We start from the raw sequence: 71,487 nt of genomic DNA on the forward strand, positions 1-71,487 counted from the left end.
GGCAAAAAAAAACTTAAAATTCTCTATTTTTGTTGTGTAGTGATATGTTACACCTACATTTCATTAGGCGGTTATCATACATTTTTGCGTTAAGGCACCGGTAGTGACTTTCCACAGCCACTTTCCCGTCAATTTTATTTATTTTTTTCTTTTTTAATTGATTGTTGACTAATTTTATTAGTTTTCAGTTGTATTTTCATATATTTATAATAATATTTTTTATCTATAAAGGGTATGATTTGACTATAAAAAGGCAACACAATCCCACCTTGCCCGGACCCAGAAATAATACATAGTCACAATTATGGGTGTTCAAATAACTGAACTAATTCGGTTAACCAACCAACCGAATTAATTCGATTCGGTTATCGAATTAGTTCGGTCGGTTAACGGTTAAAAAAAATTTTAAAATTTGATTAACGGTTAATTTGGTTCGAAATCGATTAATTAACCGAAATTAAAATTTTAAATTTTAAATATATTATATATAACATATAGACTCAGCCCAAACCATTTAAAACTCACTTAATAATTTAAGATCCAATAAATTTTAAACCTAAATCAATATTAATTAAATAAAAAAATTATCTGAAATTTTTATTTTATAATTTTATATTATTTAAATTAATTATAAACTTTTTTTGAATTAAAAACATTTAATTTTTATATAAATTAGAAAATTTTAAAAAAAAATCGGTTAATTCGAAAATTAACCGAAATTTATTCGGTTCGGTTTTAACCGAATGAACATGCCTACTCACAATGTAGTCTTGAAATGATCCAAATAACTTCAAAACTCAATTGAACTAAACAGCACAGTTTAAAGGTATAGATTTATGTATAAGGGCGTTCATGGTAGGGGAAACAGAAGCAGGCTTAATCATTCGCATGGCCCTTGCAAGGAAACTACATCTAAAATAGGATTCTTTTCCTCAATATGCTTCCAACACTCGAGTGAATAAGTACATAGTCAGGGTTCAGAAAGGCTATATTTCCAAAATCAATGTGCACGACAGAATACTCGTTTGTGTGTGACACAATATGCCCAATCGTTTTTAACTTGTATTTTCATGTCCAAAAGGAAAATTCTGAATAGCAAGGCAATAAAATCGTATAAAGGCATCACTGGCTAAATAATTTGCAATCTACTCAACTTTATTCCATAAATCATACAATCAACCCCGGCCATTCCAATGCAATTATAAGTTATAACGTAAAACAAGCAACCAGAACGAGAAAACAACTGAGAAAGGAAAAATATTTACAAAACATAACAGGACAACTTTGTGCAAATTCTGAACATCTCAAATTTAGGTACTGATGTTTATATAAAGATCAGAAAACCAACCAAATGTAACAAAAAACACTGATGATTCTTCAACAAAATAGATAAACTGATTCATTAATAGAAGTAACAGTCTTTTATAAAGCTTTAACGGTGCTTTTAAAATAAAGACATTTGAACACATCAAAAAGATACCCAGAATAGGTCATAGGAAACAGATTTAGTCACCCTTTTTCCTAAAAGAGCACCCTTCGGTAAGTCTAGCTTTACCACCAGTAGGTTGGCATAAAACTGTCTGGCAATTACCACACACCACAACAGTTTGAGAGTGGCTAAATACAGTTGTGCTGCAAAAAAAGAAGAGAAAGTGTGAACCCATAACTTAAGATATGAAATACAGCTTAAAACGTTAAATCTAAAATCCAAAAATCATATGTAAACGTACATATTGAAGCAGCCTTGACATTTAACATCCTTTTGGAAGAGAGCAACAAAAAAGAAACTAGGAGAAGTACTTCACCACATAGAATAAATCATTGATATGAAAATTAAGAGAAAAATATTAGAAATATTACCATGAAGAAGGAATTGGGAGACTGAACGAGACGCTTGAGCTTGTGCTTCTTCTTCTCAAGCTCGGCTGGGGGATTCAACAAATCAACATCGTTTTGGAGAACCTAAAATCATAACAATATACAAACAACATCAACAACCCAAATCCAGATGTATTGGTTTAAACATGAGAAAAATACAACAAAAAAACTAGAGATGAATACAAGAAGATGTCTAAAATTAAGTAAAAAATGAAATAAAGAAAGAATGAGGGGAGATTTACCATGTTTGCGACTGGTGAGGGATGCGGCGCTGGGACTTCGAAGTTGAAGCTGTGGAGTGAGAAGCTTTCAAGAGACGATGCGCTTTGAAAGGAATTTAGGGTTTGGGTAGTTAGAGGCTCGGAGTGCTTTTACGTTTAAGTTAACTTCTCGAGGCAACCCCATACTATGTCTTACATTTTAAAATAATCCCTATATTTTAAATTAGTCGCTAAATTTAAAATATTCTAATTAAATCTTTAAACTATTAATATAATTTCAATCAAGTTTTCTTTATCAGTTTAGCCATCGACTTGTGCATTAAATGTCAATTTAGATATATTGCGAAACATATTTAAAATGTGTATATCAAATTTAAAATAATATGCATCAAGATCAGGGATGGAGCCAAGATTATATATTGACAGGGTTGAAATATTAAACTTTTTAAGAAAAATAAAATGACTTATTAAGCATTTAAACTTAAAATTCAAAAGACAATGTCCAATTTGTCTAATATTTAAACTTATAATAACCTAAATTGTTACTAGACCAAAAAATTGAGAACATTAGATTATCATTCTTTATTTCGGCCCATAATTGATTAAATATTTAATAAATTCTTATATTTTTTTAATTTAAAAACTTATTTTTACATAAACTAAAATACTATTAGAGCTCCACCCCTATCTAGATATTTAAAAAATAACCTTAAATATTAATAATATAGTCGATTTTTACATTATAGATCCAAATTATCCATATAGTATGCGTATCTGTGTTTAAAATTTGATTCATTAATTTTAAATATGTTTCACATCAAACACAGGCTGACATTTAATGCTTAAATAATTTATTTAATTATCAGAAAATGTGTCCAAAACGATACTAATAATTTGGGGAGTCTTTTGAAATATTTCAAAGTTTCGAGATTCATTTATAATTTAGAGATAAACTAACTCTTTTATTTTCTATTTTTATAAAAGGGTAAACTACCTAAATGGTTACTCAACTCTTAGGAGACTAACATTTTGGTCACCAAAAAATCCTTTTAATTTAGTCTCGCAACTTTTAGGTGGTATGCAAATGCTTTTATTATATTATAATAATTATATTCTTGACATAGTGGTCTGAAAATGCATATGTTCACGTGAGATTAAATAATGTTCAGAAGTTTTTTATTAGATTCTTTTGCACAAGTTCGATTCTATTTACTTAATGGTGCGTGATAGTTGCAGTAATATAAGATTTTCATTTCAGGGTAATATCTCAAGATGAAATAGACGAGCTACAATACAATCTTCAATGAATTTTCCTTGTTGGATGATATTTCAAGACGAAATAGATGAGTTCGGAAGCCGATAGTCGAACGAGCATTGCGATTCGACTTGTAATTCATAGCCTGTAATCTAAACCAGATCCATATTTCCAAGCCTCAAGGTGTCTATTCCATTTATACTTCATCTTTGATGGCATACCGTTTAACCATGGCCTTGCAGAAAGGCAAAGAACAACAGATTTTGCATAAATGAAAAGCACGTAAGTGATTAATTAAGACCGGAATCTTACCTTATAACAGGATCCATGTAGGTTGAGAGAAATGTATAGTATCCGATAAAGAAAAAATGTCGAGACCAGTCGATAAGTACGGGAATGTCAGCCTGTACATGAACACACATATGCGATCACGAGACTGCAGATTGATTCACTAATGCACTTAAGCTTCTCAATGATTTGTTAGCTTAGTTTCTGGCAATCCATGGAAATCCATAAACTAACAGAACAAGACCCTCTTTTGTTATTAATTTACCTGCTTGAATATAGATGGAAGAATTTGAGGTTTAGATAGCATTACTAGGCCTAATGTCTTGGCAAGAGGTCCTGAACATGAAGCATGGTAGGTAAGTGTTGGCTTTAAGCATTGAAAACAGTCTTCTTGCCTGCATACTCTTGAAGTTTATGTCAAGAAGCTCGTTAATAAAATCCAGTGGAACGTTAGATTGTTTCTTCACAGACATCGCCCTTTGAAATAGCCACGGAGAACTCAAGTTAGGCTGCAGCAAATGGATTTAATTAGATTCCAAAAGCCATAAGGGAAAGCCGCTTAAACCTTATAGCACCAAAAAGGAAGTTACTGACCATGTAAGATTCAGCAGGGACAAACTGTACGAGTCGAGAAAACCTCCATCGATTGCTTCATAAATCCCTGCTCTTGAAAAGGTTACACACATTTTTAAGCTGTCTTATATCTACAAATCCAAATATGTTTCATTGTGTAGAAGAGACTAAAGCAGCTTATTCTGCCCAGGTTTTGATTACCATGTACATCTTCCTTTCTGAAATTGTTAAAAATACATGTTTTCCGATTCCCCCACCAACAACTCTATACTGGTGCAGTCTTAAGGACAATGGACAAAAAAGGAAGAAAAAAAGAAACGGATCGAGGTCAACCGTCTGTAAGGAGTTGTAAACTATGCATGAATAGGAGTTTATGCATTGTGATTTCATTTACGGTTACACTTATCATAAAAGTTTATCTCTTCCTGAAATGGTTTTGTTCAATCCATGAGAAAGCGCAAGCATTGGCTATCAAATTTACCAAATAACAAGAAAGTACCATTTGATAATCTTCCGAGGTGCCTAGTCAAGCTCCCAAAACCACCAAAAGAAACAGGGGATTGTATGCCACTAGCATCACCAAACTGCAAAAAATAAATTCATGAAAAATGCATTCTATTTCTGACGAATAATCTATTGGAAGATTTCAAAGCTTATAGGAAAAAAACCTGTAAAACGCGATTAAATGCCGCTGGCAATGGACTGTCAAGTTGATCACATAATGCCTAGTCAAGCTCCCAAAACCACCAAAAGAAACAGGGGATTGTATGCCACTAGCATCACCAAACTGCAAAAAATAAATTCATGAAAAATGCATTCTATTTCTGACGAATAATCTATTGGAAGATTTCAAAGCTTATAGGAAAAATAACCTGTAAAACGCGATTAAATGCCGCTGGCAATGGACTGTCAAGTTGATCACATAAAACACTCAGAATATTCCACTCAGCACATTCAACCAAATTAATGAAATCGTTACCTATCACGATCTGTTGGGAAAATGCCTTATATAGCTCTCAGTATCTCCAGATTAACCAAAGAAACTACCTACACAAATATAAGTCCTAAATTAAGGATAAAGTATATGTATAAAGAGCCAGCTTCTATAGCAACCAGACTAAAGCATGGAGTTCTCCCTTTTTTTATTCCCCCCCTATTGTTGTTATATACTAGTGTCACTTAGAGTAGGATGTAAATGTCGGACTCGGACATGTCTATTAATAAAACGGGTATGTTCATCTTTTTTCGAGATTTCCATGAATATTAAGGGTCATTAGAAGATCATAACCACATACCCGTGTTTGGATATGAGCTGGATATGGATGTTAGACACGAGTACTTCAAGAAAAATGATGATTTAGATCAAGAACTTCACCAATTTTTATAATATGTTGCTAGGTAGGAGATCAAGAACTTCACCGCAAGAAAAAGTGAATGATCCAACATGATCAAAATGCAGCAGAATAATGCAATAGAATTGACTGCAGATCAGCAAATGAACCTGATATTTTGGCATCAAATCCCAATAGTCTTCTAATAGTTCTTCCAGTTTTGGGGAACTCGGTTGAGGATCAACATAAGTAAACATGTAAGTAGTGCGATCTAAGGGACCGGACCCAGATGGAAATGCCTATAAAATATGAAAATGTACATTCGTAAAAGGCTTAACATTTCCACTCAATGCTAATTCTGCTGCAAAGAGCCAATTTACCTCCCAAAAGTATTGTACTTCTGCATTGCCAACTTTCTTCACCGATGAACTACTACATATGACATCACTAGTAGAGTTCTTAAATCCGCGAGCACAGGAGCCAACGACAAGACAAACACCATCTGGTTTCCTCCCACTTCTAATCTGTAATTAAAAAACAAAACATCAATATACAGCATTTGAACATATTTTTGTAGAACAATCCAAAAGTTTTGTAGAACAGTCATATGAACATATTTTTTGAATCTCAAAATTACAACTATTAAATAAAAGCAGGCACATCCACTAGATTAATAAATGGATGTATCATGCCAAATTTAGTAATGTTGTGTTCAATTAATCCTCCAGTTCCACATAGTAGGAGCATATTCAAGAACTGTATGAGATATAAATGAACTATATATAAGAAAGGGAACCTAACCTGTTTCACCACTGGAGAAAAGTTTCCCATGGCATCAATGACAAGACGAGATGAAATAATGTTTCCTTCAGCAAATTGCAAGACCTGTAAACCATAGGTGACAACAAGTAATCGTCTTAGTTGCTTATTAATGAAAAATCTAATCCAAGTTTGCAATTTATCAAATTCCTTTCAAGGTTTTAGTAGTATTGTAGTGTTGATATAGAAGTCTCATATAAAATAAGAACAATGTTTTATCAGGTATGCTTGAAGAGCCCCCTGCTAAGGGGGAACATGGGCAAATGGCTTGTTGTATCTGCATGATACTCTGTTTTCTAACTGGAGAGTTTTGACCTTTACAATCATGAATTTTAGGGATGTCATCCATCAAATTCAAGAAAGAAAACAGAATTAGTCTATCGGTTGGACGTAGTTGATCAATGAGAGTATCCGTATTCTGCAATATTAACTATACAACTTCGGAAATATCAGCGAACTCACAGCTGCATCGTCATAAATGCTTATGTTGGATACACTGCAACCCTCAAAGATAACTCCAACAAGGGAAACAAAACGTTTCCTTCACAATCTCTATAAGCTTTGCAGGCCTGGAATAATGGACAGAATATCAATTAGAGATTGTCGTAATTAAGTTTTAAAATACAATGAGCAAAATATTTGTTAATAACTACAGTGACCTCGGGTAAAAAAAACAGTGTTACAACAATTATCATCCAATAATGAAGCATACAGTTAGAACAAAGGAAGCCTCCTAATACTGAAATATGGATGAAATTTCGTGTAATGAAGGAAAGAAATCATAAATAACATGGCCAGTGCATTTGAAGCATCTCTTTGTTTACTTGCTAGTGGCACAGCACTCAATACGCAGCCATTTCGTTTCATATAGAAAACCAACTTTGTTGTTGAGAGAAGCTTTTAGCAGAATTTGTGTTTGTAACCTTTCATTAATTGATGTCACAGTTTTACATCATGGTGCAAATATTAAACATATAAATAAGTGAAGTCCAGAAGAACAGATCTAGTTTCTATAATGCAGATTCAAAAGAGGAGAATTACTCACGAGACACCGAGGTTAAGAATGTCTTCTACCCAGATCTCACCCTTATTCTCGGATCTACATTTATTCTGAGCAGTTAATGAAATGAAAGACAGCTTCTACAAATAAGCCTACCCCGAGAAACACTAATCAATTCATCAAGTTCAGGAACTTACAGGATTGAATGACACAGCAGTAGCTTCTTCAATGTCATTTTCATTCAAAATGCTAGATTCTACAAGTTCCATCAACTCTTTCCTAGAGATATTCCATTCTTGTTCCCTCTAAAATCAACATGTTATTAGCATCTCCTTCAAGAAAAGCATTTTGAAGCAGATTATTCTTGCTATAAAGATCTCTACAATGAACTCTATCAAAAAAAAAAAAAACTTACCCCTTCTAATATATTTCGTTCCAAGATACTGACTTTAAGACCTTTGGCAATCAAAGAAGTAGCAATGAAGATTCCCAGTGTACCCCCACAAACTACCACATCACAGTTATCTACTTGTTTTCCAGCAAGAACAGACTGGCTAAACACACCGGGAAAGCTCGAAACTACCTGCTGTGGTTCTTGCTGAACTGCAATTACCAATTTTAAAGCATAAATTAACACTTTAAACCTTGCCGAACACAATGTGACGTACTGGCCTGAGTAGAGCAAATGCTTGACCAAATTTTGTCCAACCTCTTCAAGGCACTATAGGAGTATGCACTGTAGGAGTATGCACCCCCAGCACTCCCAGCCTCACCACCAACTGAAATGCTTTCCATTATTCTCTGCAATAACGACCAATTTTCTTGTTTCAAACTCATTATTTAAACACGAATTGTTCACCCACATAAGATTTTTTTTCCTTCTATACAAACAAAACAACTAAATCATCATAAGGCGTGGATTCAAGAAACCAACCATTTGCTATACTAAACATAATCATAGCTTCTACAAAATATACTTTTCAACTAGAAATCCCTTTATCTAGGGAGTGTCATTTTCTTGGAGAACATCTAGAAACTCAAGTAGAAAAGTATAATGACCTGGGTTCTGGAGGGAACTGCTTGTGTTTCAGTACTCATGTAGATAGTAGTCCTTGGAGCCGTTTGCCTGTTTCTGTAAACCAATGGATATGGAGAGACCTTATTGAAGGGTCTCAGCGAGACCATCATCATGGTTCCAGAAAACATGTTGAAAACTTCCAAAATCTCTGCTTTTTTATTTACTTATTATCAAACCATTCAAAATGGGAAGCTTATGTGCAAGAGGAGAGGACACGTTCATGGTTGTCTTTTTCTGGTCTCCAAGGGTCCAAAAATAAAAAAGAAAGAAATGACCGAGAGAACAGGTTAGTGAGAGCGGCGGTGACAGTTAAAAGGTCACCTCCAGGTGAGTTTAGAGTTAAGTTACGTTTTAGTGGATAATCAGAGAAATCCCTCAACTGAAGCCTAAAAGGGGTGGTTTTAGAAGCAGCTTCACTCTGATGTTCAGTCTTCGCCTTTGTCTTCGGCTATAAAAGTTATACTTCATAAATACTTCAACAGGTAAACAAATCTACCTTCTTCTCCTCTCTCCTTTTAGGTTATCTTGTGTTTTTTTTTGTTCTATGTTCTGCTATTCTTGTGTTTGGCATCTAAGAAAATATGGGAAAGCGGGGAGGCAAAAGACCTCTCAATAACCATAATTAAATTTTAAGGAAACTGGACCTTAAGAACCTGGGATTTGCACGTATTTTCATGCAGTGTTGGCTCAAGTGATATTATTAAAATCAATTCAAGCAAAGAGAGAAATATTTTAAAACAAATTCCCTCAGGCTCTTAGTCCAATATCTGGGTTTTGTGAGCATGTTCAACAGCGATTTGGGATTAATTCTTAATATTTACTATTGACTATGCTTTAAATTTGCATCCAGGAAATTAAAGAAGATGGCAAGCATGATATCTACCGCAAGTCTTGGCTACCTCTCTTTCGAGAGAACCAACAGATCCAACAACGGTGTTGCTGTTGGTATTGGCAATGGGGCAACTTCAGCTTGTGTAGTAAAAGAAATGAGAGTGGAGAAACCATTAGAGGAACTTTACAGCGTGAGGGTCGAAAGGGAAGTGTTGAAAGAGCGATTAACGGAGCTCGGGGTTTCGAGATGGTCGGTATGGAAGACAGGCAAGTGTAAATTGCCATGGGACTGGCAAGTTGATCAGCTGGTTTACATTGAGGAAGGGGAAGTAAGGGTTGTCCCTGAAGGTAGCGATCGGTTTATGCAATTCGTTGCCGGGGACCTTGTTCGTTATCCCAAGTGGTTCGAAGCCGATCTTTACTTCAATGGTCCATACCAAGAGCGGTATAGTTTCCTAGCTTATGGAGATGATTAGTAATAGCTTTCAACACATGCTTGATGATTGTTCTGCATTTATTCACTTAGACGTAACAATTCAACAATTCGTGTTTGTGTGATGTTAGTGTATTGTGTTTAAACAGTTATTAGAAAACCCGTAGTCTCTCTCGTATTGAATTCAGGCCATCTTCGTAATAGTTTTTCACTTCATTCTTCGTATTGGAAATATCATTCGAAAACCAAGCTCCAAAAAACATATTGTTCGACCAATCAACACAAATAAATATGGATATAATAGTAAATCCAAAGAAATGTGTTCGTAAACTAAAACCCGTCATAATACACGAACTTGAAACTTAATCATGGAAGAGGAAGGGGGTAAAAGGAAGATAAAAATATGAGTAAACCCAGCCAGAAAGAAGAGGCAACCTTGATATTCAGAGAACCCCACCAATTGCCATTCAGGAGAGGTCAGAGACTTGTTAAAAACAAAAGCGACATCAACTAATTCCCATGGTGCTGTACCCTTTCGGTTGCACCCTGGACTGGAGGATCATTTCACTATTATGATGGATTGAATGACTTCTTACAAATTGCATTTGTTGCATCTCTCATCGACCTGTCGTTGCCTTTGGAGTTGGGCTTGTGTCAATGACAGTGGAAGAGATGGATCTTGAAATCAGTACAGCCTCGTTGCTAACAGCTTTAGATGAAGCCACATCTTCCAACCGCTTCCAGATTAGTTCTCGCTTCTCCTGCATATCTTTTCCCTTCGCTTCATCTTCTTGGAATCTGGCCAAACATTCATCAAAGAGGGCTTGATCAGCATCCAAGAATATCTTCCGCACATTCAATGTGAGGCTCTGAACCGCCGGATTCCAATGGTGATGCATGTTTCTCTCCAATGCCGGGAAGATTATAGGGAGTATTACTATGCGGTTCTGAGTGATGAGATTTCTTATGTGATCATTGTTCCACAAGAACAATGCACGTTCAGCTACCTGCCAAGATAACATGTTATAACAAATTATAATACTCAAACCAGCATGATAGACCAAAATTCACCAGCATATAACATTCCTTTTAAGCAAGAATGAGCATTCATGGCAGTCAATTCAGAAGATATTTGACAGTGTTCAATTCATTTAAGGCTATTAGAATAGGATCAACCTTCTAGAACAAAAAATATACAACTCATTAGCAAAATACCCATCAGCCTCTCAACTCAAATATGAATTGCTTGAAAACTTATGGTCAAATTGTACGGAAGGTTTTAGTGGATCTGTTCTCATTACTATAATTTGATCATTTCTAATCTCTACATTTTTTTGAAATGTGTTTTCATTTTGAGGGTAACTTCTACCCGTTCAGTCTGTCAATAATTTATTGTGACTTATTTTTTAATTAAAAAAACATGTGATAATGTAACATATACACCTTGCCATTTTTTGTTACAGTTGGAAAAAATATTTTACCTTTTTTTCTTTTTTTAATTGCAAAAGAATTGTCTAGCTATATAAAAATACCAAGGAGTATATGTCAAATTATTGTATGTTAAAAAATCCACATCACATTATTTGATGCGGTTACCCAAAAAAATTAGACGACTAGGAATGATCAAATTACAATAGAGGGACCAAGTCTGCCAAAAACACAGTGCATGGTCCTTCAATAGAATTTGACCTAAAGATATCTGACACTATTCATCAAGTATAGACAGCAAGGTTGAAGCTCAGACGATAAGCATTCTTCATGAATGCCATTCATGGTCTAGATGACAGTGATATCTTCAGGAAGGATAAAATACACATCTTCCCCCTGAAAGTAAACCCCTTCTGTCATCTGCTGTAAACACTAAGATCCATTGCTTTCTTAGACAAGTTAAAGTGATATATTTCTCAGTATGTCCACATCTCATCAGGACAAAAAATGTGGGTGAATCATATTATACCAATAAACTATAAAGCACCAAGTGTAATAACACTTGTTGGAGGGGAGCATATTTTCCATTCAGATGTGCAAAAAACTCCGACAGCAACATTTGGGGAGGAAAATACAATATAAGACCTCAAGCAAAGGAAAACAATATTGCTATAGATATCAAGTACAGTGTAATTTAGTCATAGAAGAAAGCAAAACGCTATAACAAAGTGACAAGGAAAAACATAAGTACCTGGAAATGCAAGCTGTTGAGGCACTGACCGATCTGACGGAAAAGGGGAACCATACATCGTTGGAATTCTGCTGCCTGAGTTGCTTCAAGAACTTCTTCCAACTCTCCAAGGAACATTACCTCCTTTGAGCTATTAGTTACAGGCCAATACTTTTGAAGGCCTCGGATGACGGTATCAGCCAGCTTGAAGTCTTTCTCAACAAACTGAGTAATGCAATAAGAAAGTTGCTGATGATACATTGAAACACACTTGGGCTTGTGAAGAGGAATCAGGGCACGGACCAAGAAGAGCTTGTGCTCTTCCTTCAAAGGCAAAGCAAAGCCATTGATTATACTTCCCAAGATTTCAAGTAATTCAGCAATACCGTTGTGTTTCTCTGTCTCAAAAATAAACCTGTAGAAGATATTGTTGATGGCTTTTCTAATGAATGGCCGATGGACCATGAACTTCCCATAAATCCGATGTAGAATTGTCTTTAGGTACTCCCTCTCTCTTTGATCATCCGAATCAAATAAATCCAACAATTTCAACACGAATGGATGATCGATATATCTCTTAGCAAGCTTAGCATCAGTTTCTGGTGAGACAACAAATCTAAGTAAAAGTTCATAGACAATCTGAAGATGAGGCCAAGCAGGATCCATGGCTGGCTCTTCATCTTCAGCATCATACATTTCTAGAATCTTGCTATCATGATTCGGAGATGGAAAAGTTCGAAATAGATTAGCAGCCACCATTCTTGTAATCTCTTGCATTGCAACCTCATTGAACTTGGTTGAAACAGACGAGACATAATCAACAAGCTCCAACAACGTCTGCCGCTTTATGTCTTTTTCTTTGAGGTTCTTAGATGGATCACTAAAATCGAAAACCACATTGCACATACCCAACTTCCTGAGGAAAAGATTCTGCTTTTCTGAATTTGGGACATCCCGGAAACTAGGCAAAGCCTCATAAACACCTGAAGCTAATACAGTACCAGCTTGGATTGCAAGAGAGGCTGTTTTCTTCCCATGATTTGATTTATTCGAACCGGATGAATGTGAATTAAGAGGGCCATTGTTCGATCGTGATGAACTGGAGGATTTTGAAGAAGCCGATCCGGCCTTCGAGTTGTTCAAAGAATTGGGACCTGGAGAGGAATTACCATGGACTCCTCCATCACCATTTGAATCATTATGGGATGATTTCGATGGTTTCCGAGGTAGCTTTCCAAATATCTGCTTGATCATATCTAAAAAAAGCCCTAACCCTAAATCCACAATTATCTAAGGTTTCAACATGAAAGGCTTCAGATTACAAACATTTCTTTTATACATCATTTACAGATTCAAGCAACGGACAGTAAATAATAGTAATTAAAGAAAACAGTGCAATAATATGTACAAAAAAGATCTATCCACAATGTAATGCCTCTAATATTACAACTCTCTAGATTAAAACTAAGGTTACAGAAACGACGGAACAGGCTTTTTTCCAACTTACAATTGATTGAAAAATTGAATAGATCCAAAAGAGCGCAAGAAACGAGCTAAAAGAGGAAGAAAAAAGGGAATAAGAGAAAACAAAGCCCCTAAAATGATCTATATAGTCATATAAACCCTAGAAACAAATTCGATTCAAGAGACGAAGAAAAGTAATTACTACAGGGCAACAACTAAAAGAGAGGGGGAAAAAAGAATTAGAGAATCCCTAGCAAACCAAAAAATGCTATAAAAACGGTAACGAAATTAAGATATTTCACTCTGCTCTGTCTAAATGGGATTTTAGTTTTCTGTTTGGATGGAAGGAAAACAGGAACAGAAAAAAAATCACGGGGAATTGAGGTTTTCGGAAAGGCATAGGAGGCCAGAAAGAAACTTTCAAGACAAAAAGGTAATGTTACAATAATGACCTTGGTTTGATTTAAGCTAGACCAGTGATGTTGATTCAAATGCACCTATTCTATAGGCGATAATGGATCCGATTAGATTTTTTCGTCTTTTGAAGATTTGAAAATCATTTTTAAAGAAATTACTATTTATTCAGATTTTAAAATTAATATTTTAATTTCCATTTGAGTACATGAAAAATGGACAAGTATTTACTACCTTTTACTTTTATTTGTTTTTTATTTTAGAATTTGATATTTAGATCTAAAGTTTAAAATTTAAAGTTAAGATTAAACTGAATAGTTTTTGTAAAATAAATTTTGAAATTTATAATTAAATTAAATAAAATATTTTATTTTCAGTTTAATAGTAATTTGAGCGGTGAAACTAAAACCACCAGTGGAGTTTGTTGGTAAAACATTGTTTGTATTTTGCAATGAAATTCAAACGATGCTTCAATGTTTTATGTAAAGTTAATACCAAAACAAATCATTGACAAATTCATATCATAATTTAATCATTTTTCATTATATTTATGCCCCCAAACCAAGTCTACCACAACTCACCACGCAACTCGCCTCCTCCACTTTAAAAAATTATCATGTGGCTCTAAATTTTAGATTTTAATAAAATAAATTATATTATATATATATCATTAAAACTAGTCAATAGGTTTTTTATAACCATCCGATTTCATTATTGATCAACTAATCCGGATAAGTATAACAAAAGCGAGAACAACCTACCCAACTCAGTTTACTCCATTCGCGATCGTCAATATACAAAAACTAGTCAATAGATTGAAACCAGACAATACCGGAACGAAACCAACAACCCTAATTTCTGTTTATTTAATTCGGTTAGTTGAGTTTTTTTCTGTTTAACCAAAGAAGTAGAAACTTTGATTAAGCAAAGAAGAGATAAGATTTCCCCAATTCTTAAGTCCATGCAGAAGCCATTGTTAAGGTTTAGGAATTATATTAAGATTAACATTTAGCACAGACTGCACTTGCAAGTCCAACCACACATACAAACATGAGAGAACGTGGCAAATTATGAAAGATATGCCTTTTTTTAGGGGAGGGGGTGAGGGGTGCAAGCACTGTAACTTCTCTGCACTGTACAATTCCACCAAGCTAATAAGAACAATGTCCGAGCTAATGTGCAAGAAAATCGGTACCGCCTCGTTTTCACATTGGTTATCTCCTCCTACGCTTTGGTTCCACCTAGCCAAAAGAACAAAACACAAGATCAGACGTCTGGCCGTGTTTACATTGCTAAGACGGAAAGGGGAAGGAGAGAATAGTTTGTCGACAAGAAAAGCAGTAGACGGCAGTGTTAGAATCAAACTTACAACCAAAATGTCAAGGATGCCAAAGTATCAAGGTAGTTCATCTATTGTAACAATTAAATCAGAATAAAACAATTGCTAACTAGTTGGATTTCCTTGGGAAGAAACCAGATCTCGGGAAAATACGCCAGATATACCATGACAGAGCAAATGGTGATTAAAACCTTCCCTAGCATACATGTAACTATGAGTCGCTAGAAAAACTCGAGTGCGCTTATTTTTGCAACCAAAATGTCGGTTTGTATCTATGAAACCAGGGATCACAGTACCATCCATGATACCAAAAGTCCAAATTTCAAATATGTGAAAGTACTTTGACACTCTTTATGTACTTCATCACTATTGCTACTTCAAAATTGATTGGCATAGTTTTATTGTTTCGTAGTAGAGGCTAATATATACATATATAAATTACACTCTTTATGTTATCATTTGGCATATCCACATCGTACGGTGTCCTACTTTTCGAAAATGAATGTATCTCTATCATTTCAGAGGAGGCCTTATGAATCTATCCTCACAAATTAATAGGTATATCCTCAACTGCAAACTGCAAACTGCAAGCAAGGAATGATTGATTACAGTTTTGTATTGCAGGAGAAAAACTTGGAGCTAACGGCTCGCATTGCAAGAGCATCATCAAAATATAACAATGTTGTTCTAAGACAATGTATAGCGGAATCTGCCGATAACTAAACAGAGTAAAATAAGAAAACAAGACATATTTATGTATGCACACTGAACATAATGCTCAAACCGTTACCTCAAGAGATGGTGATACTGGGAATGTATTCAAAGATCTTTTGGCATCAACCTCTGAAGTACAATCGGAACATAAAAATTGATCCAATCTTTTTGCTTCTTCAATGGTCATATCCATGCAGGAAGGATGAAACCTAAAAACATACTTATCTTTAATCAGGAAAATATAATAATCCAATTTCATGTACAATCAGGTATATATATGCGCACACACAAACACAAAGTCACACACAGTACAATGGAATCACTGGCAAGGAACTGGAAGAAAAATACTAAACATTATAGCAGAACTAGAAAACATGTCTTGAGACCAAAACTGTTTTTCATTTCTAGCAAAAATAATTGGCAAATAACTCATGCAAAGTCCCTTGAAGTCAACATTGAATCGTTGATAATTAGCCGGTTTAAACCAAAATCAAATTATCAACACGCCAGTAGTACTTTCAATCCATATGGGACCATCAGTAACTAGAAGTACAACTCAGTGCTGAGTTATATTGGCAGGCCAAAACTAATGTAAAAAAATAAAGGTAGGCAATATACGTTTAAAAGGTTGAATACATAACACCCCTAGAGGCACACCAAACAGCATGTTACATTTGGTAACATTACAAAATTTTAACTCATTAAGTTCTTATGTAATATGTTTACTTTCTTTGTCTACGACAAAGAAGAAGACAACTCCATTGAATTTGTCGTTGTAGTTTTAGCTTTTGCAATATTGGATAACCTAAAAAGTTAATCTGCAAATAATATAGAGCTAAACAGTCAAAACTAACATTATTTTGCAGTGCATCCTAAAACTCCTGTAATTTGTTCACTTAAGATATTTCAGTAATGTAGTGTAAACCAAAGTTTTAAGGAGAACAAGACAACAACACTACAGTGTTTCATATGAAAATCTCTACACTCAACCACTGGTTGCATTACCAGAAGCTAAATCCTCAATCGCAGCCACTATTTTTCCATAAAATATCAATCAACTAAAACCTTATTTGATTCATTAGATATGAACTTTCATCAAACTATAAATCATATGCTACCATTTACATGGTGAATTAGGTAAGGTGAAGACCAAAAGAAGATATTACATGTTAACGTCGAATGTTAACATGGAAATGAACCACGTATGAAGAAAACAGAGCAGTGAAGTAACATCAGATGGCAAAAGCAGATCAGCTTAAAGATTCCGAATGAGGAAATAAAAGTTTTATATTTTCAAATAAGAACTTAAGTTGATCTAGCTCATACTTATCTGTGTCTTAATGAATCTACCATTACAGCTCACTAGAATGCCTTAAACTAACTGCTTTCAGTCAAAACAAAACTACAGAAATATAGGAAGTAGATTTTTGTCGATACTATAACAAATAAAATTTGGACCCATAAAACATCATTATAGTAAAGTAACTTCCGAATGTTATGAGATTATCTCGACAAACATTATCAAGTAAATGTACACCATCACAGTTTTCAATAATGGAAAATCATTCAACATCGTATGTTCCATGAATAATGCAATTAGAAATCAAAAGTATTTACCATGAAAGAACACAAAATACATGCAAACATCCTTTTGCTTCTAGAGCTATCAGTTATTCAAAAATAGTGCCAAAGAAAGCCATACTTGTTAACGAAAACAAGCTAGTACAACTACGGGTGGCAACGGGGTGGGGCGGGGGACGGTTTTGCATTATCCAATCCGTCTCCAACCCTTGCGGGTATAGTTTTGGGGAATTCCCATTATATGTTTCGGGGATTTTTTTTGTTCCCATACCCATCCCTTACGAATCCATGCGGGTTTCGGTTAATCCCAATCCCAAAAAATAAACATACATTTTTGAAATCAATGCAACAGCTAAAACTTGTAAGAAATATTATATTGTCTCAAATTGGTCTCTATCTATAATATGAAAGTTTCAAACGTCAATATTCATCTAACACTCAATGTATATGTACAATTTTAATCATTTTCAATCTCAACAAATCAATATATATTAAATGAGAAAATATCTAAACTTCAATTTTAGTTTCTTTGAGATGTAACAGTTGCAACACGTAATCTCACAATCTTATCATATATAATTTTTATTAAAATATATATTAAGGGTGTGTTTGATTCACGGAATATAAGATTATCAGTGGAAATAAAAGATTACCAGAGAATAGGATTACTAGGAATATTGTATTTTGTGTTTGGTTGGTTTAGCATGAATGTAAGATTATTGTGTTTGGTTAAAGGAATAAAAGATTATTGGAATGAATATTTGACCAAATTGTCATTATTATATATTTGTTTTTTTAACAAGTTAGGAAAATATTTATATATTTTCTTTAAAAAATTTAAATTCATAAAATTTATATAATATTTTTTTACAAAATTGAAAATATAAAAAGGTTTAATGAAAGGGTAAAAATTTATTTTAACCTCTGAACTTCATATAAAATTTTAATTATAGAATTTTTTTGTAAATCTAAAAAATTTATAATTTAACCATCGTAAAAATTTTATTATTCAATGACAGAAGGATATTTTTGAAAAAAAAATTAAAGGCATTTTAGTCCAAAACGCCAACAATAACTAAAAAAAATAGGAGTAATGATATTCTCGGTAATATACCCAAAAAATCCATTATTGGTAATAAAACATTACAGGGAATGAGATTCCATTCTAATGGGAATCCCACATTCCCCGAACCAAACAGCCCCTAAGGGTATATAGGTAAATGATTATAAATATATTTTTTAAATTTTGTAAAATATCAGAGATTCCTACGAATATTTTTCGGGATCCACATGGACCATGGTTATTCACACAGTTCAGTTATCCCCACAGTTCGGATATAGCAATCTCCATCCCCATTTGAGCTTCGGGGATAAAACTTCCCCCATCCCCATCCCTTTGTGTGAAGATTTCGGTTATTCCCCATCCCGTCGATTTGGATCCCCACGGTTTTCAGTTTTTCCCCACCCGATTGGCACCCTTAAGTACGACCAAACTCAATAATGGCCAATGGCAAAAGCATTAATCAATGAATGTTCCATGCATAACTGAACAATTAACTAAAAATATTTTCCATGTATCAAACTATCAAATATTAAAAAAAAGAAGGGTACTAAAAAACCAAGCTTGTTAATGATAACAGCCTCATAGGATTAACTTAGAAAGACTGTATGCATCCAAGTTAAATAACTTAGAGAGACTTCAAATTAAAACTTGAGCAAAACTAAATACAATATTAACTTGAAACTTTATTCAGCTGATAAATCATTACAAAAACCACTAAAAAATGGATTCAATCTACAGTTTCTGCACACACAAACATGAGTAAGGAGTTTACCAATCCTTGCATCCCTCGCATTGAACCATGAGGTCATCCGGGTTATATGGCATCTCACACTTGCAATACCTTCAAAACATAAACCAAGGGGAATTGATAAACGAACTCTAAAAAGATACAAGAAACTGGGGGGGAAAACACCCTAAACTCAACCCAAAAACACAAGAAAAATCAAAACTCACACTGCCACCCGGTCGGGAGTGAAGCCGCCAGTGGCAGCCTTATATTCGAACCTACAAAAGTAATCTTCGGCACCAACATTCTCAAGCTTTGTATAGTTTTTGAAAGTGTGGACCACACACTTTCCTTCAATGGTGTGTGCACTTTGCACGTCATAATGGTCTGATAAAAAGAGCTCCTTGGCTCCATGGAACTGTCTTCTCCCTCCAATAGACTCCTCCGGCCTATAGTACCATCGAACTCGAACCTTCACATTGTTCCGATGATCAGCCTCAATCTTCTCCACACGAGCCACATACGGTGGCTTATCGGAGTCCAATGGTCTCATCAGCACAAAATCACCAGCTGCAAAACAAACCAAATATCAAAAGCCAAAAACATTTGTGGGTTTGAAAAGACCTTTCAAGGATAAGAAATTTGGGTTCTCTTTGAAACGTAGAAGGAAAGCAAAAAAGATGGGTTTAGCGAGAAACATACGACGAACAACTTTGTTGGTGCCTTTAATAGTGTAGGAATCAAGGTCCTTCTTGCCAGGTTTGGTCTTGGCCATGAAAAGGGTTCCTCTTTTTGTGTGTGTGTGTGTGTGTGAACAAGGAATGTGAATGGAAATGCGAGGAAGATTAGATTTTTGGAGGCTAATTTTGTTTCAAAACGGTGTAATGAAGTGAGAATTGAAGGGATGAAACTGAAGGAATCAAACGAGAGGGGAAGGGAGACGGAAACAAACCCTAACAACTGGGAGATAGAAAGGACTGTTGAAAGAGAAGATCCGGGCGAGGTCGGGGAAAATAGACAAATTAGTAATTAATTCACTTTTTGTTGTGACAATGGGAAATGAACAGAACGACACGTCAGCGCCACCATGCTCACGCTGAAGCATGTTTACCGTTTAATAAATAATCTTTTTATTATAAAGCATATAATTATAATTTCTTTAAAACAGAAATAAAAAACATGTAATAATATACACCGTTTCATTAAAAGCATAGATTTAACCCCAAGTGTAAAGAATCATTTCGCAAGTGAAAATATGGTTCTTCAAATGAGATTAAAAAAGTAACCCACAAATCTTTACCATTAGGCACAACAATCAACCTCTCACATTAAATGGTTGAACAATTATGTCAAAAAAAAAAACAGTTGAACAATTGAAGAAAAGTGCAAGTATATTTCTTCATAAAAGTGGCGTACATTCAGGGACGGAGCTCTCCTATGTTAAAATTTATATATTTGATATAATTTAAGTTTAATAGTATTTTGATTTATGTAAAAATAAATATTTAAATTTAAAAAATATAAAAGTTTTATTAAATATTTAATCAAGTGGTGGTCGAACTAAATAATGATAAGTACGTGTTTTCAAAATTTTAGTCTACTTATAATCTAGGTCATTGTAGGTATAAATATTAGACAAATTAGAAGTTTTCTTGGGAATTTTGAGTTTTTTATTATAAATTTAAGGTGAATACAAGATAATATATATATATAAAGACTTTAAATTATTTGACAATGAACGTTTGTACAAAGACTTGGGACCTCAAGGATAACAATAATCCTCTTAATCACTAAGATCGCTTGTTCATACTGAATTTCGAGTTTAAATACCTAATAAATCTTTACATTTTTCTTAAATATTCTAATATTTCGACTCCTATCAATATTTAATTGTGGCTTCAACATTTTACATTAATTTTGAGTGTGTAATCACCATTTTTTACTTGTATTATTTTATTATTAAAAAATAAAAAAAAGATTATAAATATTGTAGTTGTTGGGGTCATGGTTTTCAGAATCGGACTGGTTAGCGAACCGACTATACTACCGGTTCACTGGTTCAATCGGTCGAACCGGTTCCGACCGGTCGGAATAACCGGACGATGTCATAATTATTTAAAAAATTAAATAAAAATATCAAAAATATTTAATAAAAAATAATTTTTTATATCACAAGTCATATTCAAAGCAAATCATAACATATATAAGTTAAAAACCATAAAATCAAGTGAAACAAAATTATTCAAATTAACTACAACATAATATTTAAGGTAAAACATATTAAATAATAAATATAATTATATAACTATAATTAAAAAATAAATTTAGGGCTAAAAAAATCATAACAAAATGATATTGTTTGGCTTAATTTTTAAAAAAAAACAATCTCATATGGTAAGAAACATAGAAGAGCATCCCAAAAGTTTAAAGAATAAAAATATGAGAATAAAACAATCTCACATGGCTAAGAAACATAGAAGAACATCACAACTAACTTCTATAAATAATAGAGGTAATTTGACATTCAAAATCATGGAGCCTTTTGGTGAGCATTAAATGAACTATTCTTTCACTTCAATCAAGCTCGAATTTTAGGCTTCAATCGAACTTCTAATTTTTTTCTTGAGTTCAAGGTTTTTTGAGTTCAAGTTTCAATATTATATTTCGAGTTTGAGTTGAGCTTGATAATTTTTAGCTCGTGAGTTTGAGTCGAGTTGAGCTTACTTTTAAAGTTTTCAAGCTCGAGTCGAGCTCAGCAATACCCGAGTTCGACTTGACTCGTTTAACAAACGACGTCGTTTGGTTTAATTTTTTTAAAAAAAAAACCAAAATTGGCAGTTTTTGTTTTCTTATCTAGCTTTCTCTTTTGGTTTTGTTTTGGTTTTTCGTGGGGGTTCACGGGCAGAGGGAGTGGCCACCGTTGAGCAGTGGACGGCGTGCAAGTGAGACCCTCTCACGACTAGGAAACTCGGTTGTTGGTGATCGGCGAAGGATAGGGAGTTTCGACCGAGAGGTCTATGGTAGGAGGGTGGTTTTTGGGGTTTTGATTGTGTGAGTGATGAGCGAGGGGTGATGGTCGTTTATGTCGTCTAGATCTTCACCGGCCGGTTGAAGATGATCGTGAGGGAGTGAGGGGGTCACAATGTCTTGGTGGCCGGCGTTGGGGGTCGGTTTTACATCCCTGGGCGTTGTGAAGAGAAAGAATGGGAGAGGAGGATAACGAGAAAGGTTCTCGCCCGTTTAAGCCGTCTTCTGGGCTTTATTTGGTCGTGCTTTGTGTTTAAGGGTCAAACTGCAGTCCAGATCCTCCAATTTCAACATGTTTTACGTTTTGGTCTCTATCAGGGTAAAATCATCTTTAAGCTCCTCATATTTTAATTTCTTTTGCACTCTGGTCATTAACATTGTTATTTATTTATAATATGCATATTAATTTTATTAATTTTCGAATTTAGTCATTGTTTTTTATGTTTATTCATTTTAGTCACTGTTTGGATTTTGTTTTTATTTTATTGTGATTTGAATGTGATATTTGTAATTTATTTATTGTACTCACTTTTTTATTCTGATTTGGCTACTATTTTTTTTGTTTTATTATATTTTGTTCACATATTATTCATCAATTTAATTTCACTCCTGTAATTATTGCACAATAGGGTTTGCAATTTAATTTTAGTTTGTTTTAATACTCATGTTATGTGATATTTGTATATTAGCTATGACTTTTTATATGTTTATTATTAGACCTCTAAAATTTGATGTTCTTGCTATTTGGTCCTTATTTAATATTTATGATTGTATTTTATTTGTATTCTAATTCATCATGTTTGTAAATTATCACTCATGTCCCTAATATGTATTCATGAGTATATATGCATGTTTCATTTTTTATCACATTGAATGCTTTTATTTTGTTGTCTTGCATTTTGGTCCTTTTGTTATGATATGATTTTATTTATTTACAGCACTTATATTTGTGTGATAATTATTTTTGGGCCTCTGATTTTTATTGTGTTTATACTTTGACCATTTTAGTTTAAACTATCATTATCTAGCATGATTAATACAATTTGGGTTAATTGCCTTAATTTCTTATTTTGGTCAAATCAAATTGTTTAATCTAGAATTCTTGGGAGAAGTTATAATATTCTTTTTATTTCAGTTGTAAAAGATAAATATTCGTCCTAAATTATTTTAGGAATTATTTTCTCTTCGATTGTAAATATTAGAATATTTTTCATTTCTCTTTAGAATTTTTCATTAAATAAAAATTGTATGATTGAATATGGAATAATAGGATAGTAACTTAAATTTATATTTGAATTTTTAGATTTCCACTATTAGAGAAAATTTATAATCGATGGAGTACTAATTTTGGGCGTTGTGTGGTGTTTATCCTTCTACACATGTAATCGATCCCTAAACCTTTTTTATTATTTTTTGAAAAAAAATGAATTTTTGGTTACACGTAGACTAATTTATCTTTTAAAATTGTGTTTTATTAAAAACTCTTTTAAAAGAAATTTTTTAGATATTCAACCTTCCTAACCCAAAAGGTCGATGACGACTCTAAAACATTTAAAAATCTTTTCAAAAGAAAACCCCCAAGTCGTACTAAGTTTTCCTCCGTCCAAGCGGAAAACGGCGTGGACAAAGTGCATCTAGAGCTCTCTAGAATGTAACTTAATTTAAGTGGTAAGAGAAATAGGAAATAAGATGGATTGAATTCATATCAAGTTATTTTTTAGAACTAAAGTAAAGAGGTTAAATTTACTATTATGTTAACTTCATTAACTTTGATGTTCTGTTTCGTTAAATTTAACTTAACAGGTTAACTTGTTTGATGATAAACTGTCATATTATTCACCAATTTAGAGTGTATGTTTTTTTGGTAACTGCAAACATATTGAGGAGTGCTAGTCTTTATGTTCAGGGGAACGAGACGAAGTTCTTTTTCTCACATTTTGTTTGATAAAACCTCAAGTTTTCATTGGGTTTTTGTCTGATGGAAGCTAAATCCATTTCTTTGTTCGAGGCTGCATCTGTAAGATGGCCTTGACATTCTCATATTTATTGTCAAGCAGAGTTGGACAGCCTATACTATTAACAAATTTTAGCTCACATTCTTGTGAGACAGTTTCATCATGCCGGAACTTTCATACAGCATATTAATCTTGCTAGATTCAGATTTAAGAACCTAAATTTAAGGATAAATCACACATTTAGTACTTAAACTATTACTTTTTATCCATTTTAGTATCCAAACATTTAATTTTTTTTCAAAACTTCATACCGAAAATTTATTTATTTAATTTTAGTAACCATTAAAAAATTAATTTTATGTTTTAAAAAAGATTAAAAAATTAGGTCTTAGTGAAATAGACATAAATTAAGCAATAAATACATAATTTATACAAAATTTTATTCCAAAACAAGTATATCTTAAATTTCAATTATAAAAGCAAAGAAAGGAAATATCAAACAGATTATATGAAGCCTCGGACAGCCACTAAAATTGACATCAAAATATATGAAAATTCAGTCGGTAATTCCAACTATAAAAACAAATCTTCATTGGCTTCAACAAATCCATTTGCCAATATGATAAAAAGAATGTAATCGCCGAAAACGGCTCCGTAGATCACAGTGAATCAGATCCACAGGTTCCTATCAGCAAGCGAAACATGGAATTTATCTCGGTCCAATCATAGCATCGCCGGTCAAAGCTCTTGGCTACCGGCGACGTGGCATCGGACCAAACACTCTAAAGAGAAGGAAAAAAAAAACATGATTAATAAAAAAACCAAGAATAAACCCTCAGAGACCCGTTTCAAATCACTCACACAGGATAACAAGCCTCGAGGAAGCCCCGATTTCCCGGCCAAAAACAAAGCACCTAAGAACAAGAATCAGAGGGGCTGAGGATTGGCGGATGGGAAGACGGAGGCATTCCTTAGCGTGTTGTCACTGCTGATTAAAATGTCATACGGCACTTCCTATCTATGGGAATTCTTCCTCATTGGGATTCGAAGTCAGATGAGCATTTAAAACCAAAAACAGGGAAAAGAAAGGGAAACAAAGGAGCACCGCCGTCCGCAGTTACATGTTTCGTATGAGAGAGTAATTTGGGTAGGAATTTATAGAGAGCAGTGGAGTTGAAACCCTAGATCTCTAAATTGGATTTTATAGAGACATGGAGCCTGGAATTCAGGGGTTAAGTTTGTTAACTTGGGCTTAGGTTGCTGATTGGAAACAAAGCCGAAGGGAGCTTCACGTTTGCTATTAATAGGCCCAAAATGCTTGTTGTAGGTGATACAACCTCTACGACAACGTTTTCCTATGTTTAAAAAAAAATATTCTTAAATTGATTTAATCAGTATTTTATTCTTTACTCATGCTGGGTTAATGTCATTAAAATGTATCGGATTGGATTGAATTTTCAATCAATTTGATATAATGTAAGAAATATATTTTATTTATTTGAATCTAATTTTGTCTGAGTTCAAAAATATTTTATTTTATTTAAAATTTACTTTAAATTTTAAATTAAAAATTCGTAATTATTTAATCTGGTCTGATATAAATATTAAAAAAGTTTATTTATTAAAATAAGAACCTAATAGAAAAAATGTGAATATTATAATAATTATTTTTAAATATATACAAAATTATACTATTATCTCAAGTGTAGAAGATTTTTCATTTCAAGTTTGAATTTGATCTGATGCAGCTCTAACTTTTATAAAACCTAACTTGAATTTAATATTTTTTTAAAATATCAATTATATTATATTAGATTGGATCGAAATTCATTAAATTTGAATCAAACTACATCCCTGAACACAAAAAATCAAATCCTTCAAGATCTAACATTTTAAGGTATCATGTTTGACTATTCGAGTCATTGGGTATGCAGAAAATCCCGTTGAGAAACTCATCCACTAAAAACAGGTGTTTGACTTGAGTCGATCCAAATTAATTAATACGAAACCTTGAAAATCGGAGGAAAACAAAACAATAATAATAATATTTTTTAAAGAAATAATTATATTCTTTAATTTTAAAGGGGTTAATTCAGATTCAAATAAGGTAAAAGTTGAAAAACAGTGAAGTATAGGCAGAGACCGGCCAGGCAAATCTGGGGACTACCCGTCGGTTCAAATTACAACTTTCGGTTCTCGTTATAGTATTTTGGAAGTACTTTCAGATCTTGCGAGACACAATAAAAGGCAGCGTTTGGGCGTGAAATGTCGACCGATACGACATGGGTCGGGAAGAAGCCATATAGGCGCATCGGAGGAATGTCCGATGCTCTATCCATTGCTGCCGATCTTGGTTTCTCTGTTCTCCCTCCTCCTTCTCAGGTTCTCCTATTTTCTTTCATTCATTTTCATTTGCTTCGCGTCAATAATCTTCTTTTTTTAGGTTGATTTTTGTTAACGGATATTATAAGTCCAAACACTCAAATTCTGCAAATCTGAAACTCTCAAACGACACTAGTTTCTTGTGAATGTTCGTGTTCTGTTATCCCGATCCTTTATGCTAAGCAATTGAATGATATATCATCGTTCCTTGCTGCAGTTTGCGAAATGAATTTGGGTTTTTGATGCTTATGCTGAAATGGTTTAGCATTATTCCTTCTCCCCCTTTTAATGTCCAATTAAGAAGAATTTAATCTTCAAAACCATATGATCTCTTTGCTGGAATCGTAAATTTAGGGTTCCCGAGCCCCAGCTGAAGCCTCAGATTTTCATTTAACCATTTAAGACGTAGAGGTTTTGGTAGTCAACTAACATGACAGATCAATTGAAGCTCAGATATATTGCGTCTAACCTATATCTCGAGTATTTTGTTCTTTAGTTGTGTTGAATAAATGGTTTGTACATTGTTATCTATGGAACCATTAGTGTTCAAATTTGTTTGAATATATAGATATGTTGGATAGGTTTCCCAAAATCATTTGTTCCTTTTTCTTATAATTGTAAATCTTTCTATTGGCATTTTCTTCACTCTAGTGTATGATGATCAGCTATACATGTTGAATCTACAAGTTTATGGTAAAGCTAGAAAATTGATGGATGGATATGTTGAAATCGCATCACAGATAATGTTGTTTTTCTTCTATAGGAAGACGTGCAAAACTTATCTTCTGTTACTGGAGAAAAGGGTGATGACTTGATAAAGGTATTAAGAGAGCTAACTACTGTACAGAGAAAAATAGCAGATTTGCAAGTTGAACTCCAAGGCCGAAAGGTAAGCTTCCCGGTTTATTTACCACACCGCTTCCGTACTTCTTGTAAGGTTTACTGTTTGGGACTTTCGAATAGTATTGCGGATTTACAGTTGACCAGGAGAAATTAAACTCAGTATTTAAGAGGGTTGGATTTATTATTAAAAATGAAACAAAAGAGAAGTTCAGTTACTGTCTTGTTTGTGTAAAACAGAAACAAATAAATAGAAAACACACTAACACCTCAGTAGCATAATATGTTTATTTAAATTTTACTCCATTTTTAGTATATATTTAAAATACTTTATTGCCGATTAAAGCATTTTGTTAAAACAATGTATGTTTGTTAATTTAATGTCGCCGACGAGTACAGTGCAAGTTTTTTACCCGCATGTCTGCTATTTGTTTTAACTGTCCCTTTGATGGTATTTATAGGATGATAAAAATGTTGCACACCTTACACACGTGAGTGAAATGGAAAAGAAGTGTGAAACACTGGCGAGGATTACTACTATATTGAAAGATGTTATTCAAAATAAGGTAATTTCAGGTTTTCTTATTGTCTACTTTAGCACGCTACTGTTTGGATTGCCCCATGATAGTCTTTCTGATGAGTTTTATAGGTATACACTCATATAGGCAGAGCATGACTTTGATTTTACGCGTGGTTTGAATTTTCTCTGCTCCACTACTTTCAGAAGCAATTCCTTTTAATCATTTTACTTTGTCATGTGTGAGATTTTATTTCCATTCTTATTAAGTTTTATGTGTGGTTTAATAACTCCCATGACCCTGACCAAATTTAACTGTCAAACTTCTTATCTAAATGTTGATAGTTGCTATAAACAATAATAGAACTATAGAAAGGCACTTACGTCATTTACTGGTGATCCTGGAAGGCTTTGTTATTTATATTTTGGGGAATTCAGACCACACGACCTGTTAGTATTGATACCCTTTTGAGGACCATGTCATTTGCTTATCTATTTTGTCCCAATAAATTTGTTTTGGAAACAGAAATCTGAAATTTGTCCATAGTTTATGATGGTCTGATATGGAAAGGAAACGGAACGGGTGTTTATTCTGTAAACTCATGTATGAAGACTTGTTCCTTGGCTCAAAAGGAGGATTCTTTTTGGAAGAATATTGTGTGGAAAGGTTTGGTGCCACCAAGAGTTGAGTTATTTATGTGGCAGGTAGTTCTTCAAAAACTGCCAGTGAGGTCTGAACTGGTTAAGAGAGGGGTTACGGGAATTGTAGAACTTTCTTGTCCTTTATGTAATTTGGTGGATGAATCTTCTTCTCATTTATTTTTCTCTTGTTCTGTCGTGTGGTCACTTTGGAACAAATTTGTGCAGTATTGGAGTCTTAATGTGGTTCTTCAAGAGAATGCGCAGAAGTTCCTCCAAGCTTGGGAAGATCTAAATCCTAGGTCTGCTATTTGGAAGTTTATTCCTGCCGTTGTCATTTGGACTGTTTGGAAAGCTAGAAATGATATTGTATTCGATAGAGGGAAGATTGACCAACCTAACCTGTTTTTCTTAGCAAGAGTACGGCTTGCATCTTGGTTTTTAGCTAAGTTTGCAGATTCTGTTATTTCTATGGATTCTCTAATCGGTGACCCTTCCCTAGGGGATTCATGCTTCCCACTCAACAAATCGATTGTTTCTACAATTCCTTGGTCCCCCCCTCCTAAGGGCTTTGTAAAATTGAATGTGGATGCAGCTATAAGTTGTGATTGGAAGAGCAGTAGAGTTGCGGGTATTCTAAGAGATGAGGAAGGTCTTCTTGTAGGATCTTTTAAGGAGGCTACTGGTTCGGGTCCACCTATTTTGAGTTAAAGGCTATTCAGAAGGGCTTACTTTTCTTTAAGTCAGTGAGAGGAGATGTTAATGGTCGGTTGATATTAGAATCAGACTGTAAATTGGCAGTTGATTGGATTAGGAATGGAACTTTGTGTCCTCATTTTTTTGTCTTCATTGTCAGGGATATAGCAGTTAAGCTTAAAGATGTTGAGGGTGTTATTAGATGGGTCGCTAGGACAGCCAATATAGAGGCTGATGGGTTGGCTAAATCTGCCATTGGATAATTTCAGTATGTTTTAGTGGTATTTTATTTTGGGTTTTTAGGAGTTTTTGTAAGGGACTTATCTTCATGTTGTAATCTTATGTATTTCATTAATGAAGTATAAGGCACTCTTTTCCTCCTTCCTCTGATGAAGGAACTCATTCTGAGTTCCTTAATCAAGAAGGGGTTTTTTAATGAGGCCTTCAATTCCTATCAAAAAAAAAAGATGACTCTATTTATTTTTCTGACTATGTTTCCCCTCTTCATTATTTTGGCAGGATCGAATTATTGCTCGTCTGCAACAACCATATTCCCTGGATTGCATTCCAGTGGAAGCAGAATATCAGGTTTTCTCTTCATCTGTGGTCTAATTTAACATAAGCAACCACACACAAATAAAGAAAGAAAGAAGAGATTTTTTATTCTTGTTTTCCCTTGACCTTGGGATGATTGCATACACATAGAACCTCTTTGTTCTCATGTTTTTAGATTCTGAGCTATTGAATTTGGATCCGATTGCTACTTTCATCATGCATTTTAGGTTTGTTTTCGTGAATCAGAATATTCATATCTGATAAAACTTTTAATTTCTTGAACTTCCAAACATGACTGTGGACCAAGTACTTGAAGGTTATAGAATGTATTTACATGCAATAGTTGAATGATCGGTCAATCTTTCAAACTATCTTTTGCTCCCTCATCCTGACCGCTATTTGTATTTACATGGTTTGTTACATTGTACTAGTAAACCAACATATTCCACATTGAGTTCCAAATTTTCAGATTTTATGCAATTTTACATGGAAACTGAATCATTCAAAATTGGACATGTTGATCCTTAGGATTTCATGACATCACAATTACATCTGATAAATATGGTCTCTTGTGTGATTTTTGTGTCTATGAAAGATCAGAAGAGTGTTAGACTAACTGTTATAGTTATTTTGGATATGCACCAAGTAATTGGGTAAGAATCCTAATAGAATGAGAATGGAAAATAACAAAGCTTTAGATTATTAGTTTGCTGAAAGATAGAAGATAGAAGAGGACAAGATATAAAAAAGATCATACTCAATGCAGTTTTTTGGAGTATGAAATTGAAAATTGCAAACCTAAATATTAAAGGTTAAAAATAAAGCCATTTCAGAACAATTGATGCACGTTGTAGTACTTGCATATTCTTCCATAAAAAAATAAACCGAAAACAAAAACTATAGATTTATGCTTTCAACCTTGATTGGTTGCTGGTTGTTTTTGTTCCATATGTGGTAATATAAAAAAAGATTTAATTTCATTGCTAATAGCCATTTTACTTGGATATCTTCAGAAACAATTTTCTGAACTACTAATGAAAGCTGCAAGTGATTATGGTGCATTGACAGCGGCTGTTACTGATTTCCAATGGAGCCAGAACTTTAAGGAGCCTCTTTCAGTTTGGGGGGTAGGCTTACCTATACATTTTGATTGATATACATATGCACGTATGACATCTTGCATGTCTTATCTGATACTCTTCTTTTCCTCACTCAGGAGATGCTCCGTCCAATTCCCGTTGCTTTAGCCTCCTGCACCCGATTCTTCGAGGCCATGTCAGCAACAAGAGAGTCGTTTGCAGCACTTCAAAATTTGAGAGTGGGGAACTCTGCAACCCCATTGTCAACAACACCGGCCAAGGACACCTCGACTCCATCCGCTTGGAAGAACGAAACAAGTTTTGATGACTTGGCTATCAAAAGCTAAGAAGCCAAGAAACTGAACGCCAAGAAGCGGACGACGAAAATAGCGAGGTGGGGGACTTTGATCCGGCAGATGGTACCAGCCACAGGAGATTGTCTTGGCCTCCATCAGTTAAAAAGAACGGTCTTTAATCTCTATCCTATCTTGTAAGAATTTGTTTGACCTCGTTAACTTCCTCTGTAGTCGGTAATGTCTTCAATTCATAGTAGTGAAAATTAGTTAAACACCTTCTCAAGAAAATTACACTTGTTTGGATAAAACCATTTTAAAAAATTATTCAACAATAATTATAGATGGAGTGAAAAATATTTTTGAAATCAGTAATCCGTATTCTAGTAAATAAATATGTTTATAAAATCTCAAAAAATAAATTCACATCAAATCAACAAATAATTACTTACAAAATAGCTATAGATGCTGCTAAACAGCCATCAAAGCAAAGGTGAAACTTAAAACTGTTCCAAATTCCATTTCATTAAGTAAACAGCAGCCATATAAGCTAGATATTTCAGAACCAGACCAAGTCCATAACACTGTCTATATATATATATATAGCATCTACATATTCAGACAAAAACTCTACCCTTTAAGTGATAAGAACAGTAAGCTAAAACTTGCCTTCACACAAATGAGAGCATTGTGAAAGCGGTTGTTCCACCGGTTTGGTGCAGCATAGCATCGATCTCATCACCATCCTCCATTTCCAACTGAAGCAAAAGAGGAAAAGAAAACGGAATTTTAATTATGCGTTTGAACATATTCCACTCTTCAATGTGAACATTAGTGCAAGTGGTAGTTCCTCTAACTGAGAGGAAACGGAATGATACCTCATCAGGAGTTTGCTCGCCTCGAAGGCGGCGCCCATCGAACAAGAAGGCAATTGAGTTGAAATCCACATACTGTCGGTCACAATATGCATTCATGAGCTTCTTCAGTTGTGTGCTTCTTTTGATCCTGAAGAAAACTTCATTCCCATCCTATGCTTGTCATACCCAAAAAAAAAGAAAAGGAAATTGTAATTTAGTCCAAACTAGAAGAGGAAGCATTAATCTGAGAAGTCATTATAAATCTCAAATTCACTTCAACAGTATGAAAACCTCAACCCCGGACAGCTCTGAAGCTCATCTGACTTTTAATAGATGTGAGCCAAATATATATACATATATATAATTCAATAGTAAATTAACAAAGTTCTGTTTAGTTGACTCACATAGATTCGTCAAACAAAGGTGTGTTCACAGCCACAACGAAAAATCCAGATCGAATATAACAATTCGAACCTTGAAATTTACCAAGCACATTAACTTGATAAATAATTAACATCATTATATCACTGATTCACTTTTATGTGTTTCCAAACTAGACTGCTGTAAAAAGCAAGAAGCCTAGAAATAAGTTGAAGATCGACTCAGTGAAAACAGATATCATTCATTTCCAACGTATGCCCACAAATGGCAGGGACGGATGTAAACTAGTCGGCCAACTTACAAGGACTTGAAGAAAGTAAATCCATACAGGCAAAGTCGGAGTGAAAAAATGGTGTTTCCTTTTGCAAAGGCAAGGGTGTCATCATTATGTAAACAAAGAATCAATGAGAAAAGACCAGCAAAAGTAAATAATGAACCAAATACCCTATCCTATACATCTTATAGATGAATTTGGAAACAGTATCTGGATCTGTTTAGTTCAACAAATAGCGAGAGTGAAATAGCAACTATGCTGAAACTAGTTCATATTTATTTTATACTATCCGTATACTTGAAACATATAACAAAATGAACTTGAAATTCACAAATAACTATAAGTACTTGGAATTTACCATTACATGGGATTTCAGCAAATCCAAAAGGTTGAAAACAATCATAAAATTCATGATTACATGTTGTTCATGGTAAATTTTGTTACTAAAAAAAATAAACATAATTACAAAGGACAAGCTTTGTAACGTGATGTCATTAATTCCAATATTAAATCGTATTTTTTGAAAAGTGTGTCCACGTTAGACGAAACTCGCGTCTTGTGTAACGTGAGTCTTTCACCCACTTTTCTTAAGACGTAGTGTAGTCTTACGTGTACAGTTTAAAGATATTTTTCTAACAAATCTAGTGTGGGTACTGATAAAAAAATAATTTACGAGATTTTAAAAATAATAACGCCAATATATCGTCCAAGCCACGAGTGTCGTCAGGCAGAATATTTTTGTTTTATCAAACATTGCCTTAAAACCACTCCTAGTGTCGTAGGTTTTGTCAAAGAAATGGAGGGTAACTTTTAAACTTGTCTAATTTAACACCAAATGGAGGCCCATCTGCCTCATTCGTTCCCGCAATAAAGTCATCAACCACTGCAATTTATATATTATGTTTGAAGCCATTGATTAACGGAAGGACCCGAAGCATTGGGAAACTAAAGAAAATGGGGGGAAGGCTTAATGTGAAGGTTAATGATTGACGCAAAGAGGACGAATCCAGGAGCTTTACAGCTTGTTTCACACTCTGTCTGTCTGCCTATCAGACATGGGTCACTGGGGATATACCCATAACCAATAATATAAATTGATTCTATCGCCTAATTTACCTTATCATTTGACAAACAAAAACTAAATAAATATACATTATTAAATGATTTAGCAGTAACCAATTTATTGATCCAAATTTATGGCAACCTTTTTTTTGTTGTTGTTGAGATTCCTGAGGTCATTCTCCGTATTTGCTTTTTTTATTTGACCTATTAATTTTGTGGTTCGTCGGATAATTCATCAACATGTCTGCCTCCCGAGTAAAACATGCATTTCAAGATTGCAAACAAAGTGTGAAAGAAAAGGGCACACTACCATCATAACCAAATCTGACGGATGAAAATGACCCATCATTCATCATGTCCGCTTCCTGTTGCCCGCTTGCACAGCCATGTACGCATCAATCATCTTATGCCTTTTGTTGGAGAATAGGATAAAGATAAACACAATAATTTTAACGAGATTCGATAATGTGTTTACGTTTCGGTGTCTAGACGACGTTAGAAGTTTTATTCAATATCACATATGTTTAGATTACATCTCTATTTATAAAAAAAAAATCTGATACATAATTAACCTTGTACCGTACCACGAATTACTAATATATTTATAAACCATACCTATCATTGAATCTCTTTTTTTCTTCTCCTCCATTGAAATATGAAATTTTTTCATTTTCTGTTACACTAGTTAGAAAACTGCACTATTTTACATTAATATCATTCATCAATTTGCAATCAATTGTTATAGGATAATAGTAAATGTAACAATCGCACAATAAAAAAAATCACTAAAATTTTACAAGAAAAATCAGTTAATAGAAAAATGTTTATTAATGCCAAAAATAATAGACGTACCGATCATCATACCTTCCCCTGTTACAGTTCACCTTGAGTGAATTAATTAATTAAAAATTAAAAGAAAAACAAAACGAGGATACTCCCTAAAAACCGCATCCATGTTTTTTTTGTCACCATTATAGTATTAAAAGATAAGCATTAATAATTTATATTTAAAAACCCTTTTTAGATGATATATTATGACGTAAAAAAGTTTTATGGTTGGTTGCATTCTCCATCAAAGTAGTTCCTCGTCATTCTGACTGTTAGAAATATCCAGACCAACTCCTTGTTCCTGCAATTATTACAAATTTAAAACAAAGAAATTATAAATATTATGAATTTTTAAATTAATATATGCATTACGAGTATCACTTTCACGTGCTGGCAACGTGTCTACAAAATCTGCTCCGTTAATTTAGTTCGTAGGCAGTGGAAAACGACAACGTTTCCTTTAACATATTACCACCTAAGCACTTACTCAGAGAATTCGTAATCAAATTATTATTTGATTAATTAAATGTTAATTTAAAGTCATAAACTCCTTTTAGCTTCAATGGTTTCAGTCGTAATTTTCTCGTGAGTACAACTGGAGAAAGAAAAGGGCAACATCGTACTTTTACTGCTAATGAATGGCGCTAAAATTGAGTATAGCCGGTGACGCGCCAAAAAGCAAGTGTTGATGAAAACCCTAGCAGATTAATAAAATTCCGAATATAGCCTCGTAAAAGGGAAACGTACCTTAGTTGGCGGGGGGTTAGTAACTTTTTCTGGTTATTCCCTCCAAGTCCGGCTGAAAATGGTCTTGAGTCTGTTCCCAGCAAGTCTTTGAAGCGCCTTCTTAGCTCCGGTAACTTCCATATCCGCCAGACTCTGGAGATGCTCACTGGCTCCGGCAGCCATTAGCCTTTTCTACAACCACCGCTTCCTCCGCCTAACACGGCGGTCACCACCATCAATGGGTACTTCTTGGAAACAGCCTCATTCTTCGGATCCAACATCTGTACCAATCTCATCACGCTTTTCTCGTCTCTAACCAGATCCTTCCTATTTGATCGGACAGTCAATAGCGAAACAATTGCTTGAACCGCCGCGTCTTGTAACCCGACTGGCTTTGGAGATTCTATTAGCTTTACCAAAGAACCCATACAGCTGAAATTGCTCGCTTGTTTCCATCACTAATTGACAATTTTGACAACAAATAAGCTGAAATCTGTTGTAAAATCGCATTCCCGTGCTTGATAAATTCACCCAATTGGATAATGAAAACTGTTGAAGTTGATAAAGTCCTAGAAATGGAATCTGTAACTGAAAGGGAACTGATTGTACGGAGGACATGCTCAGTTGTATCTGAACTTAATGAATATTGAATCACATGCATTAATCGCGGCAACCCTTTTTCTAGTATAATCAGAGACCGTAAATATTCACCTGAAGAAGCGAGTATTGAAAGGCAATTGGCTGCCTTTTCTTGTGCGGCGGTGGTACCCGAGACTAATAACTGGACAATAATTGGAACGGCGCCCTCTTCACCAAGCGCCATTGAATGTCTTCCCCGGAAGCCACGTTTCGAAGAGCGCCAACCGCGTGGGTTTGGGTTGGTTGGGAGCCAGATCGGCAGGCTTCTATCAAGACGGCGACACCGCCATACGCTGAAATTGCCCATGCGTTTTCGGGATCGGCGGTAATTGCTTCAACAGCAATGGCGGCCTTTTCTTTTAAAGGAATGGAACATGTTTCGAGGATTCTTAACAAAGGCCCTAATCCACCTTCTTCGAAGATGATTTTTCTCGAATCTTCGCTTGAAGAAGCCAAAATCGACACCGCTAAAACAGCTTGCTCTCGAATCAAAGGTTGGCTGTTAACTTCGAGAAGACTTATCAAATATCCAACGTTTCCTTCTTTAGCAACCACAGCAGTAGATTTCTCATCCTTGTTGAGAAGCTGAAGAAGTGATTCTAAAGCTTTCTTTTTGAACTCGATACCTCCAATCTGAAGTCGTGTGAAGAGATCCCTGACGAAAAATACTAAATCATCTTTATCAGAGCCAGGTCCCGGCTGAGACAAAACAATAGCGTTTGATTGGTGAAGGACGCCAGATCGGAGAAGCAAATCGAGGTCCTTAATATGGTTAGAGAGAGAAGCCGAAGCCATGTCGAGGTCGCTTTGCAAGAGGAGTTTCCCGCCGGCGAAGGAAGATAGAGTACATTGATTGGAGAGAGCTTTTAAACGTTGGAGAGTGGCGAGAAGAGAAGGGAAAAGAGTGTGGAGCAAAGAGTTGTCGTTCCAGTGGGGAGATTCTGAGATCGATGAAAGAGATGATTGAAGAGTGCAAAGCTTCGATCGGACGACTTGCCATCGTCCGACGAAATATCGAACGGAAAGGGAAGAAAGGAGGAGGATAGAGAGAACGCCTATGATCAAGTCAAGAAGTGTTTCCGGTGGTTGAGTTTCCGATTGTTCTGGAGGCGGCGGCGTTTGTGGTGGTTCTGATGTAGGCATTTGCGGGTGAAGACCGGATTAAGGATGAAAATGAGAAAACATGAAAAGATGAAGGGTTTGCTTGGAAGGAAAGGAAATTGAGAGAAAGACAAATACACGCATATAGGGAGGGAGAGAGAGAAGCTGGGAAATGGGAAAGGGGAAAGGATTTTCTACTTTCCTCCGGTGCGAGAAAACAGAAAAGCGTTGAAGAGGGAATAAATTTTGGTACTTTTGAATAAAAAAGTAATTATTAAGGTAAATTATGTTAGATACCATCGAACTTTAGTTATTATATCGTTTATACCATTTATCTTTTAATTTTCTAATAATATCACTAAATTTTAATTTTCATTTCAATTATACCACTAAACCATTAAATAGTTAACGATATGATGACGTGGTTGACAGTTGAAAATGAGGTTGACGGATATCGACATAAACACCTCACCAAAATGATATTGTTTTCATCCGATTGTTAACGATATAACAATTCAGTAGTATAATTGTAACAAAAATCAAATCCAGTGCCATAATTGACAAAATTGAAAGTTTAATGGTATAAATGATACAATGCTTAACGTTTGGTATATCTAGTGTAGTTTACCCTAGTTTTTAATATAAAAATGGGTAAACCATGCTAATAGTCCCCGTTGTTTTTGGTTTGATTGACTTTGGTCACCAATTTAAAAATTAAGGTACATGATCCCTAATGTTATCGATCCATTCAATTTTAGTCCATAACGGTATCAGTCCATTCGATTTTAATCCATCAATCGTTAAGTCCTGTTAACTTTTTAACGGAAGTATTACGTGACAATTAAAAAAGATTAAACAAATCCATAAGTCACCAGCAACGGGTGATGTAGAATAAAAATTTATTAAAAATTTCTAAAACTCATGTAACTTCTTCGATAGACTGTGATTAGTCATTAAAGCTTGCTAGCTAAACTTGTTAATTTTGCTGCGTTTTTTAAAGAAACGATTTTGGAGTATTTTTTTGCATTCTTTGAGGAGATTGATGAGTGGGGAAACTGCTTTAGCATCAAGAATTGGAACCGAATTATTTTTGCAGATTGATAGGTTGTGTAACACGGTGACGACATCGACTTTTCCTTGAACAATTCCAGAGCTAAGGATTTGAACCAGAAAGGGTGCAGCTCCGGAGGATGTAATGACGAACTTGTTAGGTAAAATGACTGAGAGCGTTAATATTGCCATTGTGGCTAATTCCTTCATACCAATGTTTTGCAATTTGAGAAGCTCTGCGAGAGGAGGCGCATGTAACACCCCATACCCAATCATAAAGAATAACCCGAACACATTAGTGTACATTAGATTCCAAACTTGTGGACATAACAAAAACCCTAAATATGTTTGGTCAATTTGGTATTCAAACTACACATTCATATGGATTCAACATCCTCAAACAATACCATCAAACCAACATCATGCTTCATTTCAAACCTAAGAATCCAACTAACATGCCACGTTATTACAAGTTCAACATCTCAAAGACCATCCAAGTCCCAATGGCTCCCACATTACCGTTTTATGAAAACAAACCACATACACTTTATTTAATATTGCCTTGCTTGATCACACCAGATGCTTGCCCCTTGCCTCTGACTCATCTATTAATCCTATGAAAAAGTATTAAACATCGAGTGTGAGCTGAAAGTCCAATGAATAACTAACATTCTAGACATGATCACTTCAAAACTAAAGGAAAGCTCCTATATGCATTCACTACTCACTTATTTTTACCTCAACATTCATGCCATCATGTTATACTTTCATGTTCACTTAATGCACACAAAATCCAGAATATACACATGATTTTCTTCTTTACATATCTTGGAGAAAATCACATGCACACAAGCACAATGACCTTTTTGGCAAAGTCACACATAATTTCCATTCAGATCAATGGCCTTTTGATCAAAACACAACTCATTCATTAGATAAACGGACTTCATACAACTCTCTTTTATTTACGGACTCACCTAATCCAAAACCACGACTTTCGGAGTAAACTCAACGAACCAATCTTTCCCCGTAATCTTCTCTGAACATTTCTCAATGCACCAACCTTACCTCGTTTAACCCTTTGTTCACACACAAATAGAAAACCATAGAGTACTCTTTCCTATGCATGCCTTTCATATACGAAGGTCTCTATAAGAACAAATAATCATTTAATCCAAGTTTGCAAGAGTGGTTATCAAATTATGCATAGCTTATACACATATACACTTTCAAAATACACTTTTAAACACTTATCGGAAATGGTTCTCATGATCAACCTTATATGGACATCAAGTTGCTCACTCATCCATTGATAGTGAAGTTGTTATACTCATTCTCAACACATTCATATATATATATATATATATATGCAAAATAGACTTTCAAAATCACTATGCATCACTTGCGATACGTATTTAATACACATGCCAATATTCACATTTAATATCACATTCCGTATCAATCATAGGCATAAATTTAAGTTCGCTTGTACTAGATTTCAAGCTAAAAGAGTTACTCTAAGCTACACTTTCATTTATCATCCTCTAAGAATAAAAATCACTCAACTTTGTTTTCACTAATTGAAATCGTTTCCAAACACTTAGCAAACGACTAACAACCACGATGCACCAATTTTCCTCAATTATCAACATATTAAACACCTTGGAAATAAAAAAAAACACATCAAGAACATATCCAAAACATAGCAGAATTTACTATTTTCAAAACAGAGCGAAAGAAATGAAATTACCGAAACAATTTTCTAAGCCTCCGATTCATTCAACATTACTTCTCCTCATAAGAGCTGATCAAGAACAACTAATATCAACAACTAAACTCAACTAAAAAAACTCACAAATGACATCGATTAACATTAACTCCAAGATTTCAAAAACATCAAAATAAAACTTGTTTTGAAGAATTCCTTATCGAAATCAAATGCAATTGAAAAACTGATTTGGTATGATAATAATATCATCATAAACATCTAAATAATCACAAGAAAACCTACCTTGAAAAGTGATCAAGAAAAATAGCACATGAAATATCTCTGAAAATCAAGTTTATTTCACAAACTCGTTTTTGAAAGAATTGATTAATTAAAATCATCGAAACATTGGATATTAATCGTTGAAGCACAACAAGAACCAAAAAAAGAGATTTACCTTAATGGAAAAATAAGACGAAGAGATGAAGAAGATCAACAATGACAACACCAAAAAACAAAGGAGAAAATGACAAGAAAAGAAAACGAAACAATCTTGATTGAAAAAAAAAGATGAAGATGAAAGAATTAAGAAACAACAACAAATTAATAGATAAATGAAGAAGAAGAGTTTAGGCCATGGAAGATATTTTGGAAGGATTTTGGAGAATAATACAATAGTGTCTGGATGAGAGAATGAAAAAAAAACGGTTAATTAAATTAAGAATGAAAAATGAGAAAGAATTTAAAAGAAAAATCTAGCTAGAAATTTAAAAAAAGGAAATGAGAATTACGATTAGAGTTGAAGGGAAAATCCAACCACACAAGCCTGGTAAAACTAACTTCATGGATTTTGATTTGTGACCCTTTTACATTTTAGTCACTAAAATCAATATTTTCAATTTATTCAATTTAGTCACTTAATAAATATTTATTTTATTATTTATTATTAAAAATCATATTTTATATTTCAAAAATCATTTAAACACTCAATGCTAATATTTATAATCTTAAAAACTAAAAATATTATTTTTATCAGAAATCACCTGATTACCGACCCGACTACTGACCCAGACTTTGGGACGTTACAGTACATCCCCTATTGTCACGATATTGACATTGTTTCTGATAACACAAAATGAGAATGACAAGAGACAACACATCAAAATCATATGTTATATAAACATAAAAAAGAAAGCATAGAATATTGAGACCTTTCATTTCTAACAAGAAGATTAGGGAGAGTAAGAAGAGAAGCTTGACATGCATTGAGATTAGGACAAATGAGCATTGAAACAAGAGGCGAAATAACACCAACAACAACGAACTTAAACGTGTCTTACCAAATGATTTCCTAACAAATTTTCTTGTATCTTTGGCAGCTTCAATCTTGGCCTCAAGGTCTCTAGTAATCAACTTTTCTGACAGCTCCATTATAAGGGTTCGTTTCTGGTGGTTCCGAGCATGTTCTTCGTCTGACATTATGTGTCTTCCCGGAGCCAAGAACAAGGGAAGTTCAAATGAATATTTGTTGATTTGATCAGTGTATCGTAATTTCATTTTAATTTTGTTTGTCGCTTGTTAAAATTGGTTTGTATGTAACAGAAGAAGAAACTTAAGCTTTTTGGGATTTTTTAATATGTTATGTGGATTTATTTATTATTTTTAAATCGCCACATAATACTTCCATTAAAGGGTTAACATAATTAACGTTTGAAGGACTAAAATCGAACGTATCGATAACGTTGGGATCATGTACCTTAATTTTTAAATTGATGACCAAAATCGGTCAAACCGAAAACAAAGAGGATTGTTCTCATAGTTTACCTATAAAAATTTTGCCAGCTGGAATGCATCGATTAAACAAAGTCTGTAAAAATAAAACTGTAAATTCAAGCCCAATAGCTTGCTCTTGAGACTTGATGGAGTAAAAACGCAGGATTTATATGACGTTTTAAATATTGCCGGGGTTAATTATAATTTTATTCATCTATTCTATAATATTGAAAAATTAATTTAATTAGGTAATATTAATTAGTATTGTCGTTAAATTACCTAGCTTTTAAATTATCAATTCGCATGTGAGCAATTAGTAAAAATTAGTAATTTAATAATTTATAGGTAACATATTAATAAAAATTAACTACTTAGTTTATCCTTTTTAAAATATTATGATTAAATTTTAACATATCAGAATAAGAACTATTTTTAACTTTTATTAAATAGATGATAAAACTGCAATTAGACCAATATTATTAAATTTATTAGGACTAAATATATTCCAATTATTATATTCTTAAAGCGAGATAAAAACATATTCAATGAGTCATTTCTGTAATAAAACATGATATGCTTTCTGTAGACGATCCAAATTTAAATAATATAAGATATTAAAATATTCGTGAGTTTATTCAAATTAAAAATAACATAAATATTATTATAATACAATATTAAAATATTAAAAAATTGAGTGGAAAACATAGAAAATAAAAAACGAGGGAGTCTGTGTGTAAGCTAAAAAGTCAGCAAGGGCACGTTGACTGTTAGGAATTCGTTTCACAGCTTAATATACAATACAACTGTTGACTTGTTGAAACAAAATTAAAAAAAAATCCAAAATTTCATAGCATATCAAGTAATAAATTAAAAAAATGAATATTACGTGAAAATATTTAAAAAATAAATTATAAAAAATACAATTTTATTTCCAAAATGATTAAGTTACGGTATTATGTATTTGTTAAATACATGAAGTTTGAAGATTTTTAAGTAAACCATTCTTTCGTATTTACGCAAACAAATTACTTTAATGATTAAATAAATGATTATTATTTCTAGAGGTATTAGGTTAAAAAATCAACGACTGCAGGAAGAGTGATTGAAAGATTATTATCAAATGGTTGAGAATATTTAGAACGAATAATATTTTATAATTATCTTAGCTTAATAAAAATATTATTCTTCATTACTAAGAATAGACCGAGAAAAGTGTTCAAGTGTGGTCGACCCTCTAAAATATTTAAAATTGTGTATTTTGGCTATTCTTTTAACATTTTTTTTACTACATAATTTACATTCCTTAAATTTTGAATATATCTTCTTAAATTAGTACCCTCTAACATGAATTATTGTGTTCATTCCTATTAACATCATTATTTAACTTACTTCTTAGGATGTCAACGAGTGTTGGTACAAGTGATTGAGATTTAAGAATTTGAGTTTATAAGGTCAAGTTCGAATCCTACGACCGTCACTCTTAGTGGACAATCTGTAAATTTTTATGTAAATCCCAACTGAATCTTAGGTATGTCGTGACCCTGAACTGGGGAGTCACCTATGACCTAAACTTTATTATAAAAAAACTTACTTCTTAGGACTTAAATTTGAAAAGTAATGCTACGCTAATTCGAGTTTGACTACAAATTTGTTGTTTTAGTGGAACCAAAATCCACTTTAAGAACTGGTTAACCTAAACTTTAGACAAATTAAGCAGGAAATACGGTCACGCGTTATCTTAGCTTTATGGACTTACATGAACCTCTTTTTAATGTAATTAAATTATTACATGAAGCTGAATATTTTCTTTGTCAAAACACCAATAACGTGAAAAATGAAGAGAATGCCAATGAAGTTTCTTTTCTCTTTCTGGTAAGGAATTGCATTCAAAACATTACCTAAATTTATAACGTGAAAAGTCCAAAACAACAGTAGTTTGTTGAATTTAGTCGTAGGAGTGTGAGGTTGCGTGAAAGACCAGAGCAGCTTCCCGCGATTGCCGAGCAAAAACAAGAAATAGATATACGATGATGGGACGTCCGATGGTGGTTGGAACTTTGGTTTGGTTGATTTTGTAGTTAGAAAAATAGTTTATAAAGAATCTTTATCATCAGTTATCATATTTGATAAAATGGTTCAGTCAACATCTTATAATAAAATTTGATGTCGTAATTTCAAACATTTATCATATCTCAATTAGTATGTTAATGTCCAATTCAGATGACCGTTAATTCTCTAACGAAAAAGACTAGTTTAAAACATAATGAATGAATGACCGAGTGACCATTTTATAACTTTAATAGTCGAGACTCAATAAAATAATTTACTATAATTGAGGGATCATTTTTATAACTTTAAAACTTTTAATGTCAATATTGAGGACCATTTGTGTATTTTACCGAAATAATTTGTAGCATAGAATAACCAAGCGTGGATCTAGTAGTTTTAACAAAAGGTCTTAGTTTTAGTGTTTAACCCGAACTTAGTCAAAGTAAACATCGGCTCCATCTAATTTGTGTTTTAAACGATTTTTTAATCTAACTTTCCACAATTGTACTATTATTATATCGGTGGCCCACAAACCGACCCCCACCTGAAGCTTTAGACCATTAAAACCTTAACTTTAAACCTCTATAAATACTCCCGCGCCTTTCATCAACTCTGCATCAAACACATTATATGCCAAAGAGTGAAACTTGAGAGATTTGTAAGAAAAAATGGCAACTTTCCCGGTGATCGACTTAGAGAAGCTTAATGGCGAGGAGAGGACTGCAACCATGGATCAAATCAATGATGCCTGTGAGAATTGGGGTTTCTTTGAGGTATCTTCAAAAGCTAGCTTAGCTTTATTGCTTTAATGGCTGTGTTTTCTGTCAATTTTTGTGCTGATGGAAAAAAAATGTTTATTTTGTGTGTGTATTTTAGCTGCTGAACCATGGGATCCCCCATGATTTCCTGGACACAGTTGAGAGATTAACAAAAGAGTATTACAAGAAATGCATGGAACACAGGTTTAAGGAATTGGTTGCAAGCAAGGCCCTTGAAGGTCTCCAGGCCGAGGTTACTGATATGGACTGGGAAAGCACCTTCTTCTTGCGCCATCTCCCTGAATCAAACATGGCTGAAATCCCAGATCTCGCCGATGAATACAGGGAAGTGATGAAGGAATTTGCACTGAAACTGGAGAAACTAGCGGAGGAGCTACTGGATTTGTTGTGTGAGAATTTGTGGTTGGAGAAAGGGTATTTAAAGGAGGCATTCCACGGCACGAGAGGTCCGACATTCGGGACCAAAGTTAGCAACTACCCGCCGTGCCCGACGCCCGACAAAATCAAGGGACTCCGAGCTCATACCGATGCCGGCGGCATCATCTTGCTGTTCCAAGACGCCCAAGTGAGCGGCCTCCAACTTCTTAAAGACGGCAAGTGGGTGGATGTTCCACCTTTGCGTCACTCCATTGTCATCAACCTCGGAGATCAGCTAGAGGTGATCACTAATGGCAAATACAAGAGCGTGGAGCATCGGGTGATCGCCCAAACCAACGGAGCTCGCATGTCGATTGCTTCTTTTTACAACCCTGGTGGCGACGCCGTTATCCACCCAGCACCGGCTCTAGTGGAGAAAGAAGCTGAGGAGAAGAAACAATTGTACCCCAAATTTGTGTTTGAAGACTACATGAAGCTGTATGCCGGGCTGAAATTTCAGGCCAAGGAACCCAGATTTGAAGCCATGAAAGCCAGGGAAACAACTCTTCCATCGCAACAGCTTAAAGAATCTATCCGTGAAATAAAAGAAAGGAAGTCGGTGATTCAGTGGCATTGGTGTGTGTTTGATTTCATTATTGTAAACACCACCACGAAAGGAATTATAATGAAATCCATTATTATTTAATAAAAAGGATTCTTCATTTTTCTTTACTGAAAATTTTTGTAAGTACCATATTCCCCACCATAAAGAGATGAGTTCAATTATAATTTGTTGTTGTCTCCGAACAATCAAAAGCACACCCCACATTAGAAAAGCACATGCATCTCATACATGCTGAATTGAAAAACTTTGTCCACTGGAAGCCTGGATTAATGTATGCATAACATAGACGTAGCTAACAATAATTTTCAAATACATGCATACCTATACATTAGGCCTATCAATAGGATGGGGTGGATTATTTTGAGGTCGGTCGGAATCATTTCAGGATGAATCATTATTATGATAAAAGAAGTCCTTATTTATGCAATATTCGATACTGACTAATCGATCAATAGATCAGATATCGGTTGTTATATAAAAATAATGGGCCCCTCAATTGTATTTTCTTTGTCCTTTATTGATATAAATTATTTTATCTTTATTAAAAAGTTGATAAAATTTGAACATATTTAATTGGATAATTGTTGTATATCCCAGCAGAAACAAGTAGAAAACATAGAGTAATAGATGGAAAGGGAGATCTGAACAGTGTTCATCACACACAGGGCATTGCTACAACATTAATTGGTTAAATCTTCACTTGTTGGAACAAGAAAAAGACACGGGCAGATGTTTGACACTAGTAACATCAAACAACTCCATAAACCTCTGACCCGAAACCCTAGCTTTCGCCGCCGCAAACCTCTCGTATTCGTCGAACACGTTACGACAAACACCATCTCTGCAATTTTCTCAAACATCCAACCAGATACCCGGTTCGATGCTTAAAACAACAATAACAACAGAAATAAGAACATCGTAAAACTCAAAGCAATACGTCTTGCCATATGTGGTCGTGTATGAAACAATAGATGAACAAGTACAACTGATTTTCACAAACCTTCCCGCGATTACAGTGGATCAAAAAAGGGTGATTCCTTACATCTGCATTGCGGAAAAAGAGCAGAAATAAAACTTACTTGTTTGATCAAACACGTTTAACTTGGGACAGAAATGAAGTGTAGGAGTAAAAAACAAACTAATTAACTTTGGTCTTACATGATGGAGCGGAGGTCCAGTTTTTGGAGAAAAGAGAAGTTAGCAGGTCAGGGAAACCCGACCAGAAGACGCCGTTGTCAACCATAGCAAAGTTGAAGGGAAGAATCAAGCTATATTCATCAACAACGTAGGAACCTACCGCCGCCGGATACATGTCCGTCGTCGACAGCGACATGTCCACAGCATGTTCAACCGTTGCAACTTCTATGGTTCTCCACATCTCGTCTCTCTTCTTCTTGGCTTCGGTTTAGTTTGGTTCGAGTGCCTTCTCTCATTATGTTTAGTTGTAAAGATATTTGGATCAAAATTCTGACTTGGACTGCGAATTGGTGATACTTAAAAGGGAAGATGGATATTGAACATGGCTTATATATAAATCAAGACAATTTGATTTCGAGACTTTGAACATAAAAATTCCATCGAGGACTTAAAATATAATTGATAAACATAATTGAAAAACTCATCTTATTTGAATTAAATATAAAAAATAATAAAAACATTTTATATGAAATAAATATATTATATATGTTTTCTCAATTTTTTAAAATTAAAAATAAAGTTGTTGTTCACTTCAAAAAAAATTGTCAAATAAAAAATTTAATTTAATTTATATAGTTAGAACTAAATCTCTTTAACATTTGTATTGGGCCCAGCCCATTTATATAGCACATTAAACCCAGGATTTAATTATAATCCGAATCTACAACCTAATATATATTTAACAATATCAAAATATTGTAAATATTGTGTACAAAAGAATATAAATATTTGAGAATATAAATGAAATAAATTGAATTAAAAAACCGTTAATATAACCAGTGGCGGAAGGTAATAGAGATTAGTGGTCATTGACCCTCAAATTTGAAACAAATTAAACTCTGGAACTCTAAATCTTTTTAAATATTTAATTTACCCCCCAAAATTTAGAAATCTATATTAATATTTAATTTTTGTGAATATTCTTAATTACATCTCTCCTATAATTTTTAAAAATTCTCATTACGTCTCTCAAATTTTCAAAAATTATAATTATACCCCAATTTTTTTTTGAAATATGTAAATCGAACCCTTCAAACCTTTTGCAAATTTTAATTTAAACTTCTAAATTTTGTAAATTTTTAAGTTGACCCCCCAAATTCTATCATCAAGTTCCGCCACTGAATATAATAAATATTTATAATTTTAATTTTAATTAATCGATTAATAAATCATGTACAAATAATTATACTAATAAATTTTTATAAATATTAACAATGTGATTTTAATACCTTAAATGTTAAATATCGAGTCTCACTATAAATTATGTGTGAGAAAATTGAGTTAGTTTGTAAAATTAATTATTTATTTTTTCATGAAAATAAATAAGTTATACCTATAAAGAACAAAAAATTGTATTTAACATATAACAAAAATATAATATAAAATCTTACACTTGATTTATATAAATTTCAACTCGAATATGAGATCTCAAAATTCGATCAAAAGTTGATTAACAAAGTGAATTTAAATTTTTGAACGAACAAATCAACTTCGGTGGTAAAGAAATTGTTGTTATTCTTTGAGGTTTCAGGTTCAAATATCATGAATACGTGGGATATAAGTGTTCAATGCTAAGTGATTGAGAGTTATATTTGAACATATATTATTTTATACTTACATCATATTAATAAAAAAGTTTTTAAATCAGTAAAATTAAGTTTTACCCCTTAAAATTTGAAATTTAAATATATTTTAGATCCTATAATTTTTAACTTCCGTTTTAAACAATTTCTAGTCCCTATTTATTTATTCAATTTAAATATATTTAATAGCATCTAAAAATTAAAACTAAACAATTTACCCTTAATATTATATCCTTATTCCATCCCAACTATCAATCCGTTTACATGAGAAATGTGTGTTATGTCGGTATGTTGTTTAAAAAATGTATAAAATATTATTTTCCAATAAAAGCTACCTTTTCCTTTTACATCTGATATGAGTTAATTACGAAAAAATCCTTCTGTTAAGAAATTATATTAATTCTTCTAAGAAAAATTGAAGACTTTCAATACCTATGACTTGTATAATGTGAACGCAGAAACTATGAAATTTATTCATTATGAATGGTCTACTTTTTACTATTTGTCAAGTCTTTCATAATTGATATTATTATTTAATTCCACATTGCTGCTGTTTGTTGCTTTCCCTTGACCACCTTTCAACTGTCCTCTTTTCACATTAAAAAGGGTAGTCATTGTTTTTTGAATTTTGTCTTCTTGACGTTTGGACCACACTACACAATTCATTCACATAATTGTTTTGGGATATTTTCTGAAAGGCATCTCTCATCTGAACACGTAATGACTTACACAAAACCCTAACCCTCCCCCACTCTGAGTCGTTTAACCTTTCTTGGTGGGACCCATTGCCCCTTGAGCCTTGAGAATCCGAGACTACAAAAGCTCGTTTCTTTCTCCCGGTCTGAGGATCCGTGGCGTGGGTTCCACAACCCCCCAACAAAATCAAACGGTTCATATGGCACCGTCGCTTCCTCTCCTTTCACGGCGACGATTTGTTGCGTTCTTCTTCTTTTTCTTTAATAAATAAATAGATGTACAATTTTACCCCTGTAACAACCCGATCAATTATTTATTGAAAAAAATGTATTAGAGGTCCATGTATTTTTTTAAAAATTAATGTGGTCATTATTTTATTTTTTCTCTCGATGTGGTTCTATAACTCATAAAAAAAATTTAATGTGACCTTTTGAATAATAATTTTTATCATTGACCGTTACAATATGATATGACAGTTCAAGATATTGACGTGACAATCTACGGTGCTGACGTGACAATCCACATATATGTCATGTTTGAGTTATCAATTTAATCGATTTGTCATGTCATTCGTCATGTTATCAACTAGCATTATAGAATGCCACATTAGCACTATAATTTTCACGTCAGTATAATAATGATCAAGAATAAAAAATAAATTAATCAAAGAATCACATTGAATTTATTTTTTAAATTAAATAATCTCATTAAAAAATAATATAAAAACCACCTTAATTTTTCTAAATTACAAGAATCTCTAATATCTCTATGTTTTATTTATTTATTCTTGTGTAAATGGCGCGTGAACGGGTCCCACTCGTAGAAAATCTAATTGCGTCGACGATTAGTCGCATTTCGTATTTTCTTCATATGAAGAAATAAATGAATGTATTTATATAATATTTCGCTTATGGTTTAATCGAGTTAAAAAAAGAAGATAAAGGCATGGAAAGACGATTATGGTCATCTAACAACAATTTCATGTAACATTGATTGCATCATGCGTGTATGTAACAATGGCTAATTTCGTCATCAGGAATAAACATTTGCTCAAAGCCTTTTTCCCATTGATTCCCAGCCAGATTCAAATCTACCGGTACACACCTCGTCAACGCCTCCTAAGTTCCCTCGTTTTGATTCTGATGACGATTTCTTCTTCGTGTTTCCTTTATGTTGATGAGGATTTTAAAAAATAAAATTTGAACGAAAAATGCCCTAAATTTCACGTTTATTTGCTTATATCTATTGAAAACGAGAAAGACACCGATGCCCTCGTCCTCTTGGACAGTTTCTATCATTTTATATATTTTTTAAAAATTAATTATAAAATAAGTGTTCGAACTATAACGCTTTAAACGAATGTTGTTTAAACTATTTTTTATATTATTCTAGTGACTAACGTTATAAATGTTATTACTTTAGGTATCCAGACCGTCAACGACGTTAATTTTATCCGTTAAATTACATGTGTCACAGTCGGATAATTTTGAAATTTTTATTTATAATTAAAAAAATAAAAATATATATATTTAAAAAACACGTAAATTTCAAAATAACCCTAAAACTTTAAAAATCTTCATTTCAACCCATAAAGTCACGTCGACCGCTGTCTTTTTCCATCGACGAAGCTCCATCTGACCTCACTGTCCCCGACGACCAAAACCCCTATAAAATAGTGATCAATTGACGTTTTATATCCCGCGGACTCAAGTATAAAAATTATGATCCCACACGATTCCAACGACCAATCAGTGACAAATATAACGACGTATGATTAAGAGGACAACAGAGACTACATCTACAACGGAGATTGTGGCAAGAAAGGGCGGCGACGAATGTTAGGATTAGGATTTAAGCTTCAGTGTTTTTTTTAATTTAATAGAAATTACGGTTCTTTTAATAAATATAATAGTGTTTTTAATATTTAAAAAATAAATTCCAAAATTAAAAGATTGTGACATATGTCAGTTAACTAGTAATGGCAAATGGGTGGGGCGGGTGTGGATACCCGTTCCTCTATCTCCATGCCCACCTAAAATTTTCGTATTCATCCCACCCACAACGAGTAATATTTTTAAATCCACACCCGCCCATTCGAGTACATTCTTAAATCCACCCCACACCCACTATCTGATTAGATACCTACCACCATCTCGTACCCGCCTCTACCCATCCATACCCGTCTGATAGCAACCTCACATATTACATAATCGATGATCTTTAATTCTATAAATGTTTATACCCTAACATTTGGTTAAATTACAAATCATGCTCTATAAAATCTTAGGATTTATATAATTATCTCTGAAATTATACTTAAATTCATAATGATTAAAATTTATATGGTGAATAGTTAGGGGCGGGTGTATGTGAGACGGACAGACGTGGGGTGAGCGGATGCGGGGAGGGTGATACCTCAAACCATCACCTACCCACTGCTTACATTGTGTATGCCTTTTTACATCAACATCTGCCCCCACTACCCACTAAACTTATATATATCTCCGCTTCAATTGGAATGGGCATGGTGCAAAATCTATGAAATTGTACCCGTCTGTCATCCTACACTTAATGAAGAAAATTAACTTCGTTGACAACATGGACACCTAAAATGATAACGTTTGTAACGTTAAACATTATAATCATTCAAAAATTAATTTAGACATCTATTTGTGAAAAATATTATAGTTTGAACACTCATTTTATATTTAAGCCTTTAAAAACAACACGATAAATAAAAATAGATTAATAAAATATGAAATTACCATCCCCTAAAGTTCCCTTATACAAAAGAGAAATTATGCATTTGGAATTAACATTTTATTTTTAATTACGAAATTTTATATATCTATTTAAAAATTTTAAAAAAATTAATTACTTTATTTTAATTTATCAAAACCATGTCAAGGTAAATTTAATTTTTAAAATTACTTATATTTTCTATATAGAAAATTTTCGTTTACAAGTTATTAACTGTAAAAAAAAGTTGTCATGAGAGTATACATATACCTTATATGATCAAAATAGACATCATTCTCAAAAGGTTTTTTTTAATCACAAATCGGTACTTAAAGTATACTTTTGTTTTCTTTTAAGTACTTAAAGTATTTTTGATCAAATTTAGTACTTAAAGTTATCTTTTTGGTCAAAATAGACATTTAAAGTATTTTATATCAAAATAGGTACTTAAATTATTCAAAAAATTTCATCTAAGTTCAAATTAAGTAACTAAAGTTAACTTTTTAAATAACATATGTTTTTCTTATCCAAATTTCTATCCTTGTTTATTTTATTTTCACTAATTTAGATGCGAATTAAACCCAACCCGTGCCTTGGTTTTCATTTTCCAACAACAAACCAAAATTCACGGATAATAACATTAATAACTGAAAAAGGGGTAGTTGCACTTCCGCCTTCCCAGGGTAATAATGTCTTTTAATTGGCTAACTGAAAGAAAGTTTGTCATTGTGAAGCTTGCTTGGAATCCTTTCAAAAACACACACAAATATGAAAATCCTAAATTTCCACTTACATGACTAGAAAAAAAATCGAATTGGAATATTTTCTATGATTTCACCTTTTTATTCTTTATAATCTCTTCCTTATTCCACAAGGAAAAGAAGAAGAAGAAGAAGAAGACGAAGAAGAAGAAGATTTCTCTCTTTTTCCTCTTGATCTACGTAATCTTACTTAAGTCCATCTCATTTTTTGAAATTCAGAAAAATTGCTTTGATTTATGCGTAGAATTTGAAGTTATCTTGTTTTTTTTCTGTTGTTGATTGTTTGATCGGAAAGGAAGAAGCGATTCGTAAAATTCTCTGCCATCAAACCGATGCCGGATAATCGACAAGTTCAGAACAATGGCGTCTCGAATCAATCTGCTGATAACATTGGGGGTACCACCCGATTCTTTCTACAATTCCATTGTTACTTAAAATTATAGGAAGATCTGATGCCTCTTTATATATTTCCTATGTTTTCTAATTTAGTAATTTTTCCCTTTCGAGAACATTTTCTTTGTGATCATTCTTCATTTTGATCCTTGTTTTTAATTCTTTTGAAAAAGGAAAGTCTTGTTTAGAGCTTTCTATAGTTTTTTAAGCATCTAAAACATTGTTTTTTTCCTCAAAAATTACTGTAGTAATAGATTTTGTGTTTTTTCCCATTCTGTTGATGATCAAGACATTTTTCCCCTCTTGAGAGATCATAGTTTTGGCTAATTTCCCCGTCTTTCCTTACCGTTTCAGAAGAAATTTCGCGGCTGAAAATTAATGATAATAATCAAGAGACGGGTATTTCTAAATCATCCTCGTATCCTGATCGTCCCGGTGAACCGGATTGTTCGTACTATTTAAGGACTGGAGTATGTGGCTATGGAAATAACTGTCGTTTTAATCATCCGACATTTGGTGTTCAGGTATTCAAGTTTTTGTATAAGCGATTGATCATTTAAAGATGTAAAATGAGTGGATTCAGATTCTTGATTTTAAGATATACAAAAAGTTACTCTGCGGTTGTAGTTGTTAATTTTGTTGGTGTTTGGTGCAGGTTGGCCAATATAGAGAACAACTCCCTGAAAGAGCTGGACGGCCAGACTGTGGGGTATGAATACTTCTATCAACTAATTTAAGATTAATGGATTACTATATACTTTACAAAGTTGCCTTTTCCGGAGATGTTCTCTATTATCATTAGCTGCTGTGGTATATCAATTCTTGCTGATAGAAGGAAAACCATATAATGAGGATTTGCTATGGATATAGATGTTATTTAATTAGAAACAATTTTTTGGGAAATGAATACCGAATGCCATGATACATAGCAGACATGAGTTGTAACAGTATGTGCAAGCATGTTAATTTGGTGTATGGCAAAATGCAATTTTCTGGTCAGGCCAGTCATGGTTTAGCTGTTGTTTCTGGTTGTCGATTTTGTGGTGCTTGTATACCGCTACTGTTTCACGTGCTGGCTGCAGGCTCCAGGATCACTGTGCTTATGTTTCCTTTTAACCCAGTGAAGTTATGCATGTCTTTTTTCTACATAAAACTGTTGTGTGGCTCGAGATCATGGTTGATTTGGTCTTATCTAAAGTATTTTTTGTGGAAAGCTTTCTAATTTCGAAATACTATTTGATCTGTCTTTGCAGTACTTTATAAAGACAGGAACTTGCAAATACGGATCAACATGTAAATATCATCATCCAAAGGACAGGAATGGTGCTGGAGCAGTTATCTTTAACATTCTTGGTCTGCCTATGCGTCAGGTGATTTATTTTACTCTTCTTTGATGTGCCTACTTGACAATGTGTCGTCTCATGCTGGTTCTCTATTTTTCAGGATGAAAAATCATGTCCTTTTTACATGCGGACTGGATCATGCAAGTTTGGAATTGCATGCAAGTTCCATCATCCCCAGCCTGCATCACCTGGAGCTGGCTTACCTGTAAATGGACCTGCTGGATCAACAATTTTGGCACCCTCAGGTGTGCCGTATGCTGGTGGTTTACCCACATGGTCATTACCTAGGGCACCTTATGTCTCTGGCCAACGTTTACAAAGCCAAAGCTACATGCCTGTTTTTGTGTCTCCTTCCCAAAGCATGATACCTGCACCTGGCTGGAGGAGCACCTACTTGGTAAGTGAATACCTCATATATTGAGTACTATCTATCTGAATTTCTAGCTACGATATATTTTGGTATGAAATTTTCTTTCACTTTACCTCTACTATGCTAAATTTGTGATGTTTGTGTTTTCATTTAACTGTGCAAGAAATTGGCATTTTAAATAATAAAGTTTCAATCTTGATTTACAATGTGGTTTGTGAACTCAACTTTACCACATGCAGTACTGCATTTGAAAAAACACATGATGTGTTTTCATTTAACTGTGCTAAATTTGTGATGTTTGTGTCTCCTTCCCAAGGGTTTTCTGCAGTACTGCATTTTGTTTAGAAAAAACACATGATGTGCTGTTTCTTCTTATTTGCTGACAACATTTTATTATTTCTGTACTTGGAGACTTAAGATGTGCATAATTTTCAATTTCCTGGTTTTAATATGGTAATTGTCATTTCTATGTTCATGATTTGATTGCATACTTACTACATTTCTGTAACATTTGACAGTGCTCTTTTCAAATGGTTGACTTATGAATGGTTCTTCACTGACTAGTTCGCATCGGAGGTGACTGTCATTGGAGATACTATGATAAAATGACAAAAGTCTTGACTCATTCATATATGCAAAATCCATTTACTATCGAACTAATTATTCTCTCTTTCATAAGCACAGCTTTTAGTCACTTTGGATGTCTTCATTTTTGTTCAGTTGCTGTCTGAGTGGCTTGCTAAGTGAATCTGAAAAGCTTATTATTATTATTTATGTTCATTATTAAAAAAAGAATGTATTTCTTTCTCTTTCTTTTTCTTCATTTGGATGATGGCACTTGTCCTTTTTCCAAGTATGAAAATATTACTGCCAGTCGATCTAAAGTTTGTCATGTCTTTGGATTCTTTAAACTTTGAAGTGGTATGTTAACGGCTGCTACTTTCCGATATCCTTGTATATTGGACCTATATGCTATGTATTGCCTTACATTAAGTATTCAACAGCATCCTGTGACTATAATCCCTTATGCAACATGTTTTTGCTATTCCGATCTTTTGATATGCGACTCTTGTCAATTAGAATTTCTTTTTTTCCCCTCTCATTTTTTTCTTATTCCCTTATTTTATTATGATCAGGGAACTACGAACCCTGTATCTTCTTCTGGCATTGTTGGATCCAGTTTGGCTTACAACTCAGTGAATCCAGCAGAGTCAGCTTCTACTGGACAGCTGCTCTTGTCATCATCAATGTCTGCTTCAAATTTTCCTGAAAGACCTGATCAACCAGAATGTCTGTATTATATGAACACCGGCACTTGCAAATATGGATCTGATTGCAAGTACCATCATCCAAAGGAAAGGATTGCAAATTCAGTTATAAATGGAATGGGTCCACTCTGGCTTCCTTCAAGACCTGTAAGTTTACTGTCTATTTTTCACATGGTCAGGTATTTAACTAGGTATTCACCAGGTTGAGTCAGCTCAATTTCATCAATCGTATTATTGGTTTGGTTGCCATATATAATATATTTATAAATATACTTCTTTTTTCAAAATAGTTTAATTATTTCGTGTTCTTCGACATGTAGGGGCAAGCTGTATGTTCTAGCTACACTATGTACGGGCTCTGCAAATATGGGCCGACTTGCAGATTTGATCATCCTTATGTGGGATATCCTTATAATTATGGTCTAAGCCTTCCTTTATCTGTGTTCAATTCATCTGCACTAGCATATCAAAGAATGTCACCAACAAACCATTTGTCTGATACTCCTCTGCAATCAAAGCTTCCTGATTGGGCTCGGAACACCAACCCCGTGAGCAAGAAACATCAGAACACGGAGACAAAGAATTCCGATGATCCCAATGAGCAGGCAGATTCGCCACATTCTTTGCAGATTTCTTTGAAAACTTCACAGGATGATTAAACAGATTTTATCTGTCATTTTGTTGTCTTTTAACTCTCTTTTGTTAATCCGTACCCACGGAGGAGTTTTTTTTTCGTGATATGTACCTCCTGCACCCCTTTCACCTGTGATCCGGCTGAACGTTTACTCGCTATGAGCAAAATGCTGGGGGTCAGGAAGGCATTGTCTTTTTTTTGGGTGATGAATAAAACGCAGGTGAAAGTTTTAAGATCATTTTTCTTTTTATAAATTTACAGAGTGATGCCATTGAAGGAAAACTTTTAATGTTTGTAAATTACTCTCTTTGGCAGCTTCGCTGGATCAATAATTCGATTATTAGGATTGAATTTAGTACATATAATCATACCAGAGTTGTAAATAAGACTAGGATGATAAAAAATTATTAAACTCGTAAGATCAAAGAACAACATAAAATTATATTCATAATTTACGTGTAATATGATTTATGGTCAGTTGAATAATATGTGCCATTATATTATATTTTTTATTTGATCAATTTATATTTTATCGTATATATAAATTGTTTAGTTAATTTTTTTTAATGTAAGGGAAGAAAGGAGTAAACAGTGGCTTCCATGCTTACACCCCGGCGCTCGAACAGCAGGACCTCTTATACTCCATTAGCTACCATCGTTACTCCCATTGCATTCTCCAGACTGGTTGGTCATCAGCTACCAAACTCTCAATGCCCACCGGAGCCGCCTGGTTGTGTGTCCCAAAAGGTAACCCCCAAGCCAGTTTCGCCATCGCATCCCGTTTGAAAGCATGATAACGGGATATGAACCTCTGCGATCAATAACGACGTCACCTTCTGAATCTCCACATCCTTATTGGCAAAACCCGTCATCTCTCTCATAGTCTGTTCACTACTTCCTTTAACTGTTGCAACATACGAAAGCGATTGGATCATAGCCCCAGTTAGAGTCGACAAACCTCTTCCTTTAGAAATCCCATCCTCTTCCATTTGCACAACCACATTACTAAAACCAACGTCAACTATTTCGTTAGAAACTAGGGCACCATCACTTACAACATGCAAAGTTCTTCTTACCTCTGGCTGAGTCACATCAACTCCAAGCGAGACTTGATGCACAGCAGGCGCCAGCCCAGAGACCTCAACCAATATCGCTACTGGCCGAGGAGGGTCAGCCATGCAAACCTTAACGTGAGACACGTGAGAACACTAGAAACCGAAAAACCCGGAGAAAACTAAAACCCTACCGGCAGATATAAAAATTATTATTTAGTTAATGTTGAATATAAGAGTCACTACGGCAAAATAAGCGTTTTTTTACATATAGCGGCGTTTTTAAGCGCCGCTAAATACACATGCGGCGTTTTTTAAAACGCCGCAAAAAGCGCGCTGAAAATAGCGCCGCTAAAGTTAGCGGCGTTTTTTAACAAAAAAACCGCAATAGGTGTTGTTATTTAGCGGCGTTTGTCACAAAAACGCCGCAATAGGTTTTGATGTTTAGCGGCGTTTTCCCTACAAACGCTGCAGTAGGTTTTGATATTTAGCGGCGTTTTTCCTACAAACGCAGCAGTAGGTGTTGATATTTTGCGGCGATTTTTCAAAAAACGCCGCAATAGGTGTTGAGCTTTAGTGGTGTTTTTTTATAAAAACGCCGCTAAAGTTCGGTATATCGCGGTGTTTATAGCATACAATGCACCGCTAAATGTATGGTATATTGAGGCCTTTTTTTAACAAACGCCGCTAAATAACACAAAATTTTACATAAAAATAATGCTTGATTACCCCCAAATATGTTTTTTCAACCTGTTCCATTATCTAACAAACAAAAACAACAATAACATCAAACTCTATATCCATAACAAACATCATCAAATCCAATCTAATAAATAAAAGTTTTCATTAACGTAATATAAGTTCAGTTAAACAAGGTTCAGTAACATTAACAGAATGCTTATAACATAAATGAGACTACGATGGTGGATGCTGAGGTTGCGTTTTCTGTATCATTAAGTCGTTTTTCAAATTCTTCACATCTCTGCTGATATGTTGCTTCTCTCTGTGCTGCCGCTGCTTCTCTCTGTGATGCCGCTGCTTCTTTCTCTGCAGCTCTCTCTGCTTCCCTTGCTTCATTTTCCGCTTTCAAGTTAGTCATTTGTTGATCCATCTCAGCCAACTTTTCTTTTAAACGACTAACTTCGTGGTGAGAAGATCGAGACTGTGATGACATGTACTGTGATGAGCTGGATCCAAAATATTTGGTGGGAGTAACGAATGATCCTTGACAGCGCACCCGACCAAATCTTTCAGGACCCAAAACGTCATTAATAGCTTGATTTTCAATGTCATCATCATTAACAATACCTTGACTCGAAGCGGTAGCATGATGCTCCGCCTTTTTCTCCCTCAATTTTTGCTAATAATAAAGTGAATAATTAATTAAAATAAAAAATGTCATGGTACAAATAAAAATAAAGTCAGGTAAATTTAAAACATCTACCCAATAAACGTACCATAATTTCTGCAACGTCAGCAGTCATAGGAGTGCCATCCTTCTTCGTATGTGTCATGTCGAAGAGTTGTATTCGGCCAACTTTAGAACCGGATGTATTTTCCTACAATGTACCATAATATAATTACTATGAGTTAGTATGTACATGGAATACAAAAAACTATTTCAATAATCTTTAATACCTCCTCATGAGCTATACAAGCAAAGCTATTTGATCCAGCCTTGTGCGTAAACTTTTGTTGTTGTCTGCTAGCAACACCAACATGCTCTCGGTCCTACAATGTCAAACAACCACTTTTAATGATGATTTACAATTCGTTACAATTATTTCTGAAAAATACATCATACCTGTCCTTTTTTTGAACTCCAAAATCTGACTGCATCTTCCCATTGGTACCTGAGCATTCCTGGTGGGACTGTTTGCAACTTCTCTTCAAGGCTGAGATCATTCTTGAAGTATTTCTTCTTTAAGGAGCTCTTGTGGTCCCTCAATCTCTTCCCTAACGCTTGCTTAACATAATCATCAGAGACCTCTAAAGAAAATTTCTCCTATACAGTAAATAAGTGTGCACCGTAAGTATACATTAGTATTGAATTTCTATAGAGTATATAATAATAATGACATTATTACTTTAACAAAATCCAACGCCTGATTTTTGTTACTATTAGGCATTTCATGCCATGACTCGTAATTGATCGGTAACAGATTCACATTACGTCCAACTATGCCTAAGTAACCTGCTAGAAGACGTGATTCTGGGCCAATAGGTTGACCGACATCATTTCTTGAAACTTTGACACGATGCCCAAGAGGAAGTTGGTATAATTCCTTCAAAGTTGTACGTCCTAGAGTCTTGCGTGTTCCAGCATTTTCAACTATATAATAAATTATTAAATGACAGTTTTGAAAATGAACAAAGTAGTAAATAATGTTTCGAAGATTACCTTGAATTTCTACTACTTCTTCAACAGTTTCAGGAACTTCGGAAGAGTCAAGTGCATTCGATTCCTCGTTATTTCTTTCTTCATGATCTTCAGAAGCTCGAACAAGCCGCAAATCAGTTATTTTTCTCCTCGGCATGCTATCTATAATAAACAAACATGAGTAATAAAAAATGAATTAAGTAATGAATATATTGAAGGACAACATATTAATAGTTATAACATTATAAATAAATAAATGAAGATATAAAAGCATACGACATTCTTATGTAATGTTAGGTGTCATAAATATCTTCATCAACATCCTCCCGAACCCATTGAAATTGTGTTGTATTAGTGATAGTTTCATCTAAGTTTTGTGGTAGTAGAGGTAAACATTCTGATCTTGTTTCAATGTCATCTCTACTTCCATCCCTGATATCTATCAAGTCTATGGGAGTATTTCGGAGCACAATATACCAACTGTCATCCATTGGATCGTGACAATAAAATATTTGTTTCACTTAAGAAGAAAATACATATGGTTCATCCATCAAACGTTGACCTGTGTGAATTAATCGAGAGAAATTAACCATTGTAAACCCGAATTTATCTGTTTTTATGCATCTGTTTACATCAACCCAGTCACACCGAAACAACACAACCTTTCATTTTCCATAATAATCTAACTCAATAATGTCCATAAGATTTCCATAATAATCGACCTCTCCGTCCTGCGGATTATTGTCCCTTACAGTAGCATAACTTGTAGTTGACGAAGTAACTATGACTCCATAATTTTGTGTCCTCCTTAATCTTTCATGAGATTTCGTGTGGAACCTGAACCCATTAATGATAAAGGCATTATATCTTTTAACTATTCTATTCGGACCTTGAGAAAGCCATTTAACATCTTCACTAACTTCTCTCCCACTCCAAACCTATTACACATTAATGGTGAATTAATTTGCATTGAACAAACAAGATATATATTATTTATAAGTATTCCGTAAGATTTAGTTGCTTACCGTCTGACCTAACCATTCATGAAAAGTTTCTGTGAATAACTTATGCAGGTCTCGCTGATTTAATCTTCGGGAGCGTGCACGAGATCTCAAGACTTCTTTAAACTCACTATAAAGTATATTATATCGTTAAAAATTGATAAATAGAAAAGATTAAGATATTTCATTAGGATTGGGTCCGAAAGACTTACGTGCGAAAGGGATCTATTGAATCGTGATGGAAAAGAACATATCGGTGTGCTTGTACCCAAGACGTGTCATCTAAGTGTGCAATTTCAACTTTCCTTAATGGTTGACCGTAACTTCCAAACAAATAATCTTGAGGTAAGTCATCAGTACTTAACACATCATTTCGATTTGGTCTATTCCATCTTGTTTCAACATCTTCCAAATATCTAGAGCAAAATGTCATACATTCCTCTGCTAAATACCCTTCAGCAATTGATCCTTCCGGATAACGTTTATTACGACAATAAGACTTCAACTTGCCCAAGAACCTATACACAAAACAACATACTACATAAATACATTTTATTAAAAGGTATAATCAGTAGTAATTTGAAACGTGTAATTCAATTAACACCTCTCTATAGGGTACATCCATCGATAGAAAACTGGTCCACCAACTCTTGCTTGGTGAGGAAGATGAATTAGCAGATGCACCATAATTGTGAAGAATGAAGGCAAAAATATCTTCTCCAAGTTGCATAAAGTCAAGGCGACTCGATCTTGTAGTTTATCAAGTTCTTCAACCATTAGAGCTTTCCCACAGATGGCTTTTATTATATTAGAAAGTTCAATGATACAAGACATCACCTTACTAGACATGCAACCGCGAACAACTACTGGCAGTAAATCTTGCATTAATATGTGATAATCATGTGACTTTAAACCATAAAGTCTTCGATCTTTAACACTGACACATCGAGAAATGTTTGATGCATACCCATCTTGTACCTTTATATCCTTCAACACCGTGCAAAACACTTCTTTTTATTTCTTCGAAAGAGAAAAAATAGAAGGCGGCAAGAAATTTCTTCCATTCGGATGTAATTGCGGATGAAGATCACGCCGAATTCTCATCTCCACTAAGTCAAGTCGACTCTTAAGATTATCTTTAGATTTTCTGCCATCATTCAGAATGGTCCCGATAATATTCTCACAAACATTCTTCTCAATATGCATTACATCAAGATTATGTCTCAAAATCTGATTTTTCCAATAAGGCAACTTGAAGAATATACTTCTCTTTTTCCACAAGTCTACCTCATTTGGATCATCCTCTTCATCAGACTCATCATCAGTTTGTTCGTCAACTTCAACCTGTTCATTGACCTGCTTTGCCTTTTTCTTTGATCGTGTACTACTTGGTTGATTCATCTTTCCATAAGTAAAATTGATATTCTTCAACATTCTGAATATTTCAGAGCCGATTGTTTGGTCAGGAGCATTTCGAAACTCTTCATCGCCATCAAACATATTCTTTTGAGTTCTAAATCTATGATTATCAGGTAACCACCGACGATGTCCCATATAAGAGAACTTCTTTCCATTAACCAACCACTTCGAACATGTTTATGCAGCACAACAAGGACAAGCATAACGACCTTTGGTACTCCAACCAGATAAATTTGCATACGCAGGAAAATCATTAATTGTCCATAATAAAGACGCGCATAAATTAAAGTTCTCATTCCTCAACACATCGTACGTTTCGACCACTTCCCATAATTGTTTCAACTCTGCAATTAGCGGCTGCATGTAAATATCAATATCATTTTCGGGGCATTTCTCGCCGGGGATTATCATGGATAAGATGAAAGATGATTGTTTCATGCAAATCCAAGGAGGCAAATTGTATGGAACAAGTACAACAGGCCAAGTACTATACGAAGTACTCATGATTTTGAATGGATTAAACCCATCAGTTGCAAGACCTAGCCTGACATTTCGAGGATCTCTCGCAAAACTTGGGTACTTGTTGTCAAATGACTTCCAAGCTAAAGAATCTGCAGGATGTCGTAATAATCCATCATCGGTTCTGCCATCATGATGCCACCTCATAGACTCAGCAGTCTTGGAGGACATAAACAATATTTGTAGCCTAGGTATGATAGGAAAATATCGCAGAATCTTGACCGGTTTATTTCTTGATCGTGCTTCAGCTTCATCCTCAGAAACATTTTCTACCTCCCTAGTCATCCATCGAGATTTTCCGCATACATGACAAGGCTCCTGATTTTTTCGATCACCCCAATACAACATACAATCATTAGGACAACTATGAATTTTGTCATATCCAAGACCCAAATCTTTTATCATTTTCTTCATATCTTTACATGATTGAGGGATTTTTGCGAAAGGAAACACTTCTCCTAGTAACTCCAACAATTTTGTAAAGGAGTTACCAGTCCACCCTCCCAGGCATTTTAAGTGGAAAAGACGAATGCAGAAAGAAAGCTTTGAAAATTTTGATCCGTCATAAAGTTGTTCATTCATTTCAATCAGGAACTTGTAAAACTTAGCCGCTTCTCCATTTGGCTCTTCATCACATCCAATTCTTCCCATCTCAACGAAATCATTAACATCATTCTGACAAACATTTTCTGTAACATACGGCTGATAATTGTGCATATTAAATGCATCTCGTAACATCCCTTCCATGTCATCTTCTCTAAAAGTTGGATGGTGAGAATGAGCAGGATAAGTCGAATAACTCGTGGAAGCAGATCTATCTGAAACAAACTCTCCATGAAAGATCCATTTTCTGTACCCCCGAACAAATCCAAAAACAACTAGATGCTCGTACACAACTTCACGAGTGTGCCAATTAATGTTAACACACTGGTTACAAGGACAAAGAATCATATTCTCTTGGCTTGCATTCAAAAAAGCAAAATTTAGAAAGTTTTCGACTCTATTTCGATATTTGATGCTCACCCTTGAGAAATCCATCCAAGTTTTCGACTCCATTTCGTCTTTCTGGAGTTGCATATTAAATGTTAAATGCTAATATTATACAGAACAAATAGAACCTAAACATAAGCTTTGAACTTCCTATTTAGTGCATAATAATATTAAGATGAATATAGAAATAATCACTCCTACATTATGAAATTTTAAATTGCTAAAATGGTATGGGAGCAAGTGTATCTATGTTATTTTATAAAAAATATAAGGGTGAATATATAAAACTGCATAGTATAGAACTAATCATTTTCACAGATGTTTCATCGAAATCAAGCATTTATATATAAACAAACTCACGTTTCAATGGTAAAGATAGAGGCATGAAGAACTTACAACGGAGTTCATTACCTTTGTTCCATGTCAGACAGGTTCAAGAAAAATAGAAAAATAGTAACCCAAAAGTATAACGGATAGAAGATTACCTTAGTTTCTTGACAAATGAGTTCCTCAGAAACAAATAAAATTCGAGATGCTCAACTCAATTAGCACCTACGAAGAGAGAAACAGATCAATTAGCACATACATCATAGCAGACAAACATTCAATTATTTTTTCCAGGTATCATACTTAAATTTCAAATAAATTGATAATAAGGGTCATACCCTATACCTATTGTTCGGATATAGGTTGGAGACAAGTCTAAAAAGACACAATAAGGTAGTAATAAACTATATAACTGAAATTGGCAAAATATCATAATACAAAAAAAAATACCATTTTCCATTTCTATGGCATTATTTTTTTCATAATCAACTTGAATTTTCCCTCTACACGTGGTCATCACAATTTTAAAAAACAACCTTATAATAAATATATTCAGACTCTAGTAATTACACTTTCTTGCAGTTAATGTGTTTTAGTTGATTTTAGTAGTGTAATTGTTGTTGTACATGGTAATTAATAAAGAGTGCTAAATAAACGACGACCCAATAGTCAACTTTGTCAGATTGACAATTGGTCAACAACAATACCCATTCAGGTTTGGCTCTCCCCCACCCTTTTACCTTTGTGTTCAATACTTTCCAGTACACCACCAACTTCATTCGATCCATTATTAATAATTGAATCCCACATATATAAATGATGATAGCTAAGGTTTTGGAATTTAATGACTACTTAATGGAGGGTGGTTGTTTATGTTGCTCATTGTTTGATAATGACTCCATTATTAGCATAATATGTACATGCTATTATTTAACTTGACAACGTGAGAGTATTTTCTGACTCTTGTATATTACAGACAGGATATCTTGATATCTGGGGCCCGGTTACATTGGCTATTAAAAGGGACGGTTACACTATTAAGTAAATTTTGGTGCACGAATTGCTCCCAAAACAGGCCGAATGTAAAGGAGAAGTTTGCAAACAAGTATCAAAATTTATAAGTATTTAATTTAACCAAATTTTAGGGTGTGACACATGTACTCCGAAGTCTGAACCTTTAATTTTTTTTTGGGTGAACTCCATGATTCTTTGTTTAAAAACCAGAAATCAAAAAGTTCATAGTTGAAAAATGTTAATGATGAATGAGAAGTTAAAATTACAAAAAGACTGTTCATAGCCTGCTAGTGTTTTGCTCTTTTAATTTTCTGTGTTTACTTCATAATTCCAGAACCTGAATTGAAATCCCAAATTCACCAGTTAAGAATCGACGGTTCAAAATTGAACTACATTTTTGGAGCCATCTGGGAGTTTCTTTACTTTCTGTATTTTTCAGAGTAAGAATCAAGTTCGACATTGAAATTAAAATCCAATTTATCATATAATAAACGACATGGGTTTACTTGCAACAGAAATAGCGGGTTCTTCCTAATATGATCAACAAACCCAGATGACAAAAATTTGAAACTAATAGCATAAATCAATATTAACTCATGGAAGCTATTGGTATACACAGAGTGAGCTACATATTATGCCAAAAACAGAAACAAGATGTTCCATTTCCATTAAAAGTAGCATATGATAATGGGTTTTTTCTATACAGCCTAGCGACGAACATATGAAAGTAAAAGGGAAGATGCCGTCGGGAGGCAACATCTCCTTTACATTGGCTATTAAAAGGGACAAACATATGAAAGTAAATTTTGGTGCACGAATTGCTCCCAAAACAGGCAAGGCGAAAGCACAGAAAGTCAAGGGAGAAAAAAGCCGAAATAAGAGTGCGAAGGAGAAGAGATACATACCTATTTCTGACCGGAAACTGGCGAGGGCGGCGTAATGTTGCGCTTATGATGATGGTTTCCCAGGGTGACTTCACTCTAATGTTTAGGAAAATTAGGAAATTGTGAATGAAACAATTAGGGATTTGGAACCCGATGGCTTAAAGGATTGGACAATCGCGGCTTTTATATTAAAAACGCCGCTAATGTACATGACTATGGCGGCGTTTATTACCAAAAATGCCACTAAATTACATTACTATTGCAGCATTTTAACAAAAACGCCACTAAAGTACGAGTCTATAGCGGCGTTTTCATACGAACGCCACTAAAGTATAAGTCTATAGCGGCGTTTTCGTACAAACGCCACTAAAATACAAATATTTTGTGGCGTTTGTTATAAAAATGTCACTATATAATACACCTATTGCGGCGTTTGTAAGAAACCGCCGCTATTGTACTACTCATTAGCGGCGTTTATATCTAAAAACGCCGTAAAATGTGTAATATATAGCTGCGTTTTTGGATACAAACGCCACTAAATACCTTTATTTATATAAGATTAACATATTTTAAATATTTCATTTCTTCTATACATAACCTAAAGTTACAACCATACATTTTAATTAAAACAGAAGTACTTATGCATAAAACTACTTAACAAAAAATACATTATAATTTAGAAACATTAAAGTACTTATGCATAAACAGTTTTCACCATATTGTTCAGTACAATTTAGTCTTCATTGCTCCTTCGTGGGGAAACGACTTAGGAAAGCTGTTTTCCTTGTTTGACGACGCATCATTAAGTTTTTCCCTCGTGTAAATTCTATATGGAGAAACTCTTCATCCATTTCACCAAATAAATCTCCTACGTCCGGTTCACCAAGAAGACTCCTTGCGTGCTTCAGTGCTTCACTTGAAACAGATAACGACCCTCCACCTACAGTATAAAACTTGATTGGAGGTGCTTGGGAATTGAATCAAACATTAAAATATATTTAAATAGATGATATAAATGTTTACTTGGAGTAACAGTAGAGGCAACATCGTCTTCATTGATGATCGATACTGCTTTTGCAATTGAAGATTCTTTCAACGCCACAGAGTTATCAAATTCGGTTCTAAACATAGGGTATTTATCCATTTCTCTATCATCATTCTCAATAAGCTTCGAAGATCCTACATGCGTACGATCTATGAAATTTGAGTGACCATACAAAAAGGGAAATATAGCGGCATAAAGATTCATAGAATTTTACCTTCAAGTAGGAGATCGGCCATGGAAGGGTATGGACCAATATGAGTTCCTGTTGAGTCATCATCGAGTTTCAATGGCGAAACCGAACCGATAGCCTCCCAGCGATAATTTGATCCATCGTCAGAGCAAAGACGCCACGTAGACATTCCGACGATAATTTCTCTTACTCAAGGCAAGACTTGCTCTTTTTTTCTCAAATATGTTAGCTTTCTGGGTTTTCCCCATTTTCAGAATACCAACCAAAAGAAAATTGAAAAAGATCATTAGTGATAAGAGGGATCAAACCGTGGAATTGTGTTATAGTTCGTCGGTAAGAGGGCCGATTTGGTCGCCGGGATAGACAAAATATGACGTCGCTTGGAATCGTGTGAGGGTCGTTGTTGTACCAAAGAAGAAACTGTGAGGGAAGAAGAGTTGAAATGATTTTAGGGTTTGGGTGGGAGAAAAGGGAGGACAATATATTTAACATTTTGCGGCGTTTTTAAAAAATGCCACTATATCACAAGTTTTTTGCGGCCTTTATACAAAAAACACCGCTAATTTACCACTCTATTACAACGTTTGTGGTATAAACGCCACTACATTAACACTATATTGCGGCGTTTTAGCTCAAACGCCTCTAAATGTCTACTCTATTACGGCGTTTTTACTATAAACGCCGCTATTGTTTAACCTTTATGTGGCGTTTGTCTAAAAACGACGCAAAAACTATTATTAATTACGGCGTTTTTTTTTTAAAAACGCCACTATATGCCATCTTATGGCGGCGTTTTCACCAAAAACATCGCTAAAGTCTCAATTTGTGGCGTTTGGATTGAAAACGCTGCTATATGTAATACTTTTGTGGCGTTTTATCAAAAAACGCCGCTAAAAACGCCGCTACAGAACAGTTTTGCTGTAGTGAGTAGTTCAACTTAGAGTTTGATCATTTGACAATTCATAATGAATCTGCCCACTATGAATTATAAGTTTTTTTTAAAATAATTTAGAGTGACATAAGGTAATATCTAAAGTGGTAATCGGGTCATTTTGATTGGGTTTGGGTCGGGTCATTTTGGGTTGGTTCATTTCGGGTCTAGATTATATTTGGTTTAATTTTATTCTGGTTAGATTGGATCTGGTTCGGTTTTAGTTCTGGTGTATGATAAACCGGGTCGGATATCGGGTGGGGTCAATTTTCGGGTCGGGTAATTATCATATCAATTATTTTTTGGTTCGGATCATTATCGAATCAGTTGACTTTTGGGTTGGGTTAATATCAAATTGATTAGATTTCGGGTCAGGTCAATATCAAGTAGATTGATTTTTTGATAAGGTCAATATTTGATCGGTTGATTTTCAGTTTAGGCCAACCTTTGGATCATGTCAATTCGAGTTAATATTCTTGTAAAAAAATATGTATTATTGTTTGTTAATCTTATCATTTAGGCTTAACTTGAAGTCTAATAAAGTATATATAGATTTTAGGTTCGGATTAATTTTGCTTTGGGTTATTTTTGGATTAGGTTAAATTCAGTTCGGGTTAAATTCGATTCAGGTTGCTTTCGGTTCGAGTTATTTTCAGTCAGATTGTTTTCGTCTTAAGTCAAATTGGATATGAGTCCATATTGAGTTAGCTAAATTTTGGATCGGGTATAGTTCGAGTTTCGAATCAAATTTGATCATCATATTCAGGTTGATATCAGGTATTGGATTGAATAAATTGATTCGAATAATCAGGTTTGTGTCAAGTTTTTAGGTCTTGTATTGTAATATATGTTCAAATTTTTTTAACTAATTAAATGTAGAAAGTTTAAAATCACTTTAAATAAAAGTTTTATAATAATAGAGGGATTAAAATAGATATTTAGTACTTTTATCTTATAAATAAATTAGACGGCTCAGTTAATTCCGTGATTAAAATGGACGGCTAAAAAGGGAGTTGAAAAGGTATTTGTAAACTATAAAGCTAGAAAATTCAGAGGAAAAAAGCGACGAAGCAAGTTGCGTTGTACCTTTTCCCAGTCTCCCTCTCAGAAGTTTGGTGTTTGTTCTTCTACCTGAACTCGGTGAAATCGAATAAACTCGTTTGGGTCGACTCAAACTATGCAGCGATTAAAGATCAGAGGCACATCCCTCATGGGTTCTATGACAGTTCCTCACTTAAAGAGAAAAAGCCCTTAATTCTTGGGCTGCTGTTCAAGATACTTACTTTTCAACCAAAGTACATCCTTATTCCCAGTCTGTATTCTCCTTTTTCTAATTTCACTTGATGGGTATTGGAATTTTATTTGGTCGTGAACGATCTTTTGTGATTTCCCACCTAAAAATATTATAATTGTACATGTTTATTAAGAAAAAAATTGTCTGGGTTTTGTTTAATGGTCATTGTTTTTCCCTTGTTATATTTTATTACTGTTTTGAATGTTGCAGGATACATTTGAGAGGCATAGGGTGGTATTTACAGTAGGAACTTCTATAGCTTCAGTTGCTACAGCATGGTTTGGTGAGTTTCTCATCCATTGCATAGACTCTGATGCACTAATAATAATATCAGGAAATTGCTGCAATTACATTACATTTTCTTCTATTGGGAAAAAAATTTCTACTTGAGTTATGGAATTATGATTGTTGGATTTTGCTTGAGCACGTCTTCAACATGAAAAACATTCAGTCCTTAAGCCCTTTGGAATTAGCTAGTATTTCAACTTACTGCACCTCCAGCTGTGGTATCAAAAGGTTTCATTGAAGAATAGGAGAGAAACAAACTGTGCTGTGATTGAGTACTAATGCAGATTCATGTGGACATTGCTGAGGATCTATCAGTTTTTACCACGATATTACTGGTGGATTGATATGGTCCACTACTCACCAGTTACAACTGTTTTCTGATTTTCTGTTCATGTTGTAATAGCCTGTCTCCTTGCATATGGGTTACCTTTCTAGCTTGGATCTGCCATATCTTCATCGTTTGCCCTGTCTTTCCAAAGTTTTAAATACTCATTTTTTAAACAAAATTGGCCATGCTTTTAGCTGTTCTTTGGTTCATGGCTTATGGGTCCCTGGTTGTTTGTTTTAGAACGCTAGGCTGAATTTTGAAAGCACAAACATTGCAAACTTTTATAAGTAAACCATGGAGCTCCACATTTCCGTTTAATCAAATGCATCTGTGAATTCCTATAGTGGTTGCTTCTGCATAATCAAGGAAGAATTGAGTTGCCTTGAGAAGTGAAGTTTCATTAAATGTAGGTTTCTATGAAGCATAGCTCTTCTTTGATTATCTTGGAGATTTGATGTTCTGGTTTCTAATTCCATGCTCTCACTATTGGCTGCTTGGTTTATGTGATAAGGCTGAGAATCTAATATGAAACGCATAAATGTTGGTACAGGATACTCATTACGGCATTATCATGAATCAAAAGTTGACCAAAGGCTTGAATCAATTGAAAAGGCTGTGAGTATTCTTTTGCATAATGTTAGATTGTTAGCAATGTGTGCTGTGCACTTAATAATTTTTCATTCAACTTTCCTATCCAACATGTGAAATATTGTATTATAGTTTCTTTTCCTCTAGCTTGTCTAAGGGTTAATTATAAATTCTATGTTGGTTTTGCGGAGTATTCTTTGGGATCTCTGGACAATTTTGCTGCTGTCTTAATTCATTTCTAGTTTAAGTTGTTTCCAATTGACCTTAGACAGACGTAATGAGATAAATGCCTGATTTTCATGATTATTGATTGCTTCCCTATGAGCTAAGTTTGACACTTTTAATTGTAATCAATTGCCCCCTATCTTATTTGCTACTCCTTTTGGTTAAAGTTTGAGGTATATGGACGATATTACATGCTAAGACCTGATTCTAATGAGTTGTACAACCATCATCCACTTTTTAGTTGTTTGTCTCCTTGAGAGATTATAAAACCATTTTATGCAATTTTATCCCTTCAGCTTTAGAATTCTTCTCATTCACCTTTTTTTTACATTAAAATATAATGTTTCTTATCTCCTGACAGATGAAAAACAATCATCATCTTGAGCATGCCGATTTCAAAAAACTTGTTGACACAGGGCCTTCTAGAACTGCTGCTTGGGTTGCCACAGCTGGTACCGCTCTCATTATTGGGTATGTTGTCTAACTTATTGCTGATGGATTCACCATTCTGTAACGAGTTTTAGCCAGAGAACTAACATAAAAATGGATATTTCTCTGAAAATATTTATCCATTTTGGAGAAGAAAATATTCTCATGAAAAGGCCTACTTGTATGTTGAGTTCGAAGGTCTCAATTGGTCACTGTTGTTTTTGGTTAAAGTGTTGAAGT

General features: G+C 34.2%; 7 protein-coding genes, 1 long non-coding RNA gene, 3 other non-coding genes and 4 pseudogenes across 11 annotated transcripts; 5 read left to right on the plus strand and 10 right to left on the minus strand.

The window, feature by feature from the left end:
- Positions 1–1,420: 1,420 nt before the first annotated feature.
- Positions 1,421–2,235, minus strand: LOC120152196 (40S ribosomal protein S27-2). The gene is made up of 4 exons (XM_039164467.1): positions 2,121–2,235; positions 1,861–1,962; positions 1,731–1,759; positions 1,421–1,632 (listed from the first exon to the last, which is right to left on the minus strand). Exons 1-4 carry the CDS (start codon positions 2,121–2,123, stop codon positions 1,506–1,508), a joined length of 261 nt encoding a protein of 86 aa, XP_039020398.1. The 5' UTR covers positions 2,124–2,235; the 3' UTR covers positions 1,421–1,505.
- A 1,189-nt stretch (positions 2,236–3,424) lies between these two features.
- On the minus strand, positions 3,425–8,671 carry LOC120152205 (annotated as a pseudogene).
- A 144-nt stretch (positions 8,672–8,815) lies between these two features.
- On the plus strand, positions 8,816–9,894 carry LOC120152411. The gene is made up of 2 exons (XM_039164633.1): positions 8,816–8,925; positions 9,294–9,894. Exon 2 carries the CDS (start codon positions 9,307–9,309, stop codon positions 9,748–9,750), a length of 444 nt encoding a protein of 147 aa, XP_039020564.1. The 5' UTR covers positions 8,816–8,925; positions 9,294–9,306; the 3' UTR covers positions 9,751–9,894.
- Positions 9,895–9,983: 89 nt separating this feature from the next.
- On the minus strand, positions 9,984–13,298 carry LOC120152410 (serine/threonine protein phosphatase 2A 59 kDa regulatory subunit B' gamma isoform-like). Its single transcript, XM_039164632.1, has 2 exons — positions 11,887–13,298; positions 9,984–10,714 (listed from the first exon to the last, which is right to left on the minus strand). The coding sequence occupies exons 1-2, from the start codon at positions 13,117–13,119 to the stop codon at positions 10,325–10,327; spliced, it is 1,623 nt and encodes a 540-aa protein (XP_039020563.1). The 5' UTR covers positions 13,120–13,298; the 3' UTR covers positions 9,984–10,324.
- Positions 13,299–14,699: 1,401 nt separating this feature from the next.
- On the minus strand, positions 14,700–20,165 carry LOC120152288 (chromatin remodeling protein EBS-like). Its single transcript, XM_039164544.1, has 5 exons — positions 19,870–20,165; positions 19,395–19,737; positions 19,213–19,281; positions 15,873–16,005; positions 14,700–14,984 (listed from the first exon to the last, which is right to left on the minus strand). The coding sequence occupies exons 1-5, from the start codon at positions 19,940–19,942 to the stop codon at positions 14,958–14,960; spliced, it is 645 nt and encodes a 214-aa protein (XP_039020475.1). The 5' UTR covers positions 19,943–20,165; the 3' UTR covers positions 14,700–14,957.
- A 4,492-nt stretch (positions 20,166–24,657) lies between these two features.
- LOC120152487 lies at positions 24,658–24,748 on the minus strand. Its single transcript, XR_005518683.1, has one exon. It is a non-coding gene; the product is annotated as a small nucleolar RNA snoR77Y (small nucleolar RNA).
- On the minus strand, positions 24,714–39,174 carry LOC120152427. Its single transcript, XR_005518671.1, has 3 exons — positions 39,160–39,174; positions 38,755–38,761; positions 24,714–24,929 (listed from the first exon to the last, which is right to left on the minus strand). It is a non-coding gene; the product is annotated as an uncharacterized LOC120152427 (long non-coding RNA).
- Positions 24,779–24,924, minus strand: LOC120152479. Its single transcript, XR_005518676.1, has one exon. It is a non-coding gene; the product is annotated as a small nucleolar RNA snoR2/U65 (small nucleolar RNA).
- On the minus strand, positions 25,128–25,192 carry LOC120152480. Its single transcript, XR_005518677.1, has one exon. It is a non-coding gene; the product is annotated as a small nucleolar RNA U49 (small nucleolar RNA).
- LOC120152425 (AUGMIN subunit 2-like) lies at positions 26,286–31,401 on the plus strand. The gene is given in 7 exon segments (XM_039164643.1): positions 26,286–26,531; positions 27,295–27,420; positions 27,833–27,937; positions 29,743–29,811; positions 30,792–30,905; positions 30,995–31,193; positions 31,196–31,401. Coding segments are annotated over 7 exon segments (867 nt in total). The 5' UTR covers positions 26,286–26,414; the 3' UTR covers positions 31,333–31,401.
- On the minus strand, positions 35,240–37,205 carry LOC120152424 (annotated as a pseudogene).
- A 5,057-nt stretch (positions 39,175–44,231) lies between the features above and the next one.
- LOC120152303 (1-aminocyclopropane-1-carboxylate oxidase 1-like) lies at positions 44,232–45,466 on the plus strand. The gene is made up of 2 exons (XM_039164556.1): positions 44,232–44,371; positions 44,475–45,466. The coding sequence occupies exons 1-2, from the start codon at positions 44,267–44,269 to the stop codon at positions 45,438–45,440; spliced, it is 1,071 nt and encodes a 356-aa protein (XP_039020487.1). The 5' UTR covers positions 44,232–44,266; the 3' UTR covers positions 45,441–45,466.
- Positions 45,467–46,055: 589 nt separating this feature from the next.
- Positions 46,056–46,792, minus strand: LOC120152298 (annotated as a pseudogene).
- A 5,575-nt stretch (positions 46,793–52,367) lies between these two features.
- On the plus strand, positions 52,368–56,581 carry LOC120152461 (zinc finger CCCH domain-containing protein 3-like). The gene is made up of 7 exons (XM_039164680.1): positions 52,368–52,731; positions 53,083–53,252; positions 53,384–53,437; positions 53,982–54,098; positions 54,172–54,468; positions 55,578–55,856; positions 56,030–56,581. Exons 1-7 carry the CDS (start codon positions 52,668–52,670, stop codon positions 56,366–56,368), a joined length of 1,320 nt encoding a protein of 439 aa, XP_039020611.1. The 5' UTR covers positions 52,368–52,667; the 3' UTR covers positions 56,369–56,581.
- A 12,568-nt stretch (positions 56,582–69,149) lies between these two features.
- LOC120152232 overlaps positions 69,150–71,487 on the plus strand; it is a 6,244-nt pseudogene continuing 3,906 nt past the window's right edge.

This window comes from Hibiscus syriacus, unplaced genomic scaffold, assembly GCF_006381635.1.
Source record: "Hibiscus syriacus cultivar Baekdansim isolate YM2019G1 unplaced genomic scaffold, ASM638163v2 tig00111088_pilon, whole genome shotgun sequence".
Taxonomy (NCBI): Eukaryota; Viridiplantae; Streptophyta; class Magnoliopsida; order Malvales; family Malvaceae; genus Hibiscus; species Hibiscus syriacus.

Bases quoted from the DNA above. Each gene is read 5' to 3' on its own strand.
- LOC120152196 (XM_039164467.1), bottom strand. The intron at 1,760-1,860 runs GTAATATTTCTA...CTCTTCCAAAAG, and splicing joins CTCCCAATTCCTTCTTCATG to GATGTTAAATGTCAAGGCTG. The intron at 1,633-1,730 runs GTACGTTTACAT...CTTTTTTTGCAG, and splicing joins TGTCAAGGCTGCTTCAATAT to CACAACTGTATTTAGCCACT.
- LOC120152411 (XM_039164633.1), top strand. From the start codon at position 9,307: ATGGCAAGCATGATATCTACCGCAAGTCTTGGCTACCTCTCTTTCGAG.
- LOC120152410 (XM_039164632.1), bottom strand. From the start codon at position 13,119: ATGATCAAGCAGATATTTGGAAAGCTACCTCGGAAACCATCGAAATCA. The intron at 10,715-11,886 runs GTACTTATGTTT...TTATCTTGGCAG, and splicing joins TCAACAGCTTGCATTTCCAG to GTAGCTGAACGTGCATTGTT.
- LOC120152288 (XM_039164544.1), bottom strand. From the start codon at position 19,942: ATGGCCAAGACCAAACCTGGCAAGAAGGACCTTGATTCCTACACTATT. The intron at 19,738-19,869 runs GTATGTTTCTCG...TTTGTTTTGCAG, and splicing joins CACCAACAAAGTTGTTCGTC to CTGGTGATTTTGTGCTGATG. The intron at 16,006-19,212 runs GTAAACTCCTTA...GTATGTTTTTAG, and splicing joins TGCGAGGGATGCAAGGATTG to GTTTCATCCTTCCTGCATGG.
- LOC120152303 (XM_039164556.1), top strand. From the start codon at position 44,267: ATGGCAACTTTCCCGGTGATCGACTTAGAGAAGCTTAATGGCGAGGAG. The intron at 44,372-44,474 runs GTATCTTCAAAA...TGTGTATTTTAG, and splicing joins AGAATTGGGGTTTCTTTGAG to CTGCTGAACCATGGGATCCC.
- LOC120152461 (XM_039164680.1), top strand. From the start codon at position 52,668: ATGCCGGATAATCGACAAGTTCAGAACAATGGCGTCTCGAATCAATCT. The intron at 53,438-53,981 runs GTATGAATACTT...CTGTCTTTGCAG, and splicing joins CTGGACGGCCAGACTGTGGG to TACTTTATAAAGACAGGAAC. The intron at 54,099-54,171 runs GTGATTTATTTT...TCTATTTTTCAG, and splicing joins TTGGTCTGCCTATGCGTCAG to GATGAAAAATCATGTCCTTT.